Source organism: Cervus canadensis, chromosome 22, assembly GCF_019320065.1.
Source record: "Cervus canadensis isolate Bull #8, Minnesota chromosome 22, ASM1932006v1, whole genome shotgun sequence".
In the NCBI taxonomy this organism is placed as follows: Eukaryota; Metazoa; Chordata; class Mammalia; order Artiodactyla; family Cervidae; genus Cervus; species Cervus canadensis.
In genome coordinates, this window is record NC_057407.1 from 25,965 (window position 1) to 97,075 (window position 71,111).

At 51.9% G+C, this 71,111-nt stretch overlaps 1 protein-coding gene across 5 annotated transcripts; it reads right to left on the reverse strand.

Annotated features, from left to right (window-relative positions):
* Positions 1–30,713: 30,713 nt before the first annotated feature.
* On the reverse strand, positions 30,714–56,378 carry CFAP100 (cilia and flagella associated protein 100). 5 transcript variants are annotated; one of them, XM_043443408.1, is made up of 17 exons: positions 56,293–56,378; positions 55,134–55,242; positions 49,443–49,517; positions 44,931–45,031; positions 42,682–42,868; positions 40,698–40,765; positions 40,463–40,626; positions 40,211–40,291; positions 39,723–39,901; positions 39,504–39,536; positions 39,288–39,414; positions 37,112–37,163; positions 36,887–37,038; positions 33,911–34,046; positions 32,738–32,943; positions 31,860–31,953; positions 30,714–30,996 (listed from the first exon to the last, which is right to left on the reverse strand). In XM_043443408.1, the coding sequence occupies exons 2-17, from the start codon at positions 55,219–55,221 to the stop codon at positions 30,883–30,885; spliced, it is 1,857 nt and encodes a 618-aa protein (XP_043299343.1). In that variant the 5' UTR covers positions 55,222–55,242; positions 56,293–56,378; the 3' UTR covers positions 30,714–30,882. The 5 variants fall into 5 exon arrangements, with proteins under 5 accessions (XP_043299343.1, XP_043299342.1, XP_043299344.1 ...); XM_043443407.1 differs by lacking the exon at positions 56,293–56,378 and adding an exon at positions 56,013–56,097; XM_043443409.1 differs by lacking the exon at positions 56,293–56,378 and adding an exon at positions 55,339–55,370.
* Positions 56,379–71,111: the final 14,733 nt, after the last annotated feature.

Genomic DNA, 71,111 nt, shown 5'->3' on the forward strand with positions numbered 1-71,111 from the left:
GATCTTCTATTTCCTCCTGGTTCAGTATTGGAAGGTTATACTTTTCTAAGAATTTGTCCATTTCATCCAAGTTGTCCATTTTATTGGCATAGAGCTGCTGGTAGTAGTCTCTTATGATCCTTTGGATTTCAGTGTTGTCTGTTGTGATCTCTCCATTTTCATTTCTAATTTTGTTAATTTGGTTCTTCTCTCTTTGCTTCTTAATGAGTCTTGCTAATGGTTTGTCAATTTTGTTTATTTTTTCAAAAAACCAGCTTTTAGCTTTGTTGATTTTTGCTATGGTCTCTTTAGTTTCTTTTGCATTTATTTCTGCCCTAATTTTTAAGATTTCTTTCCTTCTGCTAACCCTGGGGTTCTTCATTTCTTCCTTCTCTAATTGCTTTAGGTGTAGAGTTAGGTTATTTATTTGGTTTTTTTCTTGTTTCTTGATGTAAGCCTGTAATGCTATGAACCTTCCCCTTAGCACTGCTTTTACAGTGTCCCATAGGTTTTGGGTTGTTGTGTTTTCATTTTCATTCATTTCTATACATATTTTGATTTCTTTTTTGATTTCTTCTATGATTTGTTGGTTATTCAGAAGCGTGTTATTTAGCCTCCATATGTTTGAATTTTTAACAATTTTTTTTCCTGTAATTGAGATCTAATCTTACTGCACTGTGGTCAGAAAAGATGACTGGAATGATTTCAATTTTTTTGAATTTTCCAAGACCCGATTTATGGCCCAGGATGTGATCTATTCTGGAGAAGGTTCCGTGTGCACTTGAGAAAAAGGTGAAGTTGATTGTTTTGGGGTGAAATGTCCTATAGATATCAATTAGGTCTAGCTGGTCCATTGTGTCATTTAAGGTTTGTGTTTCCTTGTTAATTTTCTGTTTAGTTGATCTATCTATAGTTGTGAGTGGGGTATTAAAGTCTCCCACTATTATTGTGTTACTATTAATTTCCTCTTTCATACTCGTTAGTGTTTGCCGTACATATTGCGGTGCTCCTATGTTGGGTGCATATATATTTATAATTGTTATATCTTCTTCTTGGATTGATCCTTTGATCATTATATAGTGTCCTTCTTTGTCTCTTTTCACATCCTTTATTTGAAAGTCTATTTTATCTGATATGAGTATTGCAACTCCTGCTTTCTTTTGGTCTCCGTTTGCATGAAATATTTTTTTCCAGCCCTTCACTTTTAGTCTGTATGTGTCTCTTGTTTTGAGGTGGGTCTCTTGTAGACAGCATATATAGGGGTCTTGTTTTTGTATCCATTCAGCCAATCTTTGTCTTTTGGTTGGGGCATTCTGAACTGATTCTTAAAGATCTTATTCATAAAATCAAAAGACAAGCCACAATCTGGGAGAGAAGTATTTGCAAAACCCATATCTGATAAAGAATTTGGACTCAAAATAGACAAAGACCTCTTGAACAATCCCATAAAAAATGAGTAAAGATCTGAACAGACACTCAGCCAAAAAAAGATATACAGATAGTCAAAAACAAAAACATGCTCAACATCATATACCATTAGGGAATTACAAATTAAAATCATGAGATATCACATCACACATATTATTAGGACTGCTAAACTCTAAATACATGACAATACCAATTCCTGGAGGCTGAGGAACAGCAGGGATGTCCCCTCACTGCTGGTGGGACACATGCACAGCCACTTTGTAACACAGTTGGGCAGTTTTCTCTGAAGCTAAACAAACCTCACCTTGGGATCCAACAATCATTATTTCCAGTATTTAAGAAACTGCTTTGAAAAATCCATGCCCAAATGCAAACAAAGATGGACTTATACACAGCAGCACTATCCATAATAGTTAAAAACTTGAAGGCAAGTAGAGTAGGCCACTCCAAAATATGCCTCTCTGGTGTGAGGATTATTTACGTTAGCTTCAAAGGCGCGCGGGGGGCAGGGGGTGGGGGGCTTTCAGTAAACTAAGTAGCACTTGCCTTTTGTGAAGGACATTTACAACAGAGAAATCTCTGCATTTAAGGGTTGCCTCTATTTGCACCAGAAATAGAAGGATAATTAACTCAAGTAACTTATCAATGGAGAGGTCCTGTCTTAAATCTACCAACAATCGTACCCTTCTTTACTGTGTCTTGCATGATGATCTTCCATAATTGGCTTCTCCTATTCCCCAAGGTCTTACTTCTGTCTTCAGCTGAAGATGGTATTTAAGGTGATGGCTTAGGGTATTTCAGGGAGTGACTCAGTTCTCTTTGGCAGCTCCCCTGTATACAGCAGGCATTTGTTGTCAGTCACTAAGTCATGTTCAACCCTGGGACCCCACGGACTGTAGCCCCCCAGGCTCCTCTGTCCATGGGATTCCCCAGGAAAGAATACTGTAGTGGGTTGCCAACTCCTTTTCCAGGGGATCTTCACAACCCAGGGATCAAACCCATCTCTCCTGTTTTGCAGGCAGATTCTTTACCACTAAGCCACCAGGGAAGCATAGAGGAGGTATGTTTCTGTTCTTTCTCCTGGTGATTTACCTTTTACTAAGGAAGGGCAGAGTGAAAATTGTTTTTCCTCCCATACACATGCAATGGAGTATTACTCAGCAGTAGAAAGGAATGAACTACCAGCCCTCAAATGGCATGGTTAAATCTCATGTGCATATTACTCAGTGAAAGAACACAGTCTGAAGAGACGGCACACAGTATGACCTCATTTATGAGGGGTGGGCTTGGTTCGGTGGGTCCTCCTGTTTCCTGGATCTCCTGGAAATCCAGGAAATTCAGAGGGAGCAGGCTCCAGGGAGCCGTGGAGCAGATATGTAGAGTTCTGCTGCAGATAAGAAATTCAAACTGAAATAGAGATGAATATCTTATGATTCTTCTCCAAAATAGTTACAGAACAATCAACTGGAAACCATATGAAATGAAATGACTGCAAACACAAACTGTAAAACTTACACCAAATTCACTCAGATTTATTAACAGACATTTAAAATGCAAAACAATCAAAATTACATGTATATATAAAAAAATATACATGACCTTGGCTTTGGTCTGCAGGTCATGAGCTTTGAGTTTTAACACAGAAAAAGCCAATATCCAAAAGAAAAAAATACTGTGGACTTTATAAAGTTAAAGATTTCTCCCCTGAAAGACCTTATTCAGAAAATCTAAAGACAAGCCACAAACTGGGAGAAAAATATTTGCAAACACATATCTAATGAAGGATTTGGACCTAAAATAGACAAAGACCTCTAAAACAGCCCCAGTTTTAAAAAAAAAAAAAAAATGGGTAAGGAGCTAACAGAAACACCTGACCAAAGGAGACATGCAGATGCTAAATATTATACAACAAGTATACAAAAGTATCTTACTACTAGAGAATAACAATTAAAATCATGAAATAGCACACCTCACCTATTAGCACTGCTGTGCTCCAAATATATGACAACAGCGATTGCTGGAGGCTGAGGAACAACAGAAACTCTCCTTCGTTGCTGGTGGTGTTGCAGGAAGGGGGACCGCTTCCAGGGCCGAAACTGGGCTCTTGTCTAACTCTCAGAAACAAATCGTCTGAGGAGACACGTGTGCTGACAAAGAAAGATATTTTATTGGGAAAGAGCGCCCAGGCAGAGAGCAGTAGGGGAAGGGAACCCAGGAGAACAGCTCTGTCACGTGGCTTGCAGTCTCGGATTTTATGGTGATGCGGTTAGTTTCCGGGTTGCCTTTAGCCAACCATTCTGACTCAGAGTCCTTCCTGGTGGTGCTGAAGGAGGGAAGTAGGCTGAGCGGATTCCATCTTGAAAATCCATCTCCATCTTGAAACCACTGTGAACTTTGGACTATATGCCTGGGTGCTCACCTGATGGACACTAAATTATGTGCTCAGTATCCATGGAGATGACATACCAATTGGAAAACCGACCCCTGGATAAAAGGCCTCCAGGACTTCTACCGAGACATCCCGTCACCAAGGGAGTGTACTAATTTACCCCAAAGCAAAACAAATTATCTGTACAATGCCTATGGATATATGTTACCCTGTTTATCCAACTAAGACTTACTGCATATAAATCATAGCTAGCCTTGATTGTATCTGTCCTTCACACTATCCAGACTAGTTTCAAGGAATCTGGGGATGTGGGCTTGGGCACACACACCTATGGTATATAAGGTTGTCACAAAAAGTGGTAGGGGTCCTTGGCTAAGAGGAGACTCTGTCTTGGGCCCGCCGGTGTAATAAATTGCACTCCACTATTTGCATTGTCCTTCTGAGTGAGTTTGCTTCCTGGAGAGCGTGGCTACAACAGTGCATACCCTGTTCAGCCAAGATGGATGCCAGCGAGGATTCTGGGAGGTGATCGAACATGTGGTGTCTCCTTTTGACCTTTCCTGAACTCTTCTGGTTGGTAGTGGCTTATGAGTTCCCTGTTCCTTACCAGGAACTTCTGTCGAAAAACAACTCATGCAAATGGTTACCATGATGCCTGGCCAGGGTGGGTGGTTTCAGTCAGTGTGCTTCCCCTAACAGTGGGATGCATGTACAGCCACTTTATAAGACGGCTGGGCAGTTTTCTCCAAAGCTAAACAAGTCTGACTTTGGGATGCTCAGTATTAGTCAATTGCTTTGAAAATCTATCTCCAAATTCAAACAAGGATGAAATTATGCACAGCAGCACTGTTCATAATAGCTAAAAACTTGAACAAATCAGGATATCCTTCAGTAGATGAATGCACAAGCCAAGTGGGATACATCCATGTCAGGGCAAATAGAATATGCACCCCAAAATACGCCTTTCGGGCATAAGGAATATTTCAGTCTCATTTAAAAAAAAAAAAAAAAAACTGGAATCTCAGAAAACTGTATGGAGATTCCTCAGTTGTGAAGGATATTTACAATAGAGAAATCTCCATATTTAAGGGCTGTCCCTCTTTAAACCAGAAAAAGAAGGATGATTAAACCTCAAGTAACTCTTCTCAGTGGAGGAGCCCTGACTTAAATCTGCAAACAATCACACACTTCTTTACTGTGTTTTGGTGATAACCTGCGAAAACTGGCTTCCCCTCCCCCAAGGACTTTCTCCTATTGTTTTTATCTGAAGGTAGTATTTTAAATGATGGCCTTGGACGTTAAAGGGAGGACCTCACTTTCTCTGGGTAGCTCCTGTATATACAGGAGGCACGTACTTAGTTGCCCAGTCATGTCCAACTCTTTGCGACCCATGGACTGTAACGCGCCAGGCTCCTCTGTCCATGGGATTCTCCAGGCAAGAATACTGGAGTGTGTTGTCATTCTCTCCTCCAGGGGATCTTCCCAACCCAGGGATTGAACCCAGGTCTCCCGCATTGCAGGTGGATTCTTTACCATCAGAGTCACGAGGAAAACCCATACAGGAGGTATACAGGTTATTAAACTTCTGTTTTTCTCCTGGTAATCTGTTTTTTTCTTTTTTACAGGGGAAATCTCTACCAGGAATCTGGAAGGGTAGAAGTGTTATAGCCATGCTTTCTGGGAAACAAACTCACTCAGAAGGACAATACAGATAGTGGAGTGCAGTTTATTACACCAGCGGGCCCAAGGCAGAGTCTCCTCTTAGCCAAGGACCCTGACCAGCATTTGTGAAAATCTTTTATACCCCATGTGTACGTGTCCAAACTCACCAACCCAATTCCCTTGAGACTTACATAAACAAAGGTAGGGTAAATACAACTACAATAACCCCATCATTCACGTGTTATGTGTTCAAACAGTCAATAATCAATAAGCCCGCAGTTACATTCCAAACAGTTAATAATCAATAAGCTTGTGGTCATGTTCCAACCAGTTAATAATCGATAAGCCTGTGATTACATCCTGATAGATACGGAAAAAGTTTATGACCTGTCTGGAGACAGGGGTGATTACGGTATGTTTCCTCTTAGGCAATGAGTAACCTGGATGTGATCTTCAAGATTCCCCTGTCCGGAGAGGGGTCTTATCCTTCCATTGTTGTTCCCACAGGCACTAAGCAGAGAGTTCAGAGGCAGCCGAGCATGATCAGCACAGATAGGCCTGAGATGGAGTCCTGGCCCTATGAATTCCTTCTTCAGAAGGAAAATTGTTTTTCTTTACAAGCATATACAATGGAACACTGCTCAGCAATAGAAAGGAATGAACCATCAACCCATATATTGTTAAGTGAAAGAATCCAGTCTAAAGAAGCTGCACATACTATTGATCTCAACGAGGCAGCAGTTGTAACCAGGAAGGGTTAATTTTAAATTTACACTGGATCTGCTTCTGTGACTTTAACCTTTTTTTGTTATTATAAATATACATAATGGTCTGCCTCTGGGAGACAACCTGAGATTCTGGCCTGTGAAGGACTGTAAGGAAGTGAGATAACACATCCCCCTGCCTGAGGCTTGCCATTCTAGGAGATATCTGCAAGGACTGAAAAGTCTTTTTGCTTTGTTTCCTCACCTCCTCCCATTTCTGATCCATAAAAGAGCCTGGCACCAGACCCTGACAAGATGGGTATTTGAGGCACGAGCCTTCCGTCTTCTCAGTCAGCTGGCTCCCCAGTTAGAGTCTCTTCCTTGCCTGAACACCTCTTCTCTCAGAGTCATTGGCCTGTTGTGCGATGAGCAGAGTGAGCTTGGACACGGTAACAGAGTGAGCAGGGGCATGAAGTGGGATCTTAATTCCCTGCCCAGGAACTGAACCTGGCCAGCCTGGATGAAAACCAGGAATCCTAGACACCAGGTCAGCAAGGGCTAGAAGCTAGAGGATATTTTCCCTTGACTGTTTGTCCCAGGGAAAAATGCATTTATCACGGAGGCAGAAACTGTAAACCAAGTATAAAATTCATTATTATAGAAATAGCATAACAACAAGTGGGAAAGCACATGGAAAAACAATTTGTTGGGTTGAGACAGAAGCAAGGCAGAGACACACACCTGGAAAGAAAGTGTGTGGGCAGCACCCTGGTGAGGAGGAGTGCAGTAAAGAGGCGGTTAAGTCATTCATACAGGCCAGTTCTTCTGGGTCCTTCTCTTCCTTCAGCCAGTTATGTGGTTTCTTTATCAACCTGATCTACGCTGGGACCCTCCCCTTGGTGTGCACACACCCCTCAGCCAAGATGGATCTCGAAGTGAAGGTTTCTGGGAGGAGGAAGGCTCATTATGGCCTGGCATTGTCCCCAGACTTTTAACCCACAAAAAGCCTTCCTGTGCATGTTTAGTGTCTCCTTTGTCCCAAAAGAGGGGGAGCAGCAATCCCTGAATCCTTTTCCCACACAGGGTTTTGCCCCTCTTTGTCCTTGCCTTGACTATTACCTTGACTATTGCCATGACTGTTACTTTAAGGTGTTTACAAGAGACAAACCCTGGCTATTTACCCTGTTTCTGCTGTTATTTTCATTTCAGAGGGCAAAGAGGAGGCTGATTGTAAATGCCTTAACCAGAGTCCAGCTATCTCTTGTCTCAGGAAATGCTAACAGTTGTGAGTATCCAGCTGAAGTCCACTTCTTCATGTCCCGTGAAATGCAAACAGGAGGCCAGTTGCTAGTATCTAACCTGGAGCCCAGCTATCTCCTATGTCATTATGGCCCCATTTATGACATTCTGGATGAGGCAAAGCTACACAGATAATAAGCAGATCATGGGGTGGGGGTTTAAAGGATTCCAAGTGATACTTTAGAATGGATACCTGTCACTATGCATTTGTCTAAGCCCGCAGACTTGTATAGCCCAAGGGGTCAATTATAATCTATCTGATTTTAGTTCTTGTGGGTATAGGAGTGGAACACACAATGTGGCATCGCGTCTGACGGTAACAGAAATACGTAGAAAAGCCTCACTGTACAGGATGAGGCCAAAGGTGCTGACAACTTTGGAAATGAGCAGAATCTGTAGACTAAAGGCAAACTGAGCATCCATAAACAGTGGGCTTGACTTTACAGAGGTCTTTCCAGGGCGTGGTAGCTAAGAGTGCTCAAACCTCTGAACACGTCCTGGGAAGGAGCAACACACAGAGAGACAGCGGGTGGTGGGCACCGAGATCCTCACTGTGGGACTGGGAGCTGCAGAGAAATGGAGGGAGGGCCTCTGCCCTGCTGACCCTGGATCCGGACTTCCTGGGAAGCTGACATGGGGAGCTGACTGGCCGGGGGAAACGCACAGACCTCTGCACTGGGAAGGCCCTGCACATGTAGGAACCTCACGCCCCATCTTTCCCCCCATACCTGTTGGAAACACTCAGCCCTCCATGATCTGTGAGGTGCAGATTTTAAGACATTCTTGACCCCAGGCAGGTACAGGAGTGTGAGAGCCTTGCTTTCCCCTAAGCTGTCCCAGAACCCAGGCCCTGGAGGTTGGAGGCAGGATGGGGGTGCCTGGGCCTCTAACCAGCAGCTGGTGGGAAGAAAGGAGACCAGTCCTGAGGGCAGGAGCTCCCTGACAGCTGTGAGCCCCAGTGCCCTGATACGATTCATCCCCGGTGGGGACATGCGTGGGGCTTGCAGTAATTCCTTTTTCCACCAGGAACCCTTTGATGAAAAGGCTTCCTGGGTGGCTCAGTGGTAAAGAACCCACCTGCCAATGCAGGAGACACAGGAGAAGGGGATTCGATCCCTGGGTTGGGAAGATTCTCTGGAGGAGGAAATGGCAGCCCACTCCAGTATTCTTGCCTGAAAAACTCCAAGGGCAGTGGAGCCTGGCAGGCTACAGTTCGCAGGGTCAGACATGACTGAGCATGGTCACACGCTCTTTGATGAAACCACACAGCGCTGGGCTCAGAGTCTCCTGATAGGATTTCAGACTCTGACACAGGGTTTCATAGGAACAGAGAAAGAAGCTGAGCTCCTGACAGCCAGTCCTTTCTGACTCTGAGTTGATTCCACCAAGACTGCACCACAGTCACCCATGTGGAGTCTGCTATGACCCACATGCCCCCACCTGGCCTCTCCTCTTCCTGCAACAATTCTAGTGACATTTCCAGCCTGGACCCTCTCCCAGACCAAGTGCATCTGTCCAGCCACTGCATCCCCATTTCACCTTGAGGGTCAAGAGGCCTCTCAGAGGACTGTGATCCTGCTGCTCCCACACCCAGGAAGCAGCCCGACCTCCCCTGGTTGCTGAGCCCAGACACCCAGGGCCTCCCAGTCTCCCACTTCCTTGTGCCCCAGTGACTGCCATTCCCCCCTCCAGAACCTATGGCCAGTCACCACACTGACTTCCCTCTATGGCCACAACCTTTGCTCAAGCCTGCTCCCTCCATCAGGCCCTAACAAAGCTCCCTGCTGCCACGGTGCATCTCACACCCCATCTCAATGTGGTCTTTCTGAAGCATAAATTGTGGAACCACATGCTGGGGTCATATGGCAATATTTCCAGAATTAGCTAAGCTCCATGGCAACCACTGTCATGGGCCATTCTGTTTGTCATGAGTCATTCTGTCTCTTGGACTTGCCTGGTGGCTCAGACGGTAAAGTGTCTGCCTACAATGCAGGAGACCCAGGTTCAATCCCTGGGTCAGGAAGATCTCCTGGAGAAGGAAATAACAACCCACTCCAGTATTCTTTCCTGGAAAATCTCATGGACAGAGGAGCCTGGTGGGCTACAGCCCATGGGATCACGAAGAGTCGTACATGACTGAGTGACTTCACTTCACTTTTCACTTCACATTCTGTCCCTAAATAGCAAGTTCCAATCTCCATATTAGACAAGGTGGGCATTCAAAAGACCCCCAACCAATGACAACACCATCCCATCTCATAGGAACTTTCTTTGTCCTGATTATAACAATTGGCTACAAGCCCATGAAAGGGGTCAGCTCTTCCTGGTCAGTCAGGAAGTCTGCCCGCTGTCTCATCAGTGGCCCTCCCTACCTCAGTCCTCTGTTCTCAGCAAATTCTCTCTTCTAAAATACTGCCTGCTCTGTCTATGTGTCTCTCTGTCTCTCTCCCTGCCATGTAAGGACACAGTGTTACACATCTTATCCTTTGCTTACCCTTACAACACTCCCTTCCCCTTGGAGTTACATATCAGAAAGGCCACAGAGTCACTGAACTGCTATACTCAACTACTGGGCTACTGACACCAGCCTAGGACTGTTTTTGACAAGATCTTAACACCTCTGTTCCTCATCACTAAGTCCTGACTGCAAGTCCTCATCTTATATAAGCCCCTGGACTCTTTATGGGAGGGGGCACAGTTCTCGAGGCATGACCCTACGGGGTTCCCCTCTCCAATGACTGGAAATTTCTTTTAGAAAGGTCTATGTTCTGTAACTTCAGAGTTAAATTATTATGTCTTCAAAGTTTGTATAAGGTGTTCAGCATAGACCTTTTTCAATTTATAAATCAAGCCAAAGCAAAATTACTATGTTTAAATAAGAGGTTCTGGGATCACCAGAGTCAGGTAGAGCTGAGGAAGTCAGGCCCTTTTTGCCTCAGTTCAGTTCAGTTCAGTCACTCAGTCGTGTCCGACTCTTTGTGACCCCACGCACTGCAGCAGGCCAGGCCTCCCTGTCCATCACCAACTCCCAGAGTTTACTCAAACTCATGTCCATTGAGTCAGTGATGCCATCCAACCATCTCATCCTCTGTCATCCCCTTCTCTTCCTGCCTTCAATCTTTCCCAGTATCAGGGTCTTTTCCAGTGAGTCAGTATTTGCATCAGGTAGCCAAAGTATTGGAGCTTCAACTTCAGCATCAGTCCTTCCAATGACTATTCAGGACTGATTTCCTTTAGGATGGACTGGATCTCCTTGCAGTCCAAGGGACTCTTAAGAGTCTTCTCCAACACCACAGTTCAAAAGCATCAATTCCATGGCGCTCAGTTTTTTTACGGTCCAACTCTCACATCCATACATGACTACTGGAAAAACCATAGCTTTGACTAGACGGACCTTTGTCAACAAAGTATGTCTCTTCTTTTTAATATGCTGTCTAGTTTGGTCACAGCTTTTCTTCCAAGGAGGAAGCGTCTTTTAATTTCATGGCTGCAGTCACCAACTGCAGTGATTTTGGAGCTCAAGGAAAAAAAAAAACAAAACACTCTCACTGCTTCCATTGATTCCTCATCTATTTGCCATGAAGTGATGGGACTGGATGCCATGATCTTCGTTTTTTGAATGTTTAGTTTTAAGCTAGCTTTTTCACGTTCCCCTTTCACTTTCATCAAGAGGCTATTTAATTCTTCTTTGCTTTCTGCCATGAGGATGCTGTCATCTGTGTATCTGAAGTTATTCAGGCAGCCTCTCCCTCTCCTGGTGCTGGGGGTCCCAGCTCCAGCCTCCTGCCTGACTCCCAGCAGTGCACAGTGGGCCCTGAAGGGACTCGTCTGGACGGGCTGTTTGTGAGATGCTGCAGGGGAAAGGAGTGAGACTCAGGCCCTGTCTTCTTTGCTTAGGCACATCCCACTCATTTATTGCACAGTCCAGGAAGTCAGCTGGCCCTAAGGCTCCGCTTGCCCCCAGGATCCAAAGGAGGGCAAGGGAAAGTGCTGCCTCCTTGTGGACATTTCCTGTAACTACAACATGACCACAGGCACCTCAGTTCGATCGACAAGGCCTGGGCTTCTGAGCCAGCTGCCCCCAGGGAATGGCAGTGGATGTTCAGGAAGCAAACTGCCAAAGGAAAATTGTCCTCACACCCTTAAAGGAGAAGAAACAAAAAAACAGAAAAGCACAGACACACCCAACCTCCCCCACCAAACAAGGCACTCAGCATCCCTGATTACTGCAGGAATGCCAATCGAAAGGACAGTGGGAAGCCACATTGCAACACTCACAAATGCCAACAGGGCAAGGCTATAGGCAATCAACGTGGAAGAGAGTCTGGAGGGAGAAGAATTGCCCTAGGCTGTGGGTGGGAACACCCATTGACAGCAGCCACTAGAATGGAGACGGACAGTCTCTGAATGCCTGAAAGAAACACTCTCAAGTCAGACCTTATGTCATTCCCACACCTTGGCCTGTTTCCTGAGAGCTCCATTGGTCGAAAGGCACACGCACCCCAACAAACCTCGAGAACTGCTTCTTTCAGGAGCCTAGACGCGCACCCCACAAAATTCCCAACAAGAGACTGAAGCTTAAAGAAAACATTGTACATAGATCCGGTAGATGGTTTCTCACTCACAGAAAAAAAAGACACAGAAAGTAGGGAACTCTAACCCTGGGAGACACGGATGGATGGCCCATAAAGGGTCAGAGGCCAGAAGTAGTCAGTCAGGCAGAGGAAGATCCGGGTATATGAGATCTAGTCTAGGCCAAGTGAGGACAGACATAGAAAACAACAAATTGACATCCCAGAAAGAGATGCTGAGAGTTTAAAGTCAAAGAAAGGGTTTCAGAAAAAAAGAAAGAGCACAGCCTGGAACAAATTAGTGGGTAATTACCCAAAGCGAAAGCAGATCTGTCCCTGTAATGAATCACCCACATGGACTGTATGTACCCTTTCCTCCACCCTTCCATCCACACAGACGTACAACTCTGTAGCTCTAAGAGATTATCCAGACCAGTTATCGGTTATCTTCCTGCTTTCCATTGGCAAAAAGAAGGGTATCTGAGGCAGAAAAGGCATGAAGACCTGATGCTCACCACTCTGCTTGACCTCCAAAGGCAGATAGTCCCCCCAACACCATAGAGAAAACCCATAGATGAGTTCATACCTGAATCTGGTGACAGTGTAGTGACAATCATCACAGCAGGTCAACTGGACTATGTTGTGGGTAGTATTGGCAAGATGTTAAAGAAAAGGGAAGGAAAGCAGTGCCTACTGTATGATGTCTGACCTCCCTGACTTGGGACACTATCCCATCCCTGGAGGCTGAGCAGGTTTGAGTAGCACTGCTGAACTGGGGTGAGGTCCAAACAGCGTGGCGGGGTGCCCTTCACTGAACAATTTTTAAAGGTTTAGTGTGTGCTGTGTTGGGCTGGGACAACATTATGTTGTGGGATCAAGGCCGCTAGGAATTTCAAGGCAAAATTAAGCCAGTCTTCACCTCTGCTGGTCCTGGGGATCTTAGCTCAAGCCTACTTCCTGTCAATGCCGCCTCCTGGCATATAAGCACTCTCAGCAGTGTACTGTGGACCCTGAAAAGATTAGTCTGGATTGGGTGTTTGTGTGATGCTTTATGGGGAAATAGTAGTGAGACTCAAGCCCTTTTGTTTTTGTTCATATAGAATTCAGATAGATAGTTCAGGTAGAATCCACACAGAAAACTAATCAAACTGATCACATGGATCACAGACTTGTCTAACTCAATGAAACTATGAGCCATGCTGTGTAGGGCCACCCAAGATGGATGGGTCATGGTGGAGAGTTCTGACAAAACGTGGTCCACTGGAGAAGGGAATGGTAAACCACTTTAGTATTCCTGCCTTGAGAATCCCATGAACAGTATAAAAAGGCAAAAATATATGACACTGAAAGATAAACTCCCCAGGTCGGTAGGTGCCCAATATGCTACTGGAGAAGAGTGGAGAAATAACTCCAGGAAGAATGAAGAGACGGAGCCAAAGTGAAAACAATGCCCAGTTGTGGATGTGACTGGTTTTGGAAGTAAAGTCCCATGCTGTAAAGAGCAATATTGCAAAGGAACCTGGAATGTTAGGTCCATGAATCAAGGTAAATTAGAAGTGGTCAAACAGGGGATGGCAAGAGTGAACACTGACATTTTAGGAATCAGTGAACTAAAATGGACTGGAATGGGTGAATTTAACTCAGATGGCCATTATATCCACTACTGTGGGCAAGAATCCCTTAGAAGAAATGGAGTAGCCATAATAGTCAACAAGAGTCCGAAATGCAGTACTTGGGTGCAATCTCAAAAATGACAGAATGATTTCTATTCATTACCAAGGCGAACCATTCAATATCACAGTAATCCAAGTCTATGCCTTGACCAATAATGCTGAAGAAGCTGAAACTGAAAGATTCTATGAAGACCTATAAGATGTTCTAGAACTAACACCCAAAACAGATGTCCTTTTCATTATAGGGGCTGGAATGAAAGGAAGTCAAGAAACACCTGGAGTAACAGACAAATTTGGCCTGGGAGTACAAAATGAAACAGGGCAAAGGCTAACAGTTTTGCTAAGAGAATGCACTGGTCACAGCAAACACCCTCTTCCAACAACACAACAGAAGACTCTACACATGGACGTCACCAGATGGTCAATATTGATTGACCATATTCTTTGCAGCCAAAAATGGAGAAGCTCTATACAGTCAGCAAAAAACAAGACCAGGATCTAACTGTGGCTCAGATCATGAACTCCTTATTGCCAAAGTCATACTTAAAGAGAAGAAAGTAGGGAAAACCACTAGACCATTCAGGTATGACCTAAATCAAATCCCTTATGATTATACAGTGGAAGTGATAGATTCAAGGGATTAGATCTGATAGAGTGCCTGAAGAACTATGGACAGAGATTTATGACATTGTACAGGAGGCAGTGATCAAGACCTTCCCCAAGAAAAAGAAATGAAAAAAGGCAAAATGATTGTCTGAGGAAGCCTTACAAATACTGAGGAAAGAAGAGAAGTGAAAGGCAAAGGAGAAAGGAAAGATATACCCATTTGAATGCAGAGTTTCAAAGAAGAGCAAGGAGAGATAAGAAAGCCTTCCTCAGTGATCAGTGCAAAGAAATAGAGGAAAACAATAGAATGGGAAAGACTAGTGATCCCTTCAAGAAAATAAGAGATACCAAGGGAACATTTCATGCAAAGATGGGCACAATAAAGGACAGAAGTGGTATGGACCTAGCAGAAGCAGAAGATATTAAGAAGAGGTGGCAAGAATACACAGAAGAACTATACAAAAAAATATCTTCATGACCCAGATAACCATGATGGTGTGATCACTCACCTAAAGCCAGACATCCTGGAATGAGAAGTCAAGTGGGCCTTAGGAAGCATTGCTACAAAAAAGATAGTGGAGGTGATGGAATTCCAGTTGAACAATTTCAAATCTTAAAAGATGATGCTGTGAAAGTGCTGCATTCAATATGCCAGCAAATTTAGGAAACTCAGGAGTGACCACAGGACTGGAAAAGATTAGCTTTCATTCCAACCCAAAATAAGGGCAATGCCAATGAAGTTCAAACTACCGCACAACTGCACTCATCTCAAGCTAGCAGTAATGCTCAAAAGTCTCCAAGCCAGGCTTCAACAGTACATGAAGCAAGAACTTCCAGATGTTCAAGCTGGATTTAGAAAAGGCAGAGGAACAAGAGATGAAATTGCCAGCATCTCTTGGATCATAGAAAAAACAAGAGAATTCAAGAAAAACATCTACTTATGCTTTATTGATTACACCAAAGCCTTTGACTGTGTAGATCACAACAAAGTGTGGAAAATTCTTCAAGAGATGGGAATATCAGACCACCTGAACTGCCTCCTGAGAAATATGTATGCAGGTCAAGAAGCAACAGTTAGAACCAGACGTGGAACCATGGACTGGCTCCAAATTGGGAAAGGAGTATGTCAAGACTGTATATTATCACCCTGCTTATTTAACTTCTATGCAGAATACATCATAAGAAATGCCAGGCTGGATGAAGTACAAGCTGGAATCAAGATTGCTGGGAGAAATATCAATAACCTCAGATATGCAGATGACACCATCCTTATGGTAGAAAGCAAAGAAGAACTAAAGAGCCTCTTGATGAAAGTGAAAGAGGGGACTGAAAAAGTTGGCTTAAAGCTCAACATTTAGAAAACTAAGATCATGGCATCTGGTCCCATCACTTCACGGCAAATAGATGGGGAAACAATGGAAAAAGTAACAGACTTTATTTTCTTGGACTCCAAATCACTGCAGATGGTGAGTGCAGCCATGAAATTTAAAAGATGCTTAATCCTTGAAAGAAAAGTTATGACCAACCTAGACAGCATATTAAAAAGCAGAGACAATACATTGCCAACAAAGGTCCATCTAGTCAAAGCTACGGTTTTTCCAGTAGTCATGTATGGATGTGAGAGTTGGACCATAAATAAAGCTGAGCGCCAAAGAATTCATTCTTTTGAACTGTGGTCTTAGAGAAGACTCTTGAGAGTCCCTTGGAATACAAGATCAAACCAGTCCATCCTAAAGGAAATCAGTCCTGAATATTCTTTGGATGGACTGATACTGAAGCTGAAACTCCAATACTTTGGTGACCTGATGTGAAGAGCTGACTCATTGGAAAAGACCCTGATGCTGGGAAAGATTGAAGGCAGGAGGAAAAGGAGACAACAGAGGATGAAATGGTTGGATGGCATCACCGACTCAATGGACATGAGTTTGAGCAAGCTCTGGGCATTGGTGATGGACAGGGAAGCCTGGCGTGCTGAGGTCCATAGGGTCACAAAAGAGTCAGACATGACTGAGCAACTGAACAACAACAAGATGTGCTACATTTATATGGTAGACTATTTCTCACTCGTATAAAACTGCCCCTGAAGTTAGGGATTTATGACACTGGTAGTCACAGGGATGGACTTTGAAGGATCATACACTAAGGGAAGTCAGGCAGGCAGAGGTAGAACATGGTGTATGAGGTACTGTCCAGGTAAACTAAAAAAGGGTGTACAAGTCAACAAATTTACAATTCAGAAAGAGACTCTGAGAATTCAAAATCAAACAGTTTCAGAAAAAAAAAAAATGTTGAAGTGAAGGAATGGAAAATATTAGGAGATCCACACCTAAATTGACAAGAAATCAGCATATCTAACAAGCAATCCACGAAGATAATCCTCTTTCTGCCTTCTTTCCTTCATTCCTTCCTTTGACATATGCACAGAAACCTTCATCTCTAAGAGATAATTCATAAAATTTATCTCCTATTGAAAGGTTGTTGCTGAACCATGAAAGACGCCAGGATTCTTGGCCTCCGGAGGAGAAGAATTCATCCCGGGCCCAGAGATGAGGCTTGATCACTCAGAGTTTCTGTGTAATAAAGTTTTATTAAAGTATAAAAGAGATAGAGAAAGCTTCTGACACAGACATCAGAAGGGGGCAGAAAGAGTGCCCCCTTCTCCAGTGTTAGCAAGGGAATTATAGACTTTTTAATTAGTTATTACAATGAATCAAAAGAATGTCTGGAGGTTGTAAAGATCTACTAGACCCACTCTCATAACTTACATTTTAAGATAACAGGATTAGCCAGAAGGTTTTCAGGAAGGAGAAACTGTCCTCAAGCAGGATACATTGTTGTTATATAATCCTTAGTACAGAGTTTAAACTGAGTTGTTTGTTGTGCAATCATCAGTTCGAGGCTAAGGAATGTGGCTGGGGAGGCGGGGGCGGGGGGAGGGGGGGGCGGGTGGAGAGTTTGTCCTTTCCTCCTCCTCGAGAACCCAGACCCCTCTCCTTGGGGACCCCTTGACTTCTTATCAACCTGCCTAGGAATTAACTCTCTCACTATCTTCCTGTTTATAGTCACAGAAAAGTGTATCTGATATAAATAACTCACAAGAACCCAATGCTCACCACTCTGCTCAACCTTCTAAGGCCGAAAGTCCAGGGGAAAAAAGTAGAAATTTCCCATAGATAACTTTCATTCCAGTCCCCTATGATGAAAAGGACATCTTTTTCTGGTCTCAGTTCTAGGAGGTCTTGTAGGTCTTCATAGAATTGGTATTTCAGCTTCTTCAGCATTAGACGTTGGGGCATAGACTTGGATTACTTTGATATTGAATGATTTGCCTTGGAAATGAACAGAGATCATTCTGTCTTTTTTGAGACTGCAGCCAAGTACTGCATTTCACACTCTTTTGTTGACTATCAGGGCTACTCCATTTCTTTTAAGGGATTCTTGCCCACAGTAGTGGATATAATGGTCATCTGAATTAAATTCACTCATTCCCACCCATCTTAGTTCACTTATTCCTCAAATGTCAATGTTCACTCTTGCAATCTCCTTCTTGACCACTTTTAATTTACCTGGATTTGTAGACCTAACATTCCAGGTTCCTATGCAATATTGCTCTTTACAGCATCGGACTTTACTTCCACCACCATACACACCCACAACTGTTTCCCTTTTGGCTTAGCCTTTTCATTCCCTCTGGATTTATTTCTTCACTCTTCTCCAGTAGCATATTGGGCACCTACCAACCAGGGGAGTTCATCTTTCAGCGTCATATGTTTTTGTCTTTTCACACTGTGCAGCTGAATATTAAATGCCAGCTGAATTGTGAAGCAGTTAATATTCAGGAGGATCCAGGTTTTTGTAGTTGTTCAGTTGCTAAGTCATGTCTGACTCTTTGTGACCCCATGGACTGCAGCATATCAGGCCTCCCTGTCCCTCACTATCTCTGGGAGTTTGCTCAAACTCATGTCTGTTGAGTGGGTGATACCATCCAACTATCTCATCCTCTGCTGCCTGCTTCTCCTCCTGCACTCAATCTTTCCCAGCATCAGGGTCTTTTCCAATGAGTCAACTCCATATCAGGTGGCCAAAAGATTGGAGCTTCAGCTTCGGTCCTTCCAATGAATATTCAGGGTTGATTCCACAAGGAGTTTCTCTCCAAAACACACAAATCATTAGTACAGCTCAGTTAAAAAAAAAAATTCAACAAAAAAATCAGCCAAAGATCTAAACGCATGTTTCTCTAAAGAGGTCATAAAGACGGTCATAAAGCACATGAAAAGACACTCAGCATCACTAGTTCTTTGAGAAAAGCAAATCAAATGTACCATGAGGTATCACCTCACATTGGTCAGAATGGCCACATCAGAAACCTACAACAATAAATTCTGCAGCGGGTGTGGAGAGAAAGGAGCCCTCGTATACTGTCGGTGGGAATGTAAATTGGTACACCCATTTGGGAGAACATTATGGAGGTTCTTTTAAAAACTAAGCACAGAAGTACCCAGTGACCCAGAAATCCAATACCTAGAAGTAGATCCAGAATAAAAAGCAAAATTTTAAAAGACACCTGCACTCCAAAAACCATGGCAGCACTAGGTACAATAGCCAAGACAGGGGAGCAACTTAAGTGTACAAGGACAGACGAATGGATACAGAAAATGAGGTACATATACACAATGCAATATTGCTCAGACATAAAAAAGGATGAAATAATGCCATTTCCAGTTACAGGGAAGAAACTAGAGGTGATCAAACTAAGTGAAATAACTGAGAAAGGGAAAGACAGATAATAGAGTATCACTTCTGTGGAATCTAAAAATGGATACAAATGAGTGTCATTACAAAAGGCAAACAGATCCACAGACTCAGAAACTTATGATTACCAAAATGGAAAGGTGGCGGGGGTTGGGGGGGGGGGTAGTAATTAGCTGGTACAGAGCAATATTTACATGTCAAAACTGGTGCAGTTTTTGTTGTTTAGTTGCTCAGTCATGTCCGACTCCTTGCAACCCCGTGGACTGTAGCCTGCCAGGACAAAGAATGTCCATGGGATTCTCCAGGCAAGAATACTGCAGTGGTTTGCCATTTCCTTCTCCAGGGGATCTTCCCAACCCAGGGATCGAGCCCAGGTCTCCTGAAAGTCTCCTGCATTGCAGTTGGATTCTTTTACTACTGAGTGAGCAGGGAAGCCATAAAACAGGTGCTGAAGGACTCTAAATAGTCACAAGTTTGACAGGGCTTTAAATGACATCCGCCCTCAAGAAATGTCCTAGGGTATTTCATCAGAAAAGAATTCCAAACAGGGCCGAGATTCAGTAAGCCACTTTCAAGAGGTAAACTGTACACACAAAGTAGAAAATAATAAAAGCACATGGAAAGATACTCCACAACAAAAATTATTAAATCAGTGCCAATCAAAACTACCATAAGGTATCACCTCACACTGGCCATCATCAAAATGATCTATAAAGAATAAAGGTAAAATAAATAAAATAAAAGATCTGCAAAGAATATACAGAAAATGAAATCCTCCTACAATCTTTTTGGGAATGTAAATGGCGAATCCACTATGGAAAACAGCATGGTGCTTCCAAGAAATACAAGACATAGAGGTATCACATGACCCTGCAATCCCACTCATGGGCTTAGGTCCAGGGAAAGTGAAGTGAAATTGGCTCAGTCGTGTCTGACCCTTTGCAACCCCATGGACTATACAGTCCATGGAATTCTCCAGGCCAGAACACTGGAGTGGGTAGCCTTTCCCTTCTCCAGGGGATCTTCCCAACCCAGGGATCAAGCCCAGGTCTCCCACATTGCAGGCAGATTCTTTACCAGCTGAGCCATAAAGGAAGCCCAAGAATACTGGAGTGGGTAGCCTATCCCTTCTCCAGCGGATCTTCCTGTGCCAGGAATTGAACTGGGGTCTCCTGCATTGCGGCGGATTCTTTACCAGCTGAGCCACAAGGGAAGTGCAGGTCCACAGAAAATCACCATTCAAAATGACACGTGCACCTTGATTTTCAGGGCAACACTATTTCAATAGGCAACACATGGAATCCACCAAAATGTCCACTGACAGAATAAAGAACACCAGGCGGTACATCTATAACTGGAATCCTGCTGCTGCTGCTGCTGCAAAGTCGCTTCAGTAGTGTCCAACTCTGTGCGACCCCATAGACGGCAGCCCACCAGGCTCCCCCGTCCCTGGGATTCTCCAGGCCAGAACACTGGAGTGGGTTGCCAGTTCCTTCTGCAATGCATGAAAGTGAAAAGTGAAAGTGAAGTCGCTCAGTCGTGTCCAACTCCCAGCGACCCCATGGACTGCAGCCCACCAGGCTCCTCTGTCCATGGGATTATCCAGGCAAGAGTGCTGGAGTGGGATGCCATTGCCTTCTCCACATTGGAATACTACTCATCCATAAAATAGAATGAAATAAGGATGCAGTCAGCAGCATGGATGAACTAAGAAATCATTACAGTAAGTGAGGGAACTCAGAGAGAGAAAGACAAATATCATGAGATCTCACTAATGGGTGCAATCTATAAATTCATACCAATGACCTAATGTACAAAACAGACTTCACAGCCTGAGAAATCAAATTATGATTATCAAAAGAAAGTTAGAAAGAAGAAATAATTAAGAGTTTAGGATTAACTATACACACTAATATTTAACAAATTAATAATCAAATAGGACCTAGTGAATAGAATAGGGAACTCTACTGAACAGACTGTAATAATCTATATGAGGGAAAAAATGGAGAAAGAATAGATACGCTTCTATGTAAAATCAAACTAAGTTCCTTTACTGCTGAAACTAACAAAACAATGGAAATCAACTTGACTCCAATAGAAAATAAAAATTAAATTACTGAAAATCCATCTAGGGGACCCCAGACAGTGGCGACCCTACAGATTAGGTATGTGATACACTATGATATTAATATGACACCACCAAAGGTTTTCACTCAGCAGAACACAGAGCAGCAACCCATTCAAAGGTGCCTGACCTCATGTGAAAGTCCCAAGATGAAGAGAAGAGAAAGGACCACAGGTTAATCAGGGCAACACCCTCAATTCAGATGTTGGGAATCTCCAAGGGGCAAGACACACAGAGGTGAAGAGCAGACACGGGGTCTCTGGGTACAGGATCCGGACCCGTGTGGATGGGGTGAGACCCACACGGTCCCCGAACCCTGCATCTGGGGCCGCATGAGTCTTGGTTAGGACACCAGGTCCCTGATGGTTGGGCCCCAAAGGCAGAAACAAGTGTTTTCCTGGAAGCTTCTCTCATCCCAGAGAAGTCCCCCTCTCCTGCCCTTTGGTTCTTTCTGATACTAACTGTTTTTACAGCTGTCACGATAATGTTGAACACACTGCCTTGGTTCCAGTGGGCTCCGTTCTTTGTTTTCCCACTGAGGTGTTGAGAAAATACACCAGGCGTGAGGCTAAAAGACCAAGGGGCAGGTCTGGTCTCTGCTGAGCAGGGACAGCCAACGGGAAGGTGATCACATAGCTACCTCACCTGCTACCCATTGGTTTTTTGCCTGATCCCTGTACCCTGGAATCAATTAACCAGGTGAACCTGCCTCCCTACTCAAACTGAATGTGCTGAAAAACTGGAATAATTACCAAGTAGCCCACCTGAGGAGTCTCCATGAGCCTCAGGGCAGGTGAGCCTGGCAGGAGGAAAGACTAAGAGCCCTACTGCAGCCCTGACCCCAGGGAGGGCCATGGAACCCCACTCAGAGGAGGGCACATTACCCAGAGAAGCCCACCTCAGCTCCAGGCCCCAGACCTCTGAGCACTGACATTCAGACACAGGCACGGAGTTTTCCAGGACGGAGGCCAGGCCCAGTCCGCACCCAGGTCTCCACGTCCTCGTGCACACAGAACATGGTCAGCTGTCAATATTCTCATTGCAGAAAGCAAGCAGTCTTGTCTAAACATAATCAGTGCAGACAGGATTGAAAAGTCAAAGTGTTCATTGTTCAGACATGTCTGACTATAGCCCTCCAGGCTCCTCTGTCCATGGGATTCTCCAGGTGGCCATTCCCTCCTCCAGGGGATCTTCCCGATCCAGAGATCAAACCCAGGTCTCCTGCACTGCATGCGGATTCTTTACCATCTGAGCCACCAGGGAAGCCCCTAGATAAGACAGAGAGGTCTAAATCTACCATGCAGACAGAACTTGGTCAGGTTTAAACTAGCGTAAAGTTGCTCTCCCTGGAGGCACAGGTCACACCCAGGCAGGGTCTCTCATCGTTGGACGGGGGCCTCACCCTCATGTGGAAGCTAGCATGTAAGTTTCTTAAAGCACTGGGCTCCACATGTCACCCACATCGGGAAACTGAAAGAATCTTTGTCATTAAACACTTCAACAGCCAGAACAAAACTGTTACCAGTATCTTTGGGCACGTGGTGGTCAGGATCCAGGGGAGATCCAGGGATTTCTTAGAGTTGAGCCCAGGGTCCTGTACAGACAGACAGGAGATGCCCTGATTCCATCATTCAAGGCTTCCAGCAGGAGGCAGCCACACTGGAAGCCTTCTAGAAAAGTATATTCTTCATCAGAATAAAAATTGTTAAAATTTAAAGCATACTACTTATTATTTGCCAACCTAAAATATTCTTAAAAGCCTGGCCCCCAGATCTTTGCAGTTCCCACTGGTTCCTTTGTGTTCAGATTGTCAGAGTAGAAATAATCCATCATTTCAAATTAGTTTCTTCTAATTCTGTTATTAGCTATTATATGAAGGAAAGGTCACACTTGAAAAAATCCATAAGAAAATTCCTGCAAAAAAATTGAGTCAAGGAGCCCATAAGCTGCCATGAACTCTGCCGTCTAACAGTTTCAATTTCAAAGACTGAGGGCAGAAGGAGAAGGGGACAACAGAGGACGAGATGGGTGGATGGCCTCACCAACCTAATGGACATGAGTTTGAGCAAGCTCTGCTAGATGGTGAAGGGCAGGGAAGCCCAGCATGCTGCAATCTATGGGGTTGCAAAGAGTTGGACACGACTGAGCAACTGAACAACAACAAGCTTCACTTTTCTGCCTGGAGAAACCTGATAAAATAGGCACCCTGATTTTTTCACTTCTCTGTTCAAACTCTGCTAAAACAAAATTGATATTCACATCAACATGTAAGAGTTTCTGAGTTTTGAGATGTCACACCAAGGTAAGAGGTTCTGGTGAAAATAGAACGCTACTCATAGGCAAAACGTTCTTAAAATAAAGCTTTGTTTCAAATTGGATTTAAATACAACACTACATGGTTACATGACGTATGAACCAAGAGTCTAAATATAGCAGGCAACATGTAAAAACAAATTTGATATCCCATATGTGAGAGTAAAAGCTACTGGTTTTTGCAGTAGTCAGGTACAGATGTCAGAGTAGGACCATAAATAAGGCAGAGCACCAAAGAACTGATGCTTTTGAACTGTGGTGCTAGAGAAGACTCTTGAGAGTCCCTTGGTCTGTAAGGAGATCAAACCAGTCAACTGTAAAGGAAATCAGTCCTGAACATTCATAGGAATGACTGATGCTGAAACCAAAGCTCCAATCCTTTGGCCACCTGATGTGAATAGCCAACCCACTGGAAAAGACCCTGATGCTGGGAAAGATCGAAGGCAAATGGAGAAGGGGACGACAGAGGAAGAGATGGTTGGGTGGCATCACCAACTCAATGGACAGCAGTTTGAGCAATCTCCAGGAGATGGTGAAGGACAGGGATTCCTGGCATGGTGCAGTCCATGGAGTCACAAAGAGTCAGACACAGCTGTTCAGCAACTGAACAGCAACTACAACAACATGAGAGTGAATGTTTCTTGTCAGACCTGCAGCTGGTACGCACACATTGGTTCAGAACACTCTCCAGCACAGATTGTCTCTAAGTCTGATTGTGTCACAAGGATGAATCAAAAGGTGATGTATTCATTCTGGGATGGAAAAGAATGTTACTTTGAACCGTCTGTAAAACTTACACAGTCTGTAATCCACTCAAGATTTCTTATAATAAAACATTTAGCTGAAATTTAAAGCCTCCTGGAAAGGTGTGCTCTATCTATGAAAACATTTCATAGATTTCTTTTCATAATCATTTTCCACAGTGATAACACTTTTAACTCCTCAGTTGCTGATGTTATTACCAAAATAAACTTGTCCTCATGGGTGTGGGAGATGAAGTTGATCCATTGTGATTGCTCTCTGGTCAAATGACTCTCGCAATTTCTAATTATGTTCTATATCTACAATTTTTCTTTTTACATCCATCAAACTCTACTTCTCAGATCTTTATGTACACCAAACAATAGATACCTGGTGAGTTCAGATTATATTAAACACTCTTTCCATAGCTTTTCCAATGTCAATTGAATCAGAACAAAGTGAAGCAGGGAGAAGAGTTGAAATTTTAAATGATTTCTAAGGACCCTAAAAAAAAAAAATAGACAGAAATCCTAACCATTACTGGTCTATACAAAAGAATCACAACGTGCCTTTTTCATGAAAGTGCAACAATTGACTAACTAGAGTTGCAACAAGTTGGAGTTATGCTTGGTTTGAGTTGAAAGAGTTTGGATGTGGGCATATGAGGATATATAGGATGATACATACTTACGGAGGTACCAACAAGTATGAATCCATAAATTGATAAGGTACACTTTGTAAACAAAGATGAAACATCTAACTTGCTCTGTCTCACCCTTCCAGACTTTGCCATCGTCTACTGACTCCCTGTGGACTTGCTGGTTTATTGCCACCAGATTAGGACCAGTCACATGTATCTTGGTCAGCTGTGTTCTCTGCGTTTGAAATTGTTTCTGTTTCTCTCCTAGTCTGCTCTTATAAAGGCCACTATCTATTTTGTCTATAAGGTGGTCTCCTTCATTGTCCACTGTGTAACCATCCTCCGTGTATACAGATATTTACATGTCTATGTATATAGATATCTATGTCTATATGTACCTATAACAGATATTTATATCTGTAAGTACATAGATATTTATGTCTATGTATAAAGATATCTATGTCTATATGTATCTATAATAGATATTTATATCTGTATTTACATAGATATTTATGTCTATATGTACATAGATATTTATATGTCTATATAGAGATATTTATGTCTCTATGTATCTAAGTATTTACATATCTATATATCTGTGCATATAGACATTTATATATCTATGTACCTAGACATTTATATCTCTATCTATCTGGACATTTATGTATCTATGTACCTAGACATTTATAATTATGTACACTTACGTATACACAAATAGATGTTTTACCACTGTAACAGGGCCTGGTGAAAAGGGAACACTCCTACAAAAAGAGTCAGACATGACTTGGCAACTGAACAAAATAGAAAATACATTCAGTTCACCTGCCACCAACAACACATAGTATATAAATGTTCTACAATAAAAAAAAAAAGATTAATTAAAAAAAAATAATGCTCAGGGGGACTTCCCTGCAGTCCAGTGGTTAAGATTCTGTGCTTCCAAAGCAGGGGGCGAGGGTTCGATCCTTGGTCAGGGAATTAAGATCCCACAAGCTGCATGGCACGGCCAATAAGTAAATAAAATTATTAAAATAAATAAATAAGAATGTTCAGGAAGAACACACAAGCTTTTGGGTGTTTCTTCAAGTATATTCCGTAATAAATTACAGTCCTGAGTTAAAACTCAAAAGCTTTCATTTCCAAGGTTAGGGTTAGGGTTAGGGTTATGAAAAAATCCTGCTGCCTTGTGGCCATACCCTGCAATAGCAACCTTAAGAGTTTTGCTTATGAATACCTCTTTGTTGCTCAATCCCCAGCTCCTGTCCCACACTCTGTGACCCCATGGACTGCAGCACGCCAGGCTTCCCTGTCCTTCACCATCTCCCAGACTTCGCTCAAACTCATGTCCATTGAGTCAGTGATGCCATCCAACCATCTCATCCTCTGTCGTCCCCTTCTCCTCTTCCCTTGCTGCTACTGCTGAGTCGCTTCAGTGGTGTCCGATTGTGTGCAACCCCATAGACGGCAGCTCACCAGGCTCCACCGTCCCTGGGATTCTCCAGGCAAGAACACTGGAGTGGGTAGCCATTTCCTTCTCCACTCCTCTTCCCTAACCACAGCTCAATCCACAGTGGGGCTGGGGCTGACCACACAGCTCACTCCACGGAGGTGATGGGGGCGGATCCCACACCTCACCCCATGATGGGGTTGACCCTGACCTCACCGCATGGTGGAGCTAGGGCTGATCCCACTACTAACCCCACAGTGGGGCTGACCCAACACCTCACACCACGGTGGTCCTGGGGCTCACCCCAAACCTCAGCTTATGGTGGGGCTGACCCAACACCTCAACTCATGGTGGGGCTGGGCTTGACCCCACACCTCACCCCACAGTGGGGCTTACCCCATAGCTCAGCCCTTGGTACAGTTGGGGCTGATACCACACCTCATCCCATGGTTGAGTTGGGGGTGACTCCACACCTCACCCCATGGTGGGGCTTACCCCATAGCTCAGCCCTTGGTGCAGCTGGGGCTGACCCCACACCTCACCCCACAGTGGGGCTGGGGCTGACCCCACACCTCATCCCATGGAGGAGTTGGGGGTGACTCCACACCTCACCCCACAGTGGGGCTTACCCCATAGCTCAGCCCTGGTGCAGCTGGGGCTGACACCACACCTCATCCCACGGTGGAGTGGGGGATGACTCCACACTTCACCACACAGTGGGGTTGAACCGAGACATCAGACCACAGTGGAGCTGCAGCTGACCCCAAACATCAGCCCTCAGTGGAGCTGAGGCTGACCAACATTGGGGAGTTGGGGGCAGAACCCACACCTCACCCCATGGAGGAGTTGGGACTGACTCAGCACCTCACCCCAAGGAGGAGCTGGGGACTGACCTCACACCTAATCCCACAGTGGAGCTGGGCCTGACCCCATACCTCATCACATGGAGGAGCTGGAGCAGACCCTACACCTCATCCCACAGTGGAGTTGGGGATGTCCCTACACCTCAACCCACGGTGGGGCTTACCCCATAGCTCAGCCCTTGGTGCAGCTGGGGCTGACACCACATGTCAACCTACGGAAGAGTTGCAGATTGACCCCATACCTCACACTACAGTGGATCTGGGGCTGACCCCACACCTCACTCCATGGTGGGAATGACCCGACACCTCACCCCATGGAGCTGCTAGGGCTGACCCCGACCTCAGACCATGGTGGAGCTGGGGCTGACCCCACAACTCAACCCCATGGTGGGGGGGCTGACCTGACACCTTATCCCATGGTGGGGCTGAACCCGCACCTCACCCCTCAGTGAATTTGGTTCAGACCTGGCACCTAAGCCCACGGTAGAGCTTGGGTTGACACCACACCTCACCCCATGGTGGGTCAGAGGCTGAGCACACACCTCACCCCACGGTGGGTCAGAGGCTGAGCACACACCTCACCCCATGGTGGAGTAGGGGCAGACACCACACCTCACCCATGGTGAACTTGAAGCTGACCCAACAACTCACCCCACAGTGGAGCCGGGGCTGACCCAATACCTCACCCCTCGGTGGGTTTGGGGCTGACACCACACCTCATCCCACTGAGGAGTTGGGGACTGACCCCGCAACTCAGCCCATGGAGGATTTGTGGGTAAGCCCCAGGCCTCACCCCACGGTGTACCAGGGGCTGACCACACACTTCAGTCCACAGTGGAACAGGGCCCGACCACAGACCTCACACCATGGTGGAGCTGGGGCTGGCCCCACACCACACACTTCAGTGGAGTTGTGGCTGACCACACACCTCACCCCACAGTGGAGGTGGGGGCCGACCCCACACTTCACCCCCTGGTGGCATTGGGACTGACCTGAAACCTAACTCCATGGAGGAGTAGGGGACTGACCCGACACCTCACGCCATGGTGGAGCTGGGGCTAATTCCACACCTCACCCCACTGTGGGGCTGCTGACACATGGAGGACCCACAGCTGATCCAACAACTCACTCCACAGTTGATTTGGGGCTGACCCGACACCTCACCCCACGGTGGATCAGAGGCTGACCACACACCTCACCCCACAGTGGAGTTGGGGCTTGCCCCAAACCACACCCTGAGGTGGAGTTGTGGCTGACCACATACCTCACCCCACGGTGGAGTAGGGGCAGACACCACACCTCACCCATGGTGAACTTGAAGCTGACCCAACAACTCACCCCACAGTGGATCTGGGGATGATATGACACCTTATCCCACAGAGGAGTTGGGGAATGACCACACACCTCACCCCACAGTGGACCTGTGGCTGACCACACACCTCACCACATGGTGGAGATGGGGTTTATGGCACACCACACTCTACAGTGGAGTGAGGCTGACCACATACCTCATGCCTTGGTGGATCGGGGTCTGACGCCACCCCTCACCCTACAGTGGAGCTGGGGCTGACCCACAACTCACCACAGATGAGATGGGGGCAAACCCCAGAACTCACCCCATGGTGGACCTGGGGCTGACCACACAATCATCCCAAGTTGGAGCCGGAGCTCACACCACACCGCACCCCACGGTGGAGATGGGGCTTACCCCACCACACACCCCACGATCGAGCTGGGGCTGACCCACAGCTCACACAGCAGTGGCACTGGGCCTGACCCCACACCTCACCCCATGGAGGATTTGCACGGAACCCGTACCTCACACCACGGTGGGGCTGGGGAGGACACCACAGCTCGCCCCATGAGGATTTGCATGGAACCCGTACCTCACACCACGGTGGGGCTGGGGAGGACCCCACACCTCGCCCCATGGAGAATTTGCATGGAACCCATACCTCACACCACGGTGGAGCTGGGGCCTACCCCACCACTCACCCTATGTGGAGTTGGGACTGACTCCACACCTGACCCCACATGGAGCTGGGCTGACCCCACACCTCACCCCACATGGAGCTGGGCTGACCCCACACCTCACCCCACATGGAGCTGGGCTGACCCTACACCTCACCCCACATGGAGCTGGGCTGACCCCACATCTCACCCCACATGGAACTGGGCTGACCCCACACCTCACTCTACATGGAGATGGGACTGAACCCACACCTCATCATATGGTGGAAAGAGGTTTTACGCCACACCTCATCCCACGGAGGAGCTGGGGCTGACCTCACACCTCACCCCACGTGGAGCTGGGGGCTGATGCCACATCTCACCCCAAGGAGGAGGTGAAGGAGGAACCCACACCTCATTCGCTGGAGGATTAGAGGGCTGACCCCACACCTCATCCCATGGTGGAACTGGGGGAGGAGCCCACACCTCACAACACAGAAGAGTTTGGGGTGGACTTCACACCTCAAACCACAGTGGAGCTCGGTATGAACCCACACCTCACCCCACAGTGAACATGTTGGCTGACCCCACACCTCAACCCACGGTGGAGCTGCAGGCTGACACTACACCTCACCACACAGTGGAGCTGTGGACTGACCCCACCACTCATCCCAGGGTGGGCCTTGGGACTGACCCCAAACCTCGCCCCACAGTTTAGCTGGGGGCTGACCCTGCACCTCAGACCCAATGGACCTGGTGGCTGACCCCACACTTCACACCATGGTGGAGCTGGGGAGGACACCACACCTCACCCCATGAGGATTTGAAGCTGATCCCACACCTCACCCCAAAGTGGAGTTGGAATGACCCCAAACCTCAGCCCACAGTTGAGCTGGGTGGACCCCACGCCTCACCCCACTGTAGAGCTGGGGCTACCCCACACCTCACCTCACAGTGGAGCTGGGCTGACCCCACACCTCCACTCAGTTCCCACCTACAGACGATCCTCTACATCCCTCAGGCACAAAATGAATGAACTTCACGACTAGTCTCAGAGAGCCTGAGTCTGAGCCCACATCTCACCTCAAGTGTAACAGTGCTTCTTCCCACACTTGAGTTCCTTGGCAACTAGGAGTCATCCTACAGCCCATCAGCGTTGGGTGGAGCTGAAGAAGATCCCAGGGTGTATCTAGGGTGGATCCCACACATCACCTCAGTTTATACTGGAGTTTTTACCCCGTCATCTCAGGTTAACATCTCCCATCTCACCTTGTGCAGAACTGCAATTGATCCCACCCCAGTCACCGCAGGACGTCTGTCTTAGCAGCTGACTGACAGGAAATCCAAATGGGCTCATCCCTTATCATTGTTGCTCAGTCACGAAGTCACGTCTGACTCTTTGGGACCCCATGGACTGTAGCGCACCAGGATTCCCTGTCCTCCATTATCTCTCAGAGTTTGCTCAAACTCAAGTCCATTCAGTCGGTGATGCCATCTAACCATCTCTTCCTCTATCCCTTATCATTTCCTGGTTTAAGTGACAAATGAGAGGAGACTGACAATTTGTTACTGTGTCTGCCTCCTGAGACAGGCCTGGAGGTACCCAAGCGACACAGCTTTTATTTCAGGTGAGTCTGAAGGCACAGCGTGGGGGGTGAGGGGCCCGTGCTGGGGTGCAGGCTCTGCCTCTGCTCCCCACGCCGCGGTCTGCTTCTGCTCAGCCAGCAGGAGGCCCGCGCGCTACGTGAAGAAAAACAGCTGCTCCTCCCTGTCCTTGTCCATCAGCTCGTGCTTGGACTGCTCCTTGGTCTTCAGGGCGGGTGGCCGCGATCGGCACACTAGCCTCCTGCCCCGCTGCGGGGAGCAGATGCCATGAGCCTGCACCTCAGCCTCACTGCACCCGGGTGGAGTCCTGGACACCTGCCCTGAGTGCACGGGAGCCCCCGGCCCAGACCCAGCACAGCCTCTCCGGTGGCTGAGGTCATGTGTGGTCTGCGGGCGGGCCAGGGCCTCCGAGAGGGCTGGGGTAGGGAAATCTATTTGGCCTGCATGCCAGGGTGCTGGCCCTGGGTGAGTGGGGGTGGGGGAGGAAGGAGGCACCTGGAAACTCGGGAGACGCCAGGCTAAAGGGACATCTCTCTGGCCATGAGGATCAGGAGAGACCCTGCAGGGTCCACATTGGTCCTTGGGCCAGGGTCAGGATCAGGACTCTTTAGGGACCACAAGTCCATCAGGCCAGTGGCTACTCTGACCCGTACGCTATGGGTAGGGGACGCAGTGGCTGGGGGACCTTGGCCTGGGGTCTGACTGGAATGTAGGTGGGATCCCAGGGGGGCGTTGAGCTGTGGGCACCAGTGCTCCTAGGGAGGGTTGGGAGGGTGCCCCGAAGAAGTAGGTCCTCAGGGGCGGGGGGGGGGGGGGTGGGCGGGGGGGGTGGTGGGCAGGCCTGAGAATGGGGGCCCTGGCTCCACCCTGACATTGCTCTGGTGACCCGTCTCCCCCAGGACCTCAGCAAGTGTGTCTACAAAAGTGGGCGAGGCCTGGCGGGTCTACAGCCAGGAGCCCTCCCAGCCACGCCCCCTCGATGCCGCCACGCCTTCTGGGGCCACGCCCCTAAGGACTGCCACGCCTCCTCGGGACTGCCACACCTTCTTGGACTGCCACGCCCCTCAGGGCCGCCACGCCCCCGGGCCACACCTCCTTGGGGCCTCGCTTACCTTCTTCTTGACCTCGGCCTGGGCCCGCGCCTGTGCACGCAGCAGTCGCTCCTCCTGCAGCTGTTTCTGCAGCTTCGCCTTCTCTTCCCGGAGTCTGGGTGCAGAGGGTCGAGGTTAACAACCAGAGGCCCGGAGAATGCCACCAGCTCCTCCCCACGCAGCCTCAGGCCTCGACGCCGCTCCATCCCACCTCCCTGCTGGGTCAGGGCCTGGCTCTGGCGCTGGTTGCTTGGGAGGGCCTGACTCGGGGCTCATCTCCCCCCGGAGGCCCAGGTTCCTAGCTTCCCCTCCTTGGTCACTGATGTATCTCCACCCTGGAAAGCCCAGGCCCCAGCAAGGTCAGTAGTCCCAAGTCCTCCTGTCTGTACTTGAAGCCACCAAACCTTTGTCCACTGCCTGCCTGAGCAGGGTCTGGGGACCCAGGGGGAGAGCCCTTGTGTGTGGGAAAGACATGGCTGATCACAGATGGCCGTGCCTCAGGACTCTGCTGGGACCGAATGACCCAGGTGACCAGGAACTGGCCTGCACCCCACCGGGCCCATGGGGCACACCCTTTGCTGATTCCCCTTCAGCAGCTCTCAGGCTGGCCGTTTCCTCCCTGGGCTCGGGCAGTACAGCTCTTTGCCGGGAAAGTGCCTCTCGCTGTCCCTTCTCCTTGGCGGCGGGGTGCGGGAGTGGGGGGGGTCGCCCATCACTTTGCTCCCAAGGTCCCTAACGCCACCACGTGCCTCTCCCAGTGGAGGGAACTTCCCACTGGGCTGAGCCTGTGGCCCCATCTGAACCCCAGACGCCCCCTCCCAGTGGGGAGCCCCGGGATGTGTCCCTGTCCTCAGGGCCAGCCCAGAGCTGGCAGGGGTGTGCAGGACCTCCCCACGCACCGGAGGCGCCTCTCCTTCTCCTTGGCTTTCTCGGCCTGTTCGATGCGGGCCGGGGGCACGCGCTCCAGGTTCTCAAGCAGCTCGTCCAGCTGGTGCTCGATGGTGGCCAGCATCTGCACGGTGCCCAGGCTGGACTCCTGCTGGCCACCCACGCAGTGCCGGTAGACATCCAGCACCTTGCAGTTCAGACTCTCCAGCAGCTTGTCCTGTGAGGCGGGCAGGCCTCCCTCCAGCAGAGCCGTGCGGGCCCAGGCTGCCCCCACGCCTCAGCTGGCTGACCTCCCAGGGCTCTGCCAAGCTGGCAGGGGATGCTCGGGAAGTCAGGGGGCACAGAGCTAGACACTCGGGCTTCTCTTGGGCAGAGGGCCGTGCCCTGGGCCTCTGTGGTCAGCCAGATCCTGAGTCCCAGCACCTGCTGGGGCTCCTGCCTGGACCCAGGGTGCCCACTGAGGCCCCGTGACCTACTCTGCCCCTGCGCTGACCTCAGCTCCCCCCGGGACCACGTTCTGTGACCTGCTTTCTGTAGTGCTGGGCTAGACGACCTCCCCTCTCTCAGCCTGTTCTGATGTTCAGAAGACATGACAACCCTATCCCCTGGGGTGGCCAAGAGGGTGGGGGGAGGGGCAGGGGGCAGAGGGCACGGCTGGCGCCCGGTAGCCTGGGGGTAGATGCCCAGCCCGCTCTTGGGGCTCCGGGTACTTGGTCCAGTGCCCGGCAGCAGGAGACTCTCAACAGCAATCAAATGAACTAGGAAGCTGGGTGCAGGCCCCGGACCCGTGGGCTCTGTGCTGAGTCCTCTCACCCTCCCAGCCTGGCTGGGGACGTGCCTGCCTGCCTCCCTGAAGGGTCACTTCTGGACACACTGAGGGTTTAAGAAGAAGATGAGTTCACGGAAGGAAGGAGGGAGAGAGGAGGGGTGTTGGGGAGCTGCCCATTCACGGGGCGTGAACATATGGCTGGCTCTGATTTGGGGCCAAGGGCCTTGTCCAGCGGTGCCCATGGATCAAGCCCAGAGCCTGGCGAGTGGCAAGGACCATGGCAGCCCTGGAGAACCACATGCCTCCGGGCTGGCTCTCCCGCGGTCTGGGCCCCTCTGGCAGGGATGACTCCACCCTCCACTGGGGCTATGGCCATGTGCCCCATCGCTGCCATCTGCCCATCTGGGGGCCCTACCTCCTGATCACCCTTGAACTCGCCAAAATGGAAGACGCGGGCTTTGAGCTCCAGCTCCGCAGCCGTCTCCTCCTCCTTGGCGATGGACATCCTCAGCGTGGTGATCCACTGCTTCAGCTGGTTCACCTCCCGGTCCCTGAGGGACACCGGCACCTCTGAGCCTGCTGGCCCTGCCGCACGCTGAGGGCCGAGAGCCCCAGCCTCAGAGGCCCTGGTGAGATGCAGGGGAAATCTAACATCTTTAACAATCCACGCTAAAGAAAAAAAAAGGGGAAAACCAAAACCTGCCATATTGAGGTATATAATTCACCATAAATGTCCAATTTTTTTCATGACCATCATAATCTAATTTCAGGACAGTGTCATTAACTGGAGAGAAGTCACTCTCGCCCGCCCCCTCCGCTCGTCTCTCCTGGACATAAGCACGGAGCCACGTGACGTCTGTCCCGTTGTGTCTGGCTCTTCCACTCAGCACTGTGTTTTCAGGCCTGTCTGTCCTGAAACGTGTCTGGTCAGAGCCTCGTTTCTTCTTACAACCCACCGTGGGGAGACCAGGCTTTGCCAGAGTCATTCTTCAGTGGACATCAGGCAGTTTCTGCCTTTAATCTCTTGGGAACAATGCTGCTGTGGACATTCACTGGACAGGGTTTTGCGAGCCCAAGTTTTTAATCCTCTTAGGGGCTTCCCTGGTGGCTCAGCTGGTAAAGAATCCACCTGCGATGCAGGAGACCTGGGTTCGATCCCTGGGTTGGGAAGATCCCCTGGAGAAGGGACAGACTACCCACTCCAGTATTCTGGCCTAGAGAATTCCATGGACTGTATAGTCTACAGGGTTGCAAGAGTTGGACACGAGTGAGCGACTTTCACTTTCACTAGGAATAGGATTGCAACAATCACCTTTTATATGAAACATATTAAATTTTTCTTAAGTCTTTCGTGTTCATGGCAGACATGCATTGTCTGCTGGGGTTTCTGGAGCAGGAACCCTGGCTCTTACAGTTGGCATGGGTCTGGCCAGTGTGGGCAGCGGCATGCCAGTCCTGACCAGAGTGAGCAGGACATTGGTCACTCAGCCAGCTGTGCCTGTGGGGTCTAGAGGTCCCCCTTTCCCTATGGTGGTTCTGAGGCTCCACCCAGGTAAACAGAGCTACCGACATTTTCCTGTGTTTAGGCAGAGTGCCACGGGAGCTGCTCCTTTGCCCTCTGTCACGAGCACGGGTGCCGGGTGCAGGCCTCCGCCCCCTGGCAGCCCTCCAGGCTGCAGCCCCATGGCTGTGGGGCTGAGGCTGGGAGCCTGAGTGTGAGGGGGGCAGAGCTGGTCTGGCCAGCCCTCCCAGGCTTTCAGAGGCAGGTAGCCAGGGGGGCCACCTGCAGCTCACACACACCCTCCCTCTGGGCCTGGGCCCTTATGGGGGGCAAGCAGGTCACCCAGGATAAGAACAGAGGCTGGACCTCCCCTCAATGCTGAGTGCCCACTGCAGAGTCAGCAGTACATCTCCTAGCAGTGCATGACTGCCAGGAATCCAGCTTGTTCCTTAGAGCTTCCTCTACGTCCAGTGCCTGGACACGAGAGTGACCCTGCAGCCAGCACCCCTTTTACATGGACCAGATTGGGGGGCAGGTAATTTTGTTCTTCTATTTCTTTCCCAGGTATTTGGGATAAAATGATGCCTTTTATACACTGTGTGTGTGCTCAGTCACATCCGACTCTATGCGACCCCATGGACTGGAGCCTTCAAGGCTGCTCTGTCCATGGGACTCTCCAGGCGAGAATACTGGAGTGGGTACCTGTTCCCTTCTCCAGGGGGTCTCCCCGACTCAGAGATCGAAACCGAGTCTGTAGTATCTCCTGCACTGGCAGGAAACACAATCTTTCCTGAGAGCTCATGTTTTGGCATTATTCTGGAGACTCTTGGTAGGAAATTATCCAAGGCAGGATGTCAGTCAACAGGACGTGAGCACACACACAGTCAAAGCTGTGGGCTGGCTCCATCAGGGCCTTTGCACATGCTTCCCTCTTCCCCCAAGATTCCCTGTGGTGTCCCATCACTCAGGAAGTCCGTGGCTGAAAGGACACCTTCCCCTGGGAGCCTCCCCTACCCTCTCCCATCTGCCGCCAACCTCCACTTCAACCTCCTCCTCACAGGACTCTTTACTTTAGTCCTAGCACAGGGCAAATCTGCGCACATCTAAGTTGGCTCCCCTGGGCTGCCAGCTCATGGGGCAGGGCTTACCGTATTCATGAAGGGCCCAGACCCCGGCCTGATTCAGAATGGGTGCTTACTCAAGGTTCGGGAGTAAAGAGGTGATCCCCTGCTCCCAGCTGGCCTCACCTGGAGCCGGACCCTGCCCAAACGGGCTCTGCAGGGATTGGTGTCAGCAATAAAACTGACGCCTCTTTCTGTTCTAGAAAACTTACTCTGAGCCAATGCTGGGCAGAAAACACTACATGATGAAGGCTGGAGAGTCAAGTAGCTCGGGTCATATTACTAATTTAAATAACAAATAACAACGCTCGTCATCATAATCATCAGTAAAGTGAATGTGCGTGTGCCCAGTCACTTCAGACATGTCGGCCTCTGTGACCCCGTGGACTGCAGCCCACCAGGCTCCTCCGTCCATGGGGATCTCCAGGTAAGAATACTGGAGTGGGTTGCCATTTCCTCCTCCAGGGGATCTTCCTGACCTAGGGATGGAACCCACAGTTCCTGCATTGCAGGCAGATTCTTTGCTGCTGAGCCAGTAAAATAATCATTACAAAACCACCTTGGGGGGTGTCTGTGAAGATGCCCCCTTCCGGCTGCAGGCTGCTCCAGGGTGGGGAGAGGTCAGCCCCTCAGGGCTCCACCTGCCTGGCCCACTCTGAATCTCAGCTCCTGGCCCAAGAGGACACAGCCTCTCCCCAGAGCCGCAGGGCCAGCACCACGGACAGGGCAGGATGGGCTGCCCAGCAGCAGACCCCTCCCTGAGACCTACATGCGGGTCTGGGTGTTCTTCAGGGTGAAGCTCAGCTCCTCCAGGGCCTCTTCCATCTCCTGGGTGTTCTGGACCAGGGACAGGTTCTGCTCCTCCAGCTTCGTGAAGACGTCGAGGAGCTGCTGCGGATCCGTGAAGTATAGCTCCAGCTCCTGTGAGCAGAGCCGGGTGAGGCCCGCGGACAGTGGGCCTGGCTCTGCAGCCCTGCCAGCAGGAGGCACTCACCTCCCCATCATCACTGTCGAGGTCATCCTGCACAGGGAAGGTGGAGCTGGACCTGCAGGGACATGGGGTCGGGGCCTGGGGCACCTCCCCAACCAGCCCTCGTCCCATCCTCTGTCCCCCAGGCAGCCGAGGCTGTGGCTCCAGCCTCCTCTCGGCCCCCAGCGGTCACACGGTGCCCGGTCAGTCCCTCTCACTCTAGTTAGAATAAAGCGCGGTTCCCACCTCGAGGCTGCCAGCCCCAGCAGCTCCTTGCTGCGATCCAGGAGCCAACCCGACCTCAGACCCATGGCTCCCGCTTCCAGGCCCCTCCCTGGTCCCCACTCTCTCCCTCACACCTGGGCCTTCCCTGCCCTGCTCCCTCCTTAGCACAGGTCATCGCTGGCCACTCTCACAGCTGCTGTGACACTCAGGCCACATGTCAGGGACCTTGCTGGACATCACAGCCCAGCGGCCACAGGGAGGGCTGTGAGGGCTGCAAGCACTGGGGGAACCTGGCCGACCTCAGTCCAGCTTCCGTCACCCCTCCCAGCCTGTAGCTTGTGCAGACATGCAGGCTCTGCCGTCCCCTGAGCTGGTGAGGCCGGCTTGCAGCTGCAGGAGGCTGGGCCGAGACCTCAGAGACTCCAACCCAGCCTTCCTGAAGTGCAGAGCTGGCATTACAGGGCCCTGCCGACAGCTAGCACGCTCGCCAGGCCTGTGCCTCAAACCTGTATGCACACTGATTTTATTGTGTAGTCACTGAGTCGTGTCTGACTCTTTGCAACCCCGTGGACTACAGCCCACCAGGCTCCTCTGTCCATGGGATTTCTCAGGCAAGAATACTGTAGCGGATTGTCATTTCCTCCTCCAGGGGATCTTCCCAAACCAGGAACTGAACCTGCATCTCCTGCATCAGCAGGCAGATTTACCATCTGAGCCACCAGGGAAGCCGCATGCACACAGATGCCATTGAATCGGCACAGGAGAAACCTGCCGCTCAGAAAGCCAGTCACCTGCCCAAGGGCACTCTTGGCCTGGAAGGTGCCCTTCTGAGACTCTTCCTTCCAAGAGGACATAGCCTGGGGCCGGGCTGGACTTTAGCTCCAACTCGCCCTCCTGGCCAAGTGCCTTGTACAGCCTGTGACCTGCCCAAATGTGCAGAGTGGCCGTGATCACAGGGCTGGCAGGCGGAGGTCCCAGACCTCTGCTCCCAGGGACCTCCCCTGCTGCCGGGAGCTCCAAGGCTGAGGGCACCTCGCCAGAGGAGGCACGCACATCCGACCCCGGAGCTGGAGACCACAGCCCGGCCCGGAGGGGTTACAGGACCAGAGCTAACCTCTACACGTGCCTGGCCTGTGCGCTTGAAATCAGAGAAAAAGGTACAAGATCCAAGTCTGATCGTGTCAGCGCCCTGCTGAAACCTCCCGGCCTATGCAGCCCCGGACCCCAGGGCGGGGACTCGAGGCAGAGCCAGGGTGCAGCCCTGCCTGGCTGCCAGGCGCCCCTGCCCCTCCGCACCTCGTGGGCAGCCCGCCCGGAGAGGCTGGGGTGCACAGTGATGGCGCTGGAGGAGCAGGGGGCCCCAGAGGTGGCGGTGGAGCAGGCCTGTCCTGTGGTCAGTCATCACGGCATGTGGAGGGGAGGGCAGGATGTCAGGGAATCACAGGAAGACATTCAGGACAGGTCCCAGGGTGGCTCGGTGGTCCCTGAGGGAGTGTTGCAGGGGCTACGGGGTGAGTCACCTGGGCTGGATCTGGTCCAGCCGTGTTTTCCATAAGACTTGAAAATAACTGTCACAATTAAAGTTTGGGAAATTCTATATGAAAATCCAGACTTCCTGCTTCCCTTTCATGGCGCAGGGGCTCTGCCAGCCCCTGGCCAGCATGCTGGGCTCTGAAGTTCGCGGCAGGAGGGTCCTCTCCCAAGCACCCCCCGCTGCCTCCTCCGTGCACCTGTGACTGTCCCACCAGCACCCACGTGGGCCACCCCAAGCTCAAGTTCACCAAATGACACAAACGTAAGTGTCTGCTCAGGAAACACCTTGATTCTCAGGCTTACGTTGAACTCTAGACCCTCCAGGCTGGACACGGCCCTTCCTCAGCCTCACCCCTGTTCCAGGCACCCCGAGTTGGCGCTGCTGGGGGCCGCCACCCAGCAGGCCAGTCTCCTCCATCACCCCCTCCCCACGCCCACTCACCTTTCGGATTCCACCCCGCTGGACACGCTGGGCAGGGTGCCCTGCTGCTGGCTGACAGTGGCGGACAGTGCCTGGCGCAGCCGCATCACTTGCAGGAGCTTGGCGGGCTTCCTCGGGCTCTGCCCCTCTGGGGGAAGCAGAGGGGGGCTGTCCACCTGCCCACCCCCCCCCCCCGAGCTCAGAGCAGGGCCCCTCCAGCCGGGGGCTGCCACATACCTCTGGAGCTCAGCTTGCCCTTGGTCTCCGATCCTGTGGGAAGCCAGGAGAGGCTCAGGGTCCCGGGCACTCGCCTGGGGTCTCCCCAAGCGGTAGGACTGCTCGGAGAGCTGGCCAACCTCCCAGAGTGTGTGGGCTGAGCGGTGGGGGTTGGGGGTGGCTCTGGGGGATGGGGAGGCCTGGCCAGGGGACACGGGTGAACCCACCCCTCCCTGCTACCTCTGTCCCCCACAGAGAGCAGCAGGCTCTCCTTGAAGGCCTCCACCACCTCCTTGGCCTGTTTAAGAGCCAAGCGCTTCTTCTCCTGCTCCTCCAGCCACTCCTTGGGTGACAGCTTGTATAGGAAGTCCTTGTAGACCTTGTACTGCTGCAGCATGTCCTCAAATTTGGAGATTTCGCTGCACCCAGGAGGGAACGGGCAAGGTCAGGCTCCATCCCTGGGTCCCTTGGAGGGGAGGCGACCCGGACCCTGTGCGCGGGCGAGAGGGCCGTCCTGCGGGACAGGACAGCTCAGTCCCCCAGTCCCCGCCACTCCTGGGGCAGAGGGACCTTGGGGTGAGCCCTTCCCCGTGTCCCGGCCTCGGTCACCCGCAGGGCCGGGGCTCCCGGACATGATCAGGTGCAGAGCTGTGTGCCATGAGGAGCTCCCTGGGCTCTGGGAGACACGCTGGTGGGCACAGCGGAGCCAGTGCGCCCCCTGAACTCACCTCTTGATGTTCATGATCTGGGTGGTCAGCTCACGAATCTCCAGGATCTTCTCCATCTTGGCTTTGGACTCCTTGTCAGCTCTGGGGGAGGGGGGCGGAGAGGAGGGGGCTCAGGGGAGCATCCACACTGCCTTCAGTCAGGGCTGCAGGTGGGGGAGCTGACAAGCAGGGGCCTGAGCTGAGGGCAGGGGTCTGTCCATGGCCGCTGCAGGCGGGCTGGGGGAGTGGTGGGCGTGCAGGCCTGGGGCTCACGTTCTCAACGCCTGCACAGAGCTGCGGTCATTCTCCCTGAGGAACTCGTCGAACAGGGCCGCGTCCTTCTCTAGGAACTTCTCCGCCCGCTCCAGCTCGGCTTCCTCCTGGGCCGCCAGCCTCTCCAGCCGCTGGATCTCACTCCGCTTCATGTCCAGGGCATACTGAGGGAGGGTGCAGCATCATGCAGGCCCCACAGGGATGGGGCGCAGGGCCCACGGGGCAGCCAGCCTACCTGGATGAGAAACATCTGCCGGTTCTGGTCCACGTAGCTGTTGATGTCGTTGGGCTCCAGCTTCTTTTCTGCAGGGAGAGGCATGAGGCATCTGGGGGCGGGCGGGCAGTGGGAGCGACCCTCTCAGGCAGTGGCCAGGGACCCGGAGTCAGGCGGTGCGCTACGCCCACCCTGAGGCCCGGGTCATGACAGGGACCACGACGGAGCAAGCTCTGCCTCCAGGCTGTGCAGATACAGAGCAGTCTCCATGGCTGGAGTCTGGCCAGGTAGGAAGTCCTTCCTTGGGTCTGACTTGAGTCTCTCTTGCTTGTAGCACCCTTCTCCCTAGAATGAGGCTCTGGACACCCCACCCCGGAAGTTTCACCTGGCTGGATGTCATGATGAAATGTCTATTGGCCAGGACAGTAACAGGATGGGGTGGTGAGAGAGAAAACAGGGCATCAAGATCTCTAGCTGGGGCACCCTAAGCCTCCAGCAAGGCTTCCCAGATGGCACTAATGGTAAAGAACCCATCTGCCAAGGCAGGAGATGCAAGAGACACAGGTTTGATCCCTGGGTCGGGAAGATCCCCTGAAGAAGGAAATGGCAACCCACTCCGGTGTTATTGCTGGGAACTCCCATGGACAGAGGAGCCTGGTGGGCCACAGTCCACGGGGTCACAAAGAATTGGATGCGACTGAGCATCTGAGCTCAAGCAAGCCTCCAGAGGCTAAGTCCGCTCTGGCAGGGTTCCGCCGGGTGGGAGGAAGCTGGGGTGGGCATCAGGGCTGCCTTCTGGAGCACAAGCAGCGAGGCATCGCAGCTGGGGTCAAGGCCCATGGGGCCTCTTTCCCACCCTTTCTGAGAGCACGGGCTGGGGCGCCCCCACTGTGGATGCAACTGTGGGCTCTTGGCCTTGTCCCTCAAACCCGCTCCTTTCCAGAAGGACATGCTATGGTCCAGGAGATCTGTTTTAAGTCGAGACACCTAGCCTGGCCGTCCTGAGCTCCTCAAGGAAGTCAGACATGCTGGGTCCAGTCTTGCCCACTCAGATGCCCCCTGCTGCTCCCAGGTCTTAGCAACAATGGGCGGTGGCGGCAGAGACAAGACACAGGCAGAGCTCCACACTCGACACGTCAAAGATGTTCAAGGCTTCCCACCCGCATCACAAGCCTCGGTGTCGGGGCAGAGGCTAGGGTCTCTCCATGGTCACATTCAGGGCCTCTGTAGCCGAAGGGGTCCAGGACTCTGACCTCAACTGGTTCTTTCAAGCTTACTGGTTTATACTTCATCAGTAGAACACTGATACATATGTTTAGTACTTCAGACTTCCTTGTTTTGTCCCTCAGTCATGTCCGACTCTTTGTGACCCCATGGACTGTAGCCCATCCACCAGGCTCGTCTGTCCATGGGATTCTCCAGGCAAGACTACTGGAGTGGGTTGCCATGCCTTCCTCCAGGGTATCCTTCCAACCCAGGAATCAAACCCAGGTCTCCTGTGTTGCAGGCAGATTCTTTACCATCTGAGCCACCAGGGAAGCCCTTCAGACGTCTTACTGGGTGATGAAAATAACAACAGCTCACACACACAGCTCCCTCTCACTACGTGCAGTGTGTGAAGACGCTGAATCCCAGGACCCACAAGGCTAGTTAGCAGAAGAGGCAGCAGCAGGATAAAGCTGACTTGCCCAGGACAGACAAGCCAAGGGAGATGCCTGTATTTGATACACAGTGAAGCCTGCACTCGCGGTGCAGGTCAGCATTCCGACGGCACCAACGCCAGGCTTTAAAGGCTGCTAGGTTGGCAGTCCATCTGGAACTGACCTTTGGGGCCTGGGAGGCAGAGGTTGGGCATAAGGAAGACCCATTGCCCCCACCACACACACACACCCCGCACCACGGCCCCGCATGGCTCAAGCCCGCTAAAAGCACTGCTCCTACAGGAAGGGCAAAGGTGGGCCTGGGGACCAGGGCTGGGGACCGTGGGGCGGGGGACGGGGCGCACCTCGGGTCATGGCGAGCTTCCAGGCCACCTGCTCGTGGAAGCTGCGCAGCTGCTCAGCCCGCTCTTCCTGATCCTCTGTCTCGTCCTCCAGCTGCAGCTCACGGCGCAGGCTGGTGTGCTTGGCGGACACTTTGGATGAGTAGGTCATCTTCTCGTGCACCCGCAGCTTCTTCTTCTGCTCCCGGTCCTGCGGGAGGCGGGCGGGAGGACAGGGTCAGCGGGAATGGACAGACCGCGCCTGACCCTCCCCGCCGCCTGTCCCGTAGGGGTTGCGGAGTGTCAGGCGGCACACACAGGCAGAGGCGCACACTTGGAGGGGTGTGGGGACCCGTGTGTGTGCTCTGTGCAGGGGGGAAGCGCTCGGGGTGAGGGGCATCTCCCTGCGGAGAACAGGGTGCAGGCAGGCAGGGCACCGGAGGAACTGGAGAACCCTGGTCAGATGCGATTCCAGTCCAGGGGCGCAGGGACATGCTCACTGCCTTGTCTGTCCAAAGGTTACACTTAAATGAGTGTCTTGGGCTGTGATTTCTAAATCTGACAAACCAAGGCTCAGAGAAGCTGGATCCTCAGAGTTTTCAGGTTTGATCAGGAAGCCCACTACTTACTGGGGGTGACCTGGGGCTAGGGGTCACTGGGGATCTGCAGCGCCCCAACCCTTCACTTGGGGGGGATCTCAGGACAGGGTGGGGTGGGCGGCTTTCTTCCCAGTGACCTAGTGTCCACCCCTCCTGCTGCCCAGGCCCTGGGGATGTTGCTGGCTCGAGCCTGCATGTGACTTCCCCCGGTCAAATCCGACATCCCGCTGGTCCTGCCAGTAACAACGCCTGTTCCCCTCCAATGTGTGGTGGGCCCTGATTTGTGCATCCTGGTACAATAAAACTAGGAAAGTGTCACCTGCGAGGATTCCAGTGGGAAAAGGTCTGCAGTTTGAGGGCACTGGGAGGCTCCTCAGTGTGAGGAGGCTGGGGCTGTGCTAGGGGGTGGGGTGTTAAGGGCGGGCAGGGGGCCCTGAAGGAAGGCAGAAGTTCCCTGAGGCCGGTCCAGGCTGGGAGAAGGAAGTCCAGGCTGTGCTGCTGCTGGATGAAGGGGAAGTGTGTTTCGGGCGGGGGTGGGGTGAGTGTGTGCATGTATGGGTGTGTGAGTGTCTCTGTGCGTGAATGTGTGTGAGTGTACGTGTGTGTGTGCATGTGCATGGGTGTGCATGTATGGGTGGGTGAGTGTGTGCATGAGTGTGCATGAGTGTACACATGTGTGTGAGTGTGTGTGCTCATGTGCGGGGGTATGCACATGTGTCTGTGTGTTTAAGAGTGTGTGAGCGTGACAGTGCATGTGTGCACATGTGTGTGCATGCATGTGCAGGTGCGCTACCTCGAGCACCGCTCAGATTGGCTCAGGGTCTGTCACCCCTCCGTCCAGGCGGGAAGTGGGAGCGTGACTGGCACCCACGGAATCCTGACCAGGTCTGGGGTGGAGCCAGAGGACCTATCCATCCCCGAGTGTCCTCAGTCTTGGTCAGGGTGGCAGAAGGAGCCGCTGCCTGAGGGATCTCAGAGGGTGAGCCCTGAGCTGGGGGGGACACAGGCAGCCCCTGAGGGAGCCCGGGACACTGGCCATGCCTGTGCCTCTGACCACGTGTCCCAGAAACATGGCTCATTGGGTGAGTCCCCTCAGCCTGGCAGGGTGAGGTCCGTCATACTGCAGGGCATTGGCGGGGTGGGACTAGCTGGGCACACAGGGGTGAAAGAGACTCTGCTGGCGTGCAGACACAGTGTGTGCTGGGAGACAGGGCTGATCCTGGGACTCCCAAGCGCTGCAGAGATGCAGCTGTGTGTGTGCACATGCAGTGTGTGCACATGTGTGTGTGTGCACATGCAGTGTGTGCACATGTGTGTGTGTGCACATGTGTGTGCACATGTCTGGCTCCCAAGAAGTCCAAGGCTAGAGCATGTGGGGGGTCTCCTAGGGCCTGGGGGTCAGAGAGGGTGTCGGGAGGGGATGGCGTCTATACCAGGTTCCGCAGAAGTTAAGGCACACTGGCTAAGGCTCTGGGACAGACACTCCCTGGGGGTCCCCCTGACAAGAGCCCAGGAACGGCGGTGGTGACACTGGTACGAGAGTAGGATGAGAGACCTGGGGCCAGGTGGAGTCGAGGCGCCTTCACAGGCAGTGTGAGCCGCCGACTGTCCTAGAGCGAGAATGCCAGGGGCCGGCGCTCTGGCCAAGGCGGGCAGGCTCCCCCAGACGCTCACCAGGAGAGACTTGTTCCGCTCCTGTTCTCTGAGCAAGAAGAAGTCCACATCCCCAGATAGGTGGAAAGGATTCACGGGCTGGTCAGGAACAGTCTTGGACGCTGGGGAGAGAGAGGTCCCATTAGAGAACCAGGGGTTATCTGTGCCTCCAGGGTCCCGGCGTCCCCGCCGCCCAGCGAAGGAGCACACATGAAAGCATGCACAAACAGCAGACACTCTCTCGGATCCAGCTGTGCCTGATGTCTGCGCCTGGACTTCCCAGCTCTATAAACTTACCTGCCTGGTTTAGCCTGTTTAGCTTCCGTCCCTGGCATCTGAGAGACCATGTGAACACAGACCTTCCTGTGTCTCAGATATTGCTACATTCCTGGCCCTCTGTCCTCGCGTTTAGTCTCAGGAACCTCAAGGCCATAAGGAAGAGAAGTTCCACCTGCCCTTTGTAAGCGATGCAACCAACTGACCCTGGAGTGTGCGGCACCTGCCTGCGGGGGGTGGGAAGGCCAGCAAAGCAGCTTCATCCCTGCAGAAGCCACCGGGAGCAGGGAGGACAGAGTGCTTGGATGCTGGGAGGTTGGGGCTGCCAAGGACCCCAGTCCTGTTGCCCCCTTCCCAGGCATAAGAGAGATGTTCCCACAGCCCAGCTCACCAGGTGTCAGAGAAAATGGAACCCAGAGGGCTCCAACCTAACAGCTTAAAAATATAGTTGTTTTCCTACTACCCTCGATTTAGAAGAAACAGGGTTCATCATTTTTAAGAAAAATCTTCAAAGTAAAAGGAAAATTGTACATGCTCAGTTGTGTCTGACTCTTTGCGACCCCATGGACTCTGTCCATGGGATTTCCCAGGCAAGAATACGGGAATGGATTGGCTGTTTCCTTCTCCACGAGACCCTCCTGACCTAGGAATCAAATTTGCATCTCTTGCATTAGCAGGCAGATTCTTTACCATTGAGCCACCAGGGAAGCCCAGGAATTATTAAAATAAGGAAACAGACAACAGAGTAGAAAAGTGGGCAGAAGGCAGGTGCTTCATAGCACAGAATCATCAATACCCCGTAAACACAGCTCGTCCCTCTCGCTGGTCACGGGGAACACGGGATGCTAACGCATGCCCAGTGGCCCAGGTAACCCAGAAAGGAAGGGCTAGTGCCCAGGGCTGGAGCAGCGTGAAGTGACCGGAGCCCTCACACCTGGTGGTGGGCTGTGAGCTGGAATAGTCGCTCTGGTAGATGTTCAGTGACAAGTTCTAAAGTTTAACATCCCAGCAGCAGTTCTGGTCCTCCCAGTACGCGTAGGGGAAACAGCCTCAGAAAAGCAGGTGGTGGACGAGGAGGACAATGCAGAGTCCATCTCTCCCCACAAATGCATCAGCGATGCGTTTGTACAATGCACGTGCAAATGGAAGGGTTGTCACAGAGCACCTGCTGAACCAGCCAGGACCTCAGACACCTGAAAGGATCCCACGGCAGGATGACCAGGCAGGATGAAAGAAGGAAGGAAGAGGAGGGGGACAGGACCTGTACTCTGGGGAGGCTGAAGGGAGGGGAGTTCCTGCCACCAGTGAAGCCCTGTCACCGGTGGGGAGATGAGCAAGGACAGAAGGGGAGCTTCAGGGGCTCCGAGGGTGCCCAGCAGATGGCCAGTGGCAAGAAGGCTATGGTTTTTCCAGTAGTCAGTCATGTTATGGATGTGAGAGTTGGACTATAAAGGAATCTGAGCGTGGAAGAATGGATGTTTTTGAACTGTGGTGTTGGATAAGACTCTTGAGGGTCCCTTGAACTACAAGGAGATCCAACCAGTCCATCTTAAAGGAAATTAGTCCTGAATATTTATTGGAAGGATTGATGCTGAAGCTGAAACTCCAATACTTTGGCCACCTGATGCGAAGAACTGACTCATTTGAAAAGACCCTAATGCTGGAAAAGATTGAATGTGGGAGGAGAAGGGTATGACAGAGGATGAGATGGTTGGATGGCATTACCGACTTGATGGACATGAGTTTAAGTAAACTCCGGGAGTTGGTGATGGACAGGGAGGACTGGCATGCTGCTGTCCATGGGGTCGCAAAGAGTCGGACACAACTGAGCAACTGAACTGAACTGAACTGAACTGAACTGATGGGGACAGCAGGCCATCGGCCATCCTCGGGAGAAAGGAGGGAAACGTTCTAGACGGCAAACAGGGTGGAGGCTGTACACCGAGTTGTACACATTTATCAAAATGCATCAAACTGTAACCTGGAGGTTTGTCATTGCACTGCATAGGAATGGTACCTCAATGAAGACAGACAGACAAGCCACAATGCATACCTCTGGCCCCTAATGTCATGCTCAGCTCAATGCAAGCATCATGGGTAGAAGAAACTGTCAGGAGAACAGCTGGGATCGGCAATGCGGAGTCAGGCTGAGCCCACCGCTCAAAGGTGGCTCCCAGGGAGGCCGCTGAAAGCACAGAGCCTAGCGGGAAGCGGTCTGTGCACACACAGGCAGACACGGGCCCGCTTAGGCATCCTGGTTAACGCTGAGCCAGAGGAAATGCAGGACCCACAGAAACAGCCTCAGTGACACCACCAGGAAGGGAACAGATGTGTTCACCACAGGGAGGTGCCATAGGATAAGTAATGCTATTTCTCCACCAGTGAAGCACAGAGAAGAAAAGGACGGGGAGGCCACTCTGCTTGGTTAAACAAGACTGAAGGTGCTCAGATCTCAACTGTCTTTGGATGAGAACAAATCTTCTGGGGGAAGACATTCCTGAGACAACTGGGTAAATCTGATGATGGTCTGGTTAACTGCTTCTGGGCGTGTGAGAAAGATCCTGATATTTGAAAAATGCACACTGTAGGAATGAAATAACATCTGGAGTTTATCCTGGCAAAATCTGTAGCAATGTGGATGCAACCAGAGATTATCACACTAAGTGAAGTTGGAATGAAAAAGACAAATACCTTATGATATCACTTAGACGTGGCAGCTCACATATGCCACAAGGACTTCCCTGGTGGTCCAGTGGCTAAGTCTCTGTGCTGCCAATGGAGGGGGCCCGGGTTCGAACCCTGGTCAGGGAACCAGATCCCACATGCCACAACTAAGGGTTCACGTGCTGCCAACTAGAGACCCTGCATGCCACAATGAAGACAAAAGATCTCGTGTGCCCAGCTAAAACCCAGTGCAGCCAAGAAAGGGCGTCCCAGGTGGTACTAGTGGTAAAGAACCCACCTTTCAATGCAGGAGATGTAAGAGATGCAGGTTTGATCCCTGGGTCAGGAAGATCCCCTGGAGGAGGAAATGGTAACCTACTCCAGTACTCTTGCCTGGAGAATCCCATGGACAGAGGAGCCTGGCCGGGCTGCAGTCCCTGGGGTCACAAAGAGTTGGATATGACTGAGTGAGCAACACTTTCACTGTAGAGCCCAGATAGTCAATACCCTGTGATGAACCATAATGGAGAGAACACAAAAGAGAATGTATGTACGTGTATAGCTGAGTCACTGTGCATGCAGCACAACAGTGCAAACCAACTACACTGCAAAAAAACAACAAACTTTGAAACAGTAAAATATTCTGGCAAAGACAAAAAAAGAGAAGAAGGGTAGGTGAAGCAAACGCAAAATTTTGTCTGCTTCCTATCTGGTGATGAGCACACGAGTTCACTGACCTTCAGTCTCGACTAGGCAGGTTTGGATTTTGATAACTAAAAGAAAGAGGAAGTGGGGGTGGGCAGGGTGGACGGGGAAGCCCAACCCCAGGGCGGGAGCTTGGCCAGGGAAGGACAGGCTCAGGAAACATGCTCAGAGCTGCACACCTCTGCAGGAGGGGCAGACTGGCTTGTGGGGCCGGGTTGGGGGTGGGGACAGCCAAGGAATCAGGAGGGAATCCAGGAAGCCAAGGCGTGGAAGACACAGCAGGGCCCAGAGGACAAGGCATGTGCTGCCAGATGCATCCCTTTCTATCTCCTAACAGGTGGCAACCTTGCGGCTCCCTGAAAAGCTGCATTTCTGAGCCTCCCTTGCAGATACTGATGGCCCCACAACAAATGGAGTATGGCAAGAAACGGTTGGGTGGGGCTTCCGGGGAAGATCTTTTCCCAAGGATGGCTGAGTTAGCCCTTCCCTTTCCTCCTTCTCCCTGTCTGGAAGCAGATGTGACGGCTGGAGCTGCCACAGCCATTCTATGACTAGGCAACAAACTTATAGTTGAAAGACCCGAAAGTAAAGATGCTGGAGCAGACAGACTTAGAACCTGGTCACCTGGAAGATTTTGTAGGACTGATTTTGGTAGAGCTCCACAGAGCCCTGGCCTGCCTCCCACACTTCTCATTACTGGAGGAAAAATAAATCCTACTTTGTTGCTTACATTCCTGTTATTTCAGGTTTCAGTAATCCAATTTCTAATGAAAACAGAACCTTTTCTCACTGTCTTTCCCACCAGAAGCTACATCTGAGGCCATCTGGGGCCTGAGGGTGAGCGTTTGCCTCCCACGACAGGACTTGCACTCCCAGGTCCAGAATTACCTTTGCCTTTTTTCGCACGCTTCGTCTTTTCTTCAGTAACTGAAGAACTGTTGTCCGTGGATTCTGGGCCATGCTCTGGGGAGACACAGAAGTGGCAGCCACAGCGCAAGACTCAGCAGCCTGTGACAGCTATGCACGTGGCGTCAGGCCAGGGAGACTTCAGGGGCTCCAGCCCTGGGGTCTCACCTGCCGGATGACCCTGAGCTCCCACACCTGGGGTGATTATACTGACTTTGCCAGGAAGTTTTGAGAACTGAGCAAAAAAAAGGGCCACAGAAGCTCCAGCACACGTGCCTGAGCCATGAAGGCATCTTGTGACTCCCCTTGGGCACCCCTCCCCTTTGCTCCTAAGGACAGAGCAGGACTGTTTTTCACAGAGGCCACAGGCTCTGAGCCTCTGATGCCTGCCCAGCCAACCTTTCTGCTAGGAGCCTCCTCAGGCCTCCGGGGGCTGCAGTGGAAGACATGGAGACCCCCTCCCTGCCGTTCCCCTGTCAGCTGACACCACGGCACCCTCTGAGGCAGGCAGGCAACAAAGGAAGAGAGCAGGCAGGTGGCTGCTGTCGCCCGCTGGCCACTTGGTCTGTGGAGATGGCCCCGCGTTGGCACTGAACCCCCCCAACGCTGCACAACTCACCATGCATCCCCCAGAGGCCCTACAGGGGCCTGGAGCTCAGCAAAATCGGGGCCTCGAGCGTCCCCAGACCCACGGCCAGGCCCTCCTCCTCCGCTCAGCACCTGTCCTCACCAGACCCCACGGCCCCCCAGGCCCTGACCCCTGAGGCCCACTGTGCGGACTCCGTGTCCCTCTTCGAGGTGCCTTTCTCGCCGCCATGGCACCTGCCCACACGCCCTCCCTTCGTCTGGGTTCTTCCCAGCATCTCCCCCGTGCCACCTGTCCAGGACTGCGGGAGCTCACCCCACCCTGGGCCTGAGTCAGCTTTGAAGCGGTCCCCACAAGACTCGGGAGACACTGCTGCTTCTCAGTTGTCAAGGAAACCGAGACATGGGAGGTGGCGACAGCGAGGCTGGGCCCAACGCCCACCTGCCCCAAACCCCTGGGCACCCTTGCCCTCCAGAAACTCCCATGGCCCAGGTGCCACGAGAGAAAGGCGTGCGTCTGTGCTCCTCGATGGGGCTGCGATGGGGGTTGGGTTTTCTCCAAAAATAAATCTATAAATAAATCTGTAAAAAAGATTTCCTTAAGACTCCGGCTCCAAAGCAAGAGAAGGTGTCCCGTTTCTAAATTCCCGCCAACAGAAGTGGCAGGGAAGTGGCTCCAGCCTGTGTGTGGCCCTTCAGCAATCAGACAGCCCAACTTGGAGGACGACCCTTGCTGTCCACCCTGGTGTTTCCAAGTGCAACTAGTTCTGCTTGTCGCACAAGAGCCCAAAGAACCTGAGAGACAAGGGGCTGCGGGAATCAGGGAGCAGGCAGATCAAGATGACAGTAGGCTAGCACCTCACAATAAACATCTTGCGGGGTCTGGAAAAGACCCTGATGCTGGGAAGGCAGGAGGAGAAGGGGATGACAGAGGATGAGAAGGTTGGATGACATCACTGACTCGATGGACGTGAGTTTGAGCAAACTCTAGAAACTGGTGATGGACAGGGAGGCCTGGTGTGCTGCAGTCCATGGGGTCGCAGAGAGTCAGACACAATTGAGCAAATGAACAACACAATGGGGTCTGGATGCCAGGTTCTTAGATAGATCAGAGATGACAGGAGATGAGGAAGCAACGTGAAAAGGCCATTAATCTTGCAAACATCTCCTAGAATGGCAAGCCTCAGGCAGGGGGATGTCTCCGTTTCTTCCTTGCCATCCACAGGTGGACAGAGTTCTGAACCAAGGCACTTGTTTAACAGTCAGGCAGAGGGGCAGGATTCTCTGAGGCAGGCTATTCCGTATGATAATAGGAAAAGTCACGGAAAGCAAGTCAAAGAAACAGTTCCAACATGGAGTCAGAACTGACTTCTCCTTGCAACACTGGCACCAGCAAGCCACACTAGGAACTCAGGCCGCCCTCCCCATTGCCACTGGACTGGAGGCTGGAGGCTGGTAGCCATGCCACAAAATGCCAGAATCCCCCGGAATCCTCCCGCCTCGGCATTAACTTCTCTCCTGGAAGCTGCAGAGTTCCTGTACGGGGTTCTGACAGCGCCTGCCTGCTGGAGAGTCATTCTGGTGGAGAGACTGACTCCCGGGTCTTCTTGCTTGGTCATCTCCCACGACATCACCCCTTTCCTGGATATCTGTTCTATTCAATGCCATCGTGAATGGAACTGCCCGTTAATTCCCAAGCTGGACTGTGCATGGCTGGAATATGGAAACACAACTCATGTTTGAGTGTTGGTCTTGTGTTCTCCCATGCTGCTACATTCATTTATGAGTGCACAGAGCTTTCTCAGGGATTCTCCACATACAGGATCACGTCATCTGTGAGCACAGTCTTGCTTCTTCCGTCCCCGTCTAAACACTCTATCTGAACTCAGCATGGCGTTGGAAAGCAGTGGCAGAAGGTCCTGACCCTTGGGGAAAGCTTGCAGCCTGACAGAATTTCATTGCAGGTTTTCTGTGTACCGGGTTCTGGAAAAGACAGCAGCCTAAGAGGCAAACAGAGAGCCCCCAGCCCTCAGGCAGCTGACAGTCTACTGGCCGGCGGAGGGGGCCAGGGCTACTAGAAGATAAAGCTGGGGAAAGAGGAAGGGGGGAAAGTGCGGGCGCCCCAGGAAAGCCCTGGATGGTGGGGTGGGGAGGTGGCTCAATGAGTAAGCTCATGGAGGGCCGGGGGGACACTCTGTGCAGAGATTGCCTGGTCTGCCCGAAGACCAGAGAGGAGAGCAGCAGGTCACTCTCCCAAACCCTCCGAGAGCGGGCCTGCCGCTGTGCCCTTGACCTCTGCACTCCAGCACAGTGTCAGGCACAGGGCACACGCACCCACACATGGCCACCAGCCCGGGCTTCGGACAGCCCGATTCTGCAGCTCCCCAGACTAAGACTGAGTCACTTAAAACCATGTTTCCTAAATCACCAAAGTAAAGAACTGCATCCAGCCCCACCCCTACAGTCAGCAGCGGATGGGGGAAGGGACGCCTACACATGGGGCTGGGGGTCCCCAGCGCGGGGCAGACATGGCGGAGCAACCCCCCCCCCCCAGCCTGCTAAGGTTAGAGCCTGGCAGTGAGCTTCCTTCACCAGGAATGACCCCTCGCCCCCTCCAGTCTTGCCTTCAGGAGATACCACCATTCACTCAGTGATCACTCCCCCTCAATCCATCCCTGGACCCAAGAGGCTCAAGTGGGTTCTGGCCTGGATGCCAGGAGCCCCAGAGACAGAGCGACCAGCCACAGGCCGTGTCTCCCAGAAGCAGGGGTCCTGCAGCCCTGCCTGGGGAGCCTGGGTTCCACTCGTGTGGCCAGCCACTCTGCCAGGCCAAGCTCCCCACCGAGGTCCTCTGCCCTCTATGCCAGGGCACGGACTAGCCGTGTCTCGATGGAGCTGTGGCCATCCCCCACCTCCACCCCACTCAAGGTGGGAGGAATGGTGCCCCAGTCACACACTCGTAGACCTGGGCTGTCTCCATCATCCCAGCAGAGCCAAACGGTCCTCCCCACGCCCACAGGGTGCTACATACTGGCCCACAGTGGCCTCTGCCTCTCCCTCCAGCACCTCACCTCATCCCCAGCTCGTGGCCCAGAACACCCTCCCCTCTGAGAATGGAGTGTTTTTTGCTACATCAAGAAACAAGGAGTCACAGTCTAAAGTGCCCCCTGCCCTCCAGGGCACCCAGGAAGGAGAGCAACACCTGTGATCCCAGGGCACCAGTCCCAGTGGGAAAGGAAGGGCACTGGCCCCAGGAAGTGAAAGGCACATGAAAGGAATGATTTCAGTGAGCCCAGACTCTTGCATCTTCCCACACTTGGAAAAGCACGAAACTCCTTAACCTTAACCAGATAGCCTTAATCCGGGCTATCTGGTTTTCTTTAATTAACAATAATCTTTTGATGTTCAGACTACCTGCTCTTTGTTGCAAAACTTCTATATAACCCGCCTCCTCTCCTCCCCTCCTTGTAGCAGTTTTCTCAATGTTTCTCCCAGGCTTGAAGTCCTACAAATTCACACTGAATAAAACATAACTCAACTTTCGTGTGTGCTCAGTCATGTCTGACTCTTTGCATCCTCATGGACTGTAGCCTGCCAGGCTCCTCTGTCAATGAAACTCCCCAGGCAAGAATATTGGCGTGAGCTGCCATTTCCTACTCCAGGGGATCTTCCGAACTCAGGGATTGAATCCGCATCTCTTGAGTCTCCTGCATTAGCAGGCAGGTTCTCTACCACTAGCACCACCTAGGAAGCCCAAATATCCCCAGGGAATGAAACATAATTCTGAACTTGTAGGTTGTGAATATTTTTTCAGTCAACAGCACCATTATGTTGCATTGTTTTGTGTGAGTGCATGTAGAGTTATTTTATTATCTGTAAACATTTCAAAGCTATCTTTTTTCTGGTAACCCCAGTTCAACCTTTCTTCATTTTTCAGTTTACTCTGGAGCAGAGCGGATGAGAAAGAGGGAGGGGGTGAAGCACACAGCATAACAGGTGCAGCCATGGACAGCAGCCACCAACAGAGACTGGTGGCTGCACACGTGAAGTGCCTTTGCTGGAAGCACTAAAGGTTTACGGGAGCTCGAGGTTTGATAAGGAACAGCCTGCACAGCATCCGGGTTAATGGGGAAGAAGGCCCAGGGAGCGTTTCTGTTGTGTGGCCATTGGTGTGAGAAAAGGACAGGCTGTGCGTGCATTTGTGTGGATGTGTGCAAGGTGGGAGCATGGCGGGTGTCAGGCTTGGAGGGAGAGAGAACGCAGAGGAGCCTCCAAGCAGGTGGAGTTTCACAGGGGGGCTCTCAACACCCCTTGGAATCGGAAGATCAGGACCAGTAAACCAAAGCAGAGGGTGTGTGGCCAGTTCTGCCCCTCAGCCCCGCGGCCACCCCCAGGGCCACTCAGTGGGAGCCCTAGGGAGGAGGTGCGGGCCTCCAGCGCAGGGGCTGGCCAGCAACTGAGGCTGCAGGAAGGCTGAGCAAGCCCCATCTCCGCTGTGGCATCCTCCTTGAGGCCTGTCTTGCGGTGAACTGTGTTCACCCCTCAAATGAATGCTTTTGAAGATCTGAAGTCCTAACGCCCAGCACCATAGCATGCGACCCTGTTTGAAAAGAGAGTGGCTGCAGATGTAACTCTGGTGAGGTCACACTGGGCGAGTGTGCACAGCCTTAATAAGAAGGGGAAATAATGGAACACACACACTTAGAACGTGAGGATGGAGTGAAGGTGATGCTTCTACCATCCAAACACCACCAGAGGTCGCCAGCAAACCACCAGAAGCCGGGAGGGCACGGGACACAGGGTCCCCTCCCTGCCTCAGAATGGAAGCATCCCTGCCTGGGACTCATGGTCCTGGCAGCTGTGAAACAATAAATTCGGGGTGATGCCCCAGGCTGGGGTGGGGCTTGGCTACAGCAGCCCTAGGGATTACAGCATGGAGTTTCTAGGGAACTTGGCAAAGCCTGTGATTTCCGGTCCGTGGCCTGGCTTAGAATCGCTGTCGCCTTGATTCCACCTTGAACCCGCCGCCCCAGGCCCCCCCAAGGCTGCTTCTGACCCTGCGCAAGCCCTCCCCAGCCCAGCACTTACTGTCGAAAGTTACGCTCTTGGAGACCATAGGAGGCAGGTTCTCTGACATCGGCGCCGAGGAGGAAGCGTGCACTGAGAAACCCGACATCGGCTAGAGAAGACTCCCAACCTGGGGAGAGACAGAATCTGAGCCGGGTGGGGCCAGCCTGCAGCCCGCCCTCCGCCGACGGCTGCTGAGAACAGCCGGCACCTGCCCAGGGCTCACCACGGGGAGGACACCTGCAGCTCTGACCCGCCGCGCCTCCCTCCTCTCCCCCGCCCGAGCCTTGGCCCCTCCCACTCCCGACCAGCACTCAGGCCCGCCCCTCCCCAGAAGCATCTTCCCACCACCCATCCTCTTCCTTTTGACCAGTCTCCAATAACTGATGTATCCCTTTAACAACGGTCGATTGCCTAGCTCCCCTAGAATGTAAGCTCCCCGAGGACCAGGGGAGGCACTGCTTGGTGGCTCATCAAGCGTTCCGCCCCACCGCGGCGCTTTTTTTCACTATTTGCGGAGCTAGTCTGCATTTTGCAGAGGAGGAAACAAAGTAGCAAATTGTCCAAAGTCACACAGTCAGGAAGGCCTGAGGCTCGGACTCCCGCCCAAGATTCCTTGACTCCAAAGCTTGCACCCTTCCAGCTGCATGCCTGTTGCAGCCTCCACGAAAGGAATCGGGGTATTCGGCTTGTAGCAGGACCGGGCCTCCCCACACCCACGTCTGGCCCGTCCGGGCGTGTGGCGAGGGTGCATGGGCCTGGAGGGAAGAGGGGTTGCTAGACGGCTGGCTATGCGATGAGTAAGGAACCGGGAGCCTTGCGACAGGGTCTTGGAGGGGCGCGCGAGATATCTGCCCGGACCCCGCCCGCGGCTCCCGCCCAGGTCCACAGCGCACCCACCCGCTCCGCACGCCGGCGTTTGCTCCGAAGCCTCTGAGCTGCTGCCCCAGAGCTCCGCGAGCCCAGGCCTTCGGTTTACGTCGCCATGGCAACCATTCTCCCGGTGGGCGGGGCTGTGACGTCACAAAGGCTCCGGCCTCCCGGCTGCGCCCGCGCCTCAGGCAGGCTGAGCTGTAAGAGGACGCGCCCCACCCAGCAAGCGCGGGCTTCCTTCCGGGTCTGCACCCCTGTTGCTATTTCCGTCATTCTCCTGATTGATTTTTTCACGTGCACCACCTACCTGCCTCTTACTGCTGAGTGAACCTGACAGTCTAGAGGGGCGGCTCTGACAATTGTGGTCCCGGGCCGCAGCATCCCACGTGCTGGGAACTAGTTACAGAAGCAAACATTCTGCAGGATCCGGGCGGCGGACCCGGAGATCTGGGCTCCGACAAGCCCGCCCGGCGAAGGTGACTTCAGTGCTGACTCGGGTGGAGATCCGCCGCTCCACAGGCTGCGTGTGACGCATTATGAAGGCAGGGGGGCACACCTGTCAGTAAACAGGGAGGGGTCCGGGCTAGATCGCGGAGACTCACCACCGCCCCGCCCCCCCACTCCCCCTCAGACGTAAAGAGTCCGCCTGCAATGCAGGCAGACCTGGGTTCCATCCCTGGGTTGGAGAGATCCCCTGGAGAAGGGAGTGGCTACCCACTCCAGTATTCTTGCCTAGAGAATCCCATGGACAGGGAAGTCTGGCAAGCTATAGTTCATGGGGGCGCAAAGAATCGGGCTCAACTGAGTGACCAACACACATAAGGCATTTCGGGGCCACTGGGGGCCTCTGGACAGTCCGCAGGCCAGTACTGCAGAGCCAGTGAGTCCCAGCAACTCCCCACTCTGCCCAAGGCAGGAGCAGTTCTTTGGTCTGTTCTGGGTCTGCCCAAAGTGGGGAGACTCTTACAGTCCCAATGATCCAGCTGCTGGCCTGAGTCTGTAGCCCTGCCTCCCTGGGGTCCACAGTCTACAGTCCGAGCTGTGTGAACCCGTGACTGAGTAGGAAAGCACATGGTTCTGAGAGGGTTCATCTCCAGCACCATGAGTTCTAACTAGACTTTAGGAGTCTGGAAAACATCCATCTGAAAAGGAGAAAAGCCAACCCCTTGTTAACAACACGTGAGCTGATTTCCTCCTGAAAGAAGGTGTGACAGACAGAGTTCTTGAGAACAGATATAGAAATCAACAGTAACCAATTAAAAACGAAAAGGGCAGGGGGGCTCCCTAAGTCTGCAGGGTGTGGGAGCCAGCCACCCCCAGATGGTGGTGTCAGGAGTGAGCCCAAAGCAGGCAGCAGGTATGACCCTGGCCGTGAGGGGGTCCTGATGTGTATTCCTGACCTGCAGAACCTGGGTCACCTGCCTGCCTCTATGTCTGCTCGGCAGGAGCCTGAAGGTCCCCCCTCCACCCTGACTGCAAGAGAGGCAGGAAGGAAGTGGGGGCTCCTAAGAAGGGGTCCCCAGCCCGGGGTGGGGGTGGGTTGTCAGAGGCACAGGTGGTCCAGCAGGTGGTCCAGGAGGACAGGAGCTGGTATGTTTCCATGGCAGCAGGTCTCAGGTCACTCCTGCAAAACCGACTCTCTACCTGGGCTTCTATTCACCCCCTTTTTGGAATGACCTTTATTCTGATGTCAAACTCCTACTGTTAGCAAACTCAGGTTCAGCTGCAGGCCGATCAAGAAATTAATACTGAGAGACAAGTGTTAGGTAACAGGAAAGATGGTTTTATTGAGGAAACTGGCAGTCTTGGGGAAAAGGTGGACTTATGTCCAAACGACTCAACTCTTCACTCCCTGGGTTTTGCTTGCAGATCACGTAGGAGAGGGCTATGCCAGGGCAGAGGGTTGCGGGAGCCATGATCAGCACATGGACATTCTTCTGATTATGAGGTAACCAGGGGTCAGCATCACCAACCTTCTGGTTCCATCTGGTACGGGGTCCACATCTTGTGGGCAGCACACAGTTAAGTTCTCCCATTGGACAGGGGCTTTGGTGTCTGCAAAACAGCTCAAGGGGTGGGGCTCAAAATATTATCTACAGTCCTTGAGGAAGATCTAAAGGTCCCTGACTTTGTGCTAGGCTTATTTAATGACTAACCTCTTATCATATTATGTTGTCTTACTTGACTGTTTTCCTTTCTCTCTCTGTTTTCTCATTTCTCTGATCACATTTATTCTTTCACTAATGTTTTTCTACAGACAAGAGGCAGGTGGACGACATGAGTGGGGAGGTCTGTCCCAGGAAGGCCCCAGAGGGTCCTGCTTGGTTCCACTACATTCCTCAAGACTCAGTTCAGGGCTGACCTCTTAGGAGACGTCCCTGGAACAGGGCATCCTGCTGCTCTGTCCCGTCACGGCCCACATCCTCCAGGTCCTTCCACAAACACTGCCTAGCCCTGGCTCCTCTGGACGCCCGAGGGGTCTGGTGGGGGAGAGGCTGGAGGGCAGGGACATCCTGGAGCCAGAGCATCTGTCCCCTCCCTCTGCTTTCAAGGGCTCCTCGGCTGTGGCCTTCTGGGCAGGCCTGCGTGGTTCCAGCCTGGCCAGGAGCCCTGGCTAATTTCCCATGGCCCCACCATTCATTCCCATTTCCGCATCTAGTTACTTCTGTCACATGTGTAACAAATTTTCTATATTCAACTTCCTCTCCTGGAAACTCCCAGGGCTTCTGTTTTCCAGATGAGAGCCTGACCCCCACCCACTGCTCAAAGACAGGAGACCTTGGTGGCCAAGGGGACAGGCTGTGGCATCAGGCCAGGCTGGGTCCATGTACTTGCGCTGACCCTCTCTGGCTGTGTGACATCGGACAGTTTACTTTAGTGCTCTGGGTCTCAGCTTCTCCACCTAAAAAGTGGGGCATGAGAACACCTGGGAGAGATGCTGTGTGACAGCACAGAACCCAGTACCCAGCGCAGGATGCCAGTCTGCCTGTGTCTTAGCGTGGCTGGAGCAGTGTCCTGGGTCACAGTGTGGCCGGGGGCTGTCCTGGGTCACAGTGCAGCCGGAGGGGTGTCCTGCATCATAGTGTGGCCGGGGGGGTGTCCTGAGTGGAGGTCTGCAGGGCACCCCAGCAGGGTGCTTGTGATCTCCACAAGGAAGCTGACAGTCAGACTGGAAGGTGTTTGCCCACGACCACAGAGCAGAACTGGGGCTCAAACCCCGGCAGTCTGACTGCACAGCCCCACACATGACCACCCCTGTGCGTCCTCCATGCCCCCCCCCAGCCCCTGCCTGGGGAGACACGGTGCCCAGGCGGCTGGGGAGGGCCAGGTTAGGGGGTCCGCAGCTGGGGGTGGACGCTGTGGGTTCTCAGCCAGGCAGGATCCCTCCTTGTGCTTCTCGGCCTCAGGGAGCCTGATGTCTGGGCCCGTGTAAGTTTAAAACCGCTCCCCTGGGTGCCGATCCTCTCCTGCAAGGATGTGGACCATGTGGGACGCCTCCGTGGCTGCCCCGGGAGTCTGGAGGCTGACAGTGGCCACTGGAAGGAGCGGCCGTGCTGCCGGCAGAAACCCCGGGAGCGCTCTCTGTAACTCCCACTGGGGCTGGACCAGCGCCACGGCGCTCAGAAGCCTGCCTGCCCAGGCTGCTTGCATCTGGGTTTTGCTTTCTGCTTCCTTCAGGTTCAGAGGTTGCAGGATGTGGAGAAAGTCTGCCTCGCAGTGAGCCAGAACTCTCGTGGGCCATACGGACCCTGTGCACAGCTTCCACCTCACCGGCCTGCCACACGCGGCCACCTGGCTCCAATCCTGCTGCAGTCCACACTACTCCCCTGGGCCCATCCAGGGATGCCACCAGGCCCTGGAAGGGAGTGTGAAGCATTCCACCTGCCCCGCAGGCTCCCCCCACCCCAGGGCCCTCATCTGCCCTGGCAGTGCTCTGGCCTGGCCTGCTCTTTCCCTCACTGTCATCGGATTGATTGCCTGACAGTGCAGATGGGCAGGTAGTTTGACTGGCGCCTGGGGAGGAAACAGGGCAGCTTTTGGCATCCACATTTGGCTGCAGGAGAATGTGTTCAGAGAGCTGTAGGCTAAGTGTTGGAGCCCAGGGTAGGAGTCTGGGCCGGGTTCGAGGATGCCTAGTGTCTAAACAGGGTCCTGGGAGGGCCCTGGGGGAGCAGGGACTGCGCGAGGCGCAGGGAACGGTCCGGGAGTGACCCTGCAAGGCTGCAGTGCGGAGTGCGCGGTGGTGAAGGCAGTGGTGGGAGGTGGGGAGGAGGCCCACAGCCTTGGGAGGAAGGGGGAGGTGGGCACTGCCCGCCGCGTCAGGGAGGGTTGGCATATCGTTCCCGCCGTGATGGGGGTCTGTCATCGCTCCCAGGATCAGATTTGCTCCCGGGATCAGAGGACGCTGGGGCAGGCGGGCAGAGCGGCGGCTGCGCGCGGTCCGACCGGTCACCGCGCGGCGCCCGAAGGCGGTGTGCGCACCGCCCCCGAACTCCCTCTGTCTGGCGGGGCTCACCAGGGAAGAACCTTTTGTCCCAGTCCGCGGCGGACGTTTCCCGGTGACGCAAGACGGTAAACAAGCTGCGTGGAGGGCCCACGTCAGGCGCAAACGGCGACCTTATGGCCCGCCGAGCGCGCGGCGGAGTCCGGATCGCTGTTCTGCGCGCCCGCGGATGAGGCCGCGGCCACCTCCGGGCACCGAGTTCTGCTGGGTACCCCAGGGCCCCTTCCTGGACTGCTGCAGACCGCCGCGGGGGGATAGGGGGCTGGGGCGGGGGGGGGGGGGAGGGGTGTGGACATCGAAGTCTAGCGGCCCCTGTACCCACAGGCGAACACCCTCCCCCTCCAACCTGCCCGATTTAAACCTGGTCGGGAAAACTGCAGCCCTGCCCCGGCCCTGGCTCCACCGGAATCCTCATTTATTCAGAATCCTGTTTCAGAAACACAGTTTAAACCCCATCCTCCCCCAACTCGAACCCAAGGTGTTTTTACCCCAACTCTGCTGGGCCGTTTAGTGAAAAGTGAATGAAGTCCCTCAGTCGGGTCCAACTCTTTGCGACCCCATGGACTGTAGCCTACCAGGCTCCTCCGTCCATGAGATTTTCCAAGCAAGAGTACTGGAGTAGGTTGCCATTTCCTTCTCCAGAGGCTCTTTCTGACACAGGGAGTGAACCCAGGTCTCCCATATTGTGGGCAGACGCTTTACCGTCTGAGCCACCAACCTCCCTGCTGACTCAAACTCTCATCTTCACTCCAGTCAGAGCACTTCTGAAACCAACAGCAATCAAACCTGGGGCTTCCCTGGTGGCTCAGTGGTGAAGAATCCATCTGCCAATGCAGGAGATGCGGATTCTGTCTCTGGGTGGGGAAGATACTCTGGAGGAGGGCATGGCAATCCACTCCAGTATTCTTGCCTAGAAAATCCCATGAACAGAGGAGCCTGGTGGGCTACAGTCCACGGGGTCCCAAAGAGTTGGACATGACTTAGCAATTAAAACACCACATGACCATCCCTGGTCAGTTATGTGTGTGACAGATATCTCCATCTTCTAAAGACTTCACAGACATGCCTTCCACCTTTTTGTCTTTAATCCTCCTGGAAACTATTCGTGTGTGTGTGTGTGTGTAGTATGTTGGAGGCTCAGTTTCACTCTTCCCCTGTTTGGGTAATGGATTACTGCCAAACACTAAGGTCTATAATTCCTCTATCTGCACTTTGATCATTGCCACATATGAAGTATCTGTACATACCCTGTGTCCCAGCGCCGTTTTATTCAATCAGTCCCCTTGTCATCGGTTTCATTCTGTGTCGTGATCACTCATCACTACAGTGGTTCTAAATATCACTTCCCAGTGACAGAGACACAGGCTGCTGCGTCAGCGCCTTCGGAGTGCGTGTTTTCCTGCACAGATGCCCCTGGGACACCACGCCCTCCTGCTCTTACGTCCTCTGGCTGACCTCTTGGCCTCCTGGTTGGTCGTCACCTTAGGACTTGCCCTCCTCCCTTCTTCCCTGCAGGACAGCGTCTTCTGCACCCTTGCTCCCCTCCCTTGTTTTGGTGGAGTGTTCTTTTAGAGGCTTTCTGAGACTGTCACGGGAGTGAACTTTTGAGAGCTTGCACTTTCAATCACCTGATTGATAGGCTGGCAGGGTACAGAATTCTAGGTTGGAGTAATTTTTCTCCTGGGACGTTGAAGGCATTTGCAGCCCCTTATGACAGATAGTATTTTCCAGAAATAGCCAGAGCAGCACGTCCAGTCCTGAATGGTCTTCCAGAACCCCGCTGCACTCCACCAGGACACCCCTCGGACCTCGGCAGGTGTTCGGGACCCCCTGACCAACAGCAGGCGTGGGAGTCAGGGAGTGACTCTCCAGACCAGGTCATGACAGACGGAGGGCTTCCTCCTGGCTCTCTCTCCTGGACTCTCTGCCCTGGAACCAGCTTCCTCGTTCTGAGGAAGCCCTGGCCATGTGGGGAGGCTACACGTGTGTGTTCTGGCTGGTAACCCCAGCTGAGGCCTCAGCCTGGAGGCAGCATCTGTCCAAGGCGTGAGTGACCAAACTTTCAGATAATTCCAGGCCCCAGGCAGCACATCACCAGCAGATTCCAAGTGGCGCAGAAGTGGACTGCCCCCTCCGTGCCTGCTCAAATGGAAGATTTGTGGGCAAAATAATTGCTGGGATTTGCATTGTAGCCTATATGACAGAACGGCCCTCATCACGCCAGCTACCAGCGAAGCAGAGCTAAGGACACGGTGGTGAGCCCTGCCCCTGCGGAGACGGCGGTCCCGTCAGTCACTTCACATAAACGCGCAGCTCAGTGCGGTCGCTCAGTCGTGTCCCACTCTGCGACCCCACGGACTGCAGCACGCCAGGCCTCCCCGTCCATCACCAGCTCCTGGAGCTTGCTCACACTCATGTCCATTGAGTCAGTGATGCCATCCAAGCATCTCATCCTCTGTCGTCCCCTTCTCTTGCCTTCAATCTTTCCCAGCACCCTGCTCGTTTAAAGTGAGTCAGCTCTTCACATCAGGTGGCCAAAGTGTTGGAGTTTGAGCTTCTTTAGAAAATTATTTATCGCTGTGCTAGGTCTTCGTTGCAGCATACGGGCTTTCTCTAGCTCTGGAGAGCGGGGCTACTCTCTTGTTGGGGTGCACAGGCTTCTCATTGCAGTGGCTTCTCTCGTTGCAGAGCACCGGCTCAGTAGTGGGGCACGAGTCTAGTTGGCCCTGGCATGCAGGACCTTCCTGGATCGGGTGTCGAGCCTGTGTCCCCTGCATTGGCAGTCAGGTTCTTCACCGCTGAGCCACCAGGGACGCTGTAAATAACTTTTAAAGTAATGTGAACGAAGGTGAACTGTGAACTTCCAGATGTTCAAGCTGGATTTAGAAAAGGCAGAGGAACCAGAGATCAATTGCCAACATCCACTGGATCATCAAAAAAGCAAGAGAGTTCCAGAAAAACATCTATTTCTGCTTTATTGACTACACCAAAGGCTTTGACTGTGTGGATCACAACAAACTGTGGAAAATTCTTAAAGAGATGGGAATACGAGGCCACCTGACCTGCCTTCTGAGAAATCTATATGCTGGTCAGGAAGCAACAGTTAGAACTGGACATGGAACAACAGACTGGTTCCAAATCAGGAAAGGAGTTATGTCAAGGCTGTATATTGTCACCCTGCTTATTTAACTTCTGTGCAGAGTACATCATGAGAAACGCTGGGCTGGGTGAAGCCCACGCTAGAATCAAGATGGCCAGGAGAAATATCAATAACCTCAGATATGCAGATGACACGACCCTTATGGCAGAAAGCAAAGAAAAACTAAAGAGCCTCTTGATGAAAGTGAAAGAGGAGAGTAAAAAGGTTGGCATAAAACTCAACATTCGGAAAACTAAGATCATGGCAGCTGGTCCCATCACTTCATGGCAAATAGATGGGGAAACTGTAAACAGTGACAGACTTTATTTTTTTGTGCTCTAAAATCACTGCAGATGGTGACTGCAGCCATGAAATTCAAAGATGCTTACTCCTTGGAAGAAAAGTTATGACCAACCTAGACAGCATATTAAAAAGCAGCGACATTACTTTGCCAACAAAGGTCCATCTAGTCAAGGATATGGTTTTTCCAGTGGTCATGTATGGATGTGAGAGCTGGACTATAAAGAAAGCTGAGCACTGAAGAATTGATGCTTTTGAACTGTGGTGTTGGAGAAGACTCTTGAGAGTCCCTTGGACTGCAAGGAGATCCAGCCAGTCCATCCTAAAAGAAATCAGTCCTGAATATTCTTTGGAAGGACTGATGTTGAAGGTGAAACTCCAATACTTTGGCCACCTGATGGGAAGAGCTGACTCATTTGAAAAGAGCCTGATGCTGGGAAAGATTGAAGGCAGAAGAGGCTGACAGAGGATGAGATGGCTGGATGGCATCACAGACTCAATGGACATGAGTTTGAGTAAACTCCGGGAGTTGGCGATGGACAGAGAGGCCTGGCTTGCTGCGGTCCATGGGGTCGCAGAGAGTCGGACATGACTGAGCGACCGCACTGAGCTGAAGTGAAAAGAAGGTGAGCACCTCACAGGTTCCCAGCACCCGCTGCCCACTGCTGTTTATATCAGCACGCTTGAGCTTTCCCAAAGGACGGGGGACCAGTGGGGCATCTGCTTCTCTGGGCGAGTTGGCTGGATTTGCTGGTGACCCGGAGGTGACAGGAAAACAGAGGGCAGAGCCTTGTGAGGCCTGTGCTGGTGGCTGTCTGTGCTGCGGCCACCCTCTGCCCACCCCTGGTCTGGAGCCCCAGGAGCTGCTGGTGAAGGCAGCCTCTCTCCTCCCGAGTGCAGGTAGGCTCAGAGCTCAGGCAGCTGTCACCCAGCCAAGCTGGAGGACCACCCCTCAGACCTCAGGAGACGAGGCTCGGGGTCAGGGGCCCCGCGGGGCCCATCACAGCTTAGGGAGGACCGCAAGTGCAGCCGGCAGGAAGGGGAGGCCCCCTGCGGAGGGTGTGGGGAGCCGGCCTGGGGGTGCAGGAAGCTCTGGCCCAGCCAGTCCTCGCCTGCCCCGGCCCCAGGTGTGGGCCGGTGCTGGAGCTGGAACCAGCCACAGAGCCTCAGAATATCCCCCGGGGGTGGACCCCAGCCTGGGCAGGCACGCAGGGTGAGATGACTCCTTCCATCTCTCAAGAAAGAGTTGCTACTGAGCACTTACCACCACTAGGCACGCTGGGAGTGCAGCAAAGAGCAAAAGGAGCAAAAGTCGCTCCCCGCAGAGAGCTAACCTTCTGGGGAGAGAGAGTGCCTACAGCCCAGTGGGCGCAGGCGGGGAGACAGGCAGTGGGGCTCAGCCAGCCTGAGGGGGCTGGGAGGGCAGTGGGGTGCGGGGGTTCTCTGAACAGTGCTCAGCAAGGGGAGGGCTTCCCTGGTGGCTCAGAAGTTAAAGAATTCACCCACCAAGCCAGAGACGCAGGTCCAATCCCTGGTTTGGGAAGACCCGCTGCAGGAGGAAACGACAACCCACTCCAGTATTATTGCCTGGAGAATCCCATGGACAGAGGAACCTGGCAGGCTACAGTCCATGGGGTCGCAAAGAGTTGGACAAAACTTAGTGACTAAACAACAGCAATGGTGAGGGGCAGGTGTCCCTGGGCAGAGGCAGAGGGGTGAGGGCACAGGAGGCCTCTTGGGGGGGGCAGGGAACACCAGGCTGCGGGGACCCAAGGGGGAGCAGGGCAGGGGGCTGCTGGGTGGGTCTGAGGAGAGCAGCTTGGAAGAAAACTCAGGGAGCCAGGCAGGAAGGGGCCTCGTGCATTGGAAAAACACCCCAACACACCAATGAAAGCGAATATGAAAGTCAGCAGATATTCGCACCAGGCTTTGTTATGTGTTTCAAGATAAAACACCGAACCCCTGAAGGGTTCCTGGGAATTAGAAATTACTTTTAAAGGCAAGAGTCTCAAATTTACCCATAAACCACAGCCTGGGAGTGACAGACACCTCCTGGGGGGGTGGGGGGGGGCGGGAAACGGGACCACAGGATCCCACAGCCAGCCCAGCGGGCTCGTCTGTGCCCAAGGCAGCTGTCCATGGAGATGCATCTAGAGGCCACGAGGCTCCTCGGGGAGCCGGCGTGTCCTTCTCTGTTTCACAGATGAAGAAACCAAGGCCCAGACAGGTCAAGGCATGTGACGACCATGCGGCTCCCCCCGGGCCTGCCCCCACGCCTGCAGCTGCCCCCAGCGCACCCTGCCCCTTCTCTCATCTCGCCCGCCACCTCCCTCCTGACCTCCTCCGGCTTCCTGCCTGAGCCTTCCCACTGTGACATCTTCCGAGGCAGAAAGCAGGCTCCCAAGGGCCGAAGTCTTGCCCTGTGCGCTTGCTGCTGCGGCCCGAACGTCCAGTCGGCAGCTGGCATGCGGCGGTGCCTCTGAGCAGTGCTGACCTGTTAGGTAGTTAGAACAGGGAAAAGGAGTCGAGAATGGCGGTGGCCAAAAGACAGAGAAGGGAGAAGCCCAGGCACATAGAACAAAGGAAGGTCGGCAGACGGGAGTGAGGACCTCAGGTAAAACACACAGACCTCTTGGCTAGCCCAATTTACACGGCAGGCTCGGGGGAGGAGACGAATGCATAAAAGGAGGAAGCCTAGAAGATTGGGGGCTTCTCTTTGCATCTTTTGGGTCGGCCCGCCCTCACACCTAGAGGGTGTATTTTCCTTTGTTTGCCAAATAAACCTGAGCTATATCACGGAGCTGTAACACTGGTCCATCCTTGCTTCAAATTTTTGCTGCAGCGAGAGAGAACCAAGGAAATTACAAACTTCCCCGACATACATGGTGCCGTGACTCAGATTTAACCTGGCTGAAACAACCTCAGCTCGGCTCCTCGAGGCAGAGGCCAAACAGCGCAGAAGTCCAGCTTGGCAAAAGCTCCCACGGTGGAAGCTGAACGCGAAGAAAACCCAGCACAGGGAAGTGGCAAGAAGCCCAGGGTGCTGGAATCAGGGACAGCAAAAACAAACGGGGGCAGAAAGCTGAGGCGGCTCAGTCTCAGAGTCCAGAAGACCTCTGGTTGGGGTAGGAAGTCCTCGCTCCTATGGTTGGAAGAACATATTGCTAACAAAATCTTAATTCCTTTACAATCTCTCGCTCCTTGCTCACCCCCAGCAGACAGGTGAGCGGCAGTGGGTGCCCCAGGGTGTCCCAATGGCTCTGCTATCCATTGTGCCTTGGTAGCAGTTGCCCAGGTGGCTGGAGGTTCTTCTGTCCTTAACCTCCTTTATGCCAAGGATCAGGCCAACGAAAACTGTACGCAGAGGTGAGATGTTTAGCAGGTTTTCCAGCAGGTTATGAAGGGGATGCCTGGGCATGGTTTTCCCACCTATTTCTCCTCCCGTCCTTCAGCACCTCTCTCCATTTATGCCACTGTTTACAAAGTATTGGGCAGGTCATCTTTCCATTTCCAAAAATTGTGTGTGAAACTGTTTCCCTAAGATTGGGGCTCAAACCCGCGTGTCAGGGATTCTGTGCTGCGCTTAGTCACTCAGCCGTGTCCAGCCAGGACTGGAGCCCAGCCAAAATCCCCGGTGCTTGATTTCAAATGAAGCTCAGGTTCTTGATGTCTCATTGCAAAAAAAAAATTCCGTGAGAGACCCAGCAATAGGTAAGAGGTAGATTTGTTCAGATTCAGAGGTAAACACACTCCAAGAGTGTGGGCTATCACAGAGGATGAGTGCAATGGCTGTGGAATGTGGTTAGTTTTAGTGAGTTGGGTGATTTCATATGTTAATGAGTGAGAGGATCATTCCAACAACAAGGGAACCACCCACTCCTCGGTCTTTTGACAGTGCCTTGGAACTGTCTTGGCACTTCTGGGTGTGTCATTTAGCTTGTAGATTGAGGATCAAGGTTTAGCTAAAATTGACTTGTCTGTCATCTTAGACCCATTTGATTTTAATCAGTTTATGTTATGCCCTTTGGTTCAGTTCTGTCGCTTAGTCATGTCCGACTCTCTGCAACCCCATGGACTGCAGCACACCAGGGCTCTCTGTCCATCACCAACGCCTGAAGTTAACTCACACTCATATCCACTGAGTCAGTGATGCCATCCAACCATCTCATCCTCTGTCGTCCCCTTCTCCTCCTGCCTGCAATCTTTCCCAGCATCAGGGTCTTTTCAAATGAGTCAGTTCTTTGCATCAGGAGACCAAAGTATTGGAGTTTCACCTTCAACATCAGTCCTTCCAAAGAATATTCAGGACTGATTTCCTTTAGAATGAACTGGTTGGATCTCCTTGCAGTCCAAGGGACTCTCAAGAGTCTTCTCCAACACCACAGATCAAAAGCATCAATTCTTCAGTGCTCAGCTTTCTTTATAGTCCAGCTCTCACATCCATACATGACTCCTGGAAAAACCATAGCCTTGACTAGACGGACCTTTGTTAGCAAAGTAATGTCTCTGATTTTTAATATGCTGTCTAGGTTGGTCATAACTTTTCTTCCAAGGAACAAGCGTCTTTGAATTTCATGGCCGCAGTCACCATCTGCAGTGATTTTGAGCACAAAAAAATAAAGTCTGTCACTGTTTCCATTGTTTCCCCATCTATTTGCCATTAAGTAATGATCAGACATGACTGAAGTGACTTAGCAGCAGCAATGAGACCAGATGCCATGATCTTAGTTTTCTTAATGTTGAGCTTTAAGCTAACTTTTCCACTCTGCTCTTTCACTTTCATCAAGAGGCTCTTTAGTTCTTCTTTGCTTTCTGCCATAAGGGTGGTGTCATCTGCATATCTGAGGTTATTGATATTTCTCCCGGAAATCTTGATTCCAGCGTGGGCTTCATCCAGTCCAGCATTTCTCATGATGTACTCTGCGTATAAGTTAAATAAACAGGGTGACAATATACAGCCTTGATGTACTCCTTTCCTGATTTGGAGCCAGTCTGTTGTTCCATGTCCAGTTCTAACTGTTGCTTCCTGACCTGCATACAGATTTCTCAGAAGGCAGGTCAGGTGGCCTCTTATTCCCATCTCTTTAAGAATTTTCCACAGTTTGTTGTGATCCACACAGTCAAAGCCTTTGGTGTAGTCAATAAAGCAGGGGTAGATGTTTTTCTGGAACTCTCTTGCTTTTTTGATGATCCAGCGTATGTTGGCAATTTCACCCCTGGTTCCTCTGCCTTTTCTAAATCCAGCTTGAACATCTGGAAGTTCATGGTTCACGTATTGTTGAAGCCTGGCTTGGAGAATTTTAAGCATTGCTTTGCTAGCGTGTGAGATGAGTGCAATCCTGCAGCAGTTTGAGCATTCTTTGACATTGCCTTTCTTTGGGATTGGAATGAAAACTGACTGTTATGCCCTTGGACTATGCATTCTTTAAAATGTTGTGCCATACCCCCTCCCCTCCTGTTTCAGGCCTTCATCTTCCATGTTTCCCACAACATGTGTGACAACAGCACCTCTCAGTGAACACACGAGGGTGGGCGACAGGCTCCCAGTGCCTGCTAGGAGTCCTTCTGTTGGTAGCATCCCTTCAAGGGCAATTGGGCTTCCAGGGATGATGTTTGCCACTTTGGGAGTTAGCACTTCAGGCCGTTTGGGCCCAAATCCTTACCACCCTTCTCCTAAAGTTACAAACGTACCCACTGGATCAAATCTCCACTCCACTTTTATCAAACATCTGGTCTGTTGCCTATTATCATTTTGTCCTTAAGCCACTTACTGACTCCTACAACCAGGACCCTGCCCTCTTGTAGGCAATATTGCTCCACCCAGCCTATTATTAAAATACTCCTATTGCCCCTAACAGGGCCAGATAGCCCACGCCTTTGCCACTCAGTTCAGTGCAGTCGCTCACTCATGTCTAACTCTCTGCGACCCCATGAACCACAGCACGCCAGGCCTCCCTGTCCATCACCAACTCCCAGAATTTACCCAAACTCACGTCCATTGAGTCGGTGATGCCATCCAACCATCTCATCCTCTGTCGTCCCCTTCTCCTCCTGCCCTCAATCTTTCCCAGAATCAGGGTCTTTTCAGATGAGTCAGCTCTTCCCATCAGGTGGCCAAAGTATTGGAGTTTCACCTTCAACATCAGTCCTTCCAATGAACACCCAGGACTGATTTCCTTTAGGATGGACAGGTTGGATCCCCTTGCAGTCCAAGGGACTCTCAAGAGTCTTCTCCAACACCACAGATCAAAAGCATCAATTCTTTGGTGCTCAGCTTTCTTTATAGTCCAGCTCTCACATCCATACATGACACTGGAAAAACCATAGCCTTGACTAGGCGGACCTTTGTTGGCAAAGTAATGTCTCTGCTTTTCAATATGCTGTCTAGTTTGGTCATAACTTTCCTTCCAAGGAGTAAGCGTCTTTTAATTTCATGGCTGCAATCACAATCTACAGTGATTTTGGAGTCCAGAAAAAGTAAGTCTGTCACTGTTTCCACTGTTTCCCCATCTATTTGCCATGAAGTGATGGGACCGGATGCCATGATCTTAGTTTTCTTAATGTTGACCTTTAAGCCAACTTTTCCACTCTCCTCTTTCATTTTCATCAAGAGGTTCTTTAGTTCTTCTTCACTTTCTGCCATAAGGGTAGTGTCATCTGCATATCTGAGGTTATTGATATTTCTCCCAGCAATCTTGATTCCAGCATGTGCTTCTTCCAGCCCAGCATTTCTTACGATGTAGTCTGCATTTAAGTTAAATAAGCACTGTGACAATATACAGCCTTGACGTACTCCTTTTCCTATTTGGAACCAGTCTGTTGTTCCACGTTCTTTATCATTACTTCCGTTATTACCTACAATGGGTCTATGACAATGAAATGTTTACCATTGGAGATACCCTAAGCTATTCTTATGGAGGACTAGGGGAGGAAATCAGTAACTTGCAGTCCCTCAGAGCAATAAGAGGATAAGGCTGATGACTGTTTCACCAGGTTCCCAGTCTCAGGGCACAGGCTTGGATTGCTTTACATCATGATATCTATTCCCATCCATGGTGGACAAACCAGCAATGAGTTAAGGTTACAACCCCTTAATCCTACCCAGCACTGGTCACTCTGGAGACCCTGGGGACACCCAACTCCAGTCTAGGGGTCCCAGAAGGTCAACATGATTCGACCTGCC

Bases quoted from the DNA above. Each gene is read 5' to 3' on its own strand.
- CFAP100 (XM_043443408.1), bottom strand. From the start codon at position 55,221: ATGTCGGGTTTCTCAGTGCACGCTTCCTCCTCGGCGCCGATGTCAGAG. The intron at 40,292-40,462 runs GTGAGCCCCAGG...CCCCTCCCCCAG, and splicing joins TCTGTGCAGGCGTTGAGAAC to AGCTGACAAGGAGTCCAAAG. The intron at 30,997-31,859 runs GTAAGCGAGGCC...TGCTCCCCGCAG, and splicing joins AGGCCGAGGTCAAGAAGAAG to CGGGGCAGGAGGCTAGTGTG.